Source organism: Nelumbo nucifera, chromosome 4 (genome assembly GCF_055504915.1).
Source record: "Nelumbo nucifera cultivar China Antique chromosome 4, China Antique-T2T, whole genome shotgun sequence".
In the NCBI taxonomy this organism is placed as follows: Eukaryota; Viridiplantae; Streptophyta; class Magnoliopsida; order Proteales; family Nelumbonaceae; genus Nelumbo; species Nelumbo nucifera.
The window spans coordinates 68,169,865-68,241,953 of NC_142652.1; positions in this window are offsets into that span (position 1 = coordinate 68,169,865).

Below are 72,089 nucleotides of genomic sequence, written 5' to 3' on the forward strand. Positions count from 1 at the left end.
TGGTCTAGGTGTATCGAAGGGTGTGCCGCAATGCCGATCTTGAAATAGGAGAGTTGCAGCTAATGAGTGCCCTTGGTTTGGAATCTTTAAAGATGAGGGGTAAAATGGTCATTTTAGGGTCTGAAATTTGTTAGATTGTTAATCAAGGGGGTTTAATGGTGTTGGATGACTGCATGAAAATGGATATTTTGAAATTGGAGAGTATCGAGCAATATGGATGGTCTATTTGGACTCTTTTAAAGTGAATGGTAAAAATGGTCATTTTAGGGCTTGAAATGTGATAGGTCATCGATCGAGAAGTTTTAATGGGGTTTGGTGGTGCTGGAAGATGCATAACGGTGGATATCTTGAATTTGAGGCATATTGGGCAACAAGGATGGTCCATGTGAAATCTTTTTAAGCGAAGGGTAAAATAGTATTTTTAAAATTTGAAATTTTACAGATGGTCGATCAGAAGGCTGATGAGGGTTTTGGTATAGTTCAAAGGTTCCGACTAATGTGTCATAATGGAAATCCTGGATTCGATGAGTGATGGCTAATATGAATCATCGATTTGGAATCTTTTTAAATGAAGGGAAAAACCAGTCATTTAAGGTACGAAATTTGGTGGATGGTTGATCAAGTGTTTGGATGGAGGTTTTAGGAAGACTTGAGTGTCTCGGGGGGCTGTCGTGATGAAGATATAAGATTTTGAGAATGGCGAGCATGAGAATAATCAATTTGGAATCTTTTTATATTGGGGGTAAAATGGGTATTTTTGGGTCTGAAATTTGGTGGGTGGTTTATCAATTGGTAGATGAAGGTTTTGGGAAGGTTTGTGTGTTTTGAGAGAAGTATCGTGATGAATATTAATAATTTCGAGAATGACGACTAATAAGGTTCGTCAGTTCAAAATCTTTTTGAACAAAGGGCAAAATGGGTATTTTGAGGTCTGAAATTGGATGGATGGTTGATAAGGAAGTTGATGGTGGTTTTGGTATAGTTTAGGGGTCTTAAATGGAGTGTCTCGGTGAAGATCTTGGATTTTAAGAGTGGCAACCGATAAGAATAGGCAGTTTGGAATCTTTTTGGATGAAGGGCAAAAAGGTTATTTTGGGCTTGAAATTTGATGGACGGCCGTTCAGGGGTCTGATGGAGGTTTTAGGAAGATTTTAGGGTCTTAGATGGAGTGTTTCGATGAAGATCTTGGATTTTGAGAGTGGCGACCGATAAGAATAATCAGTTTGGAATCTTTTTGGATGAAGGAAAAAACGGTTATTTTTGGGTCTAAAATTTGGTGGATGGTTGATCAGGGGTCTGATGGAGGTTTTAAGAAGATTTTAGCATCTTGTGGGAGTTGTTGTGATGAATATCTAAGATTTTGATAGTAGTGAGCAATCAGAATGATTGATTTGGAATCTTTACGTACGAAGGGCAAAATGGGGACTATTGGATCTGAAGTTTGGGTGGTGGGTATCCTAGGGTCCTTGGAGTCCAATGTAAGTGTGTGATGACTTTAGAGGAGTGGGAATCGTGAGGATCTAGATTGAGTATTTTGGCTAATGAGGGGGCTTGAAATGAAATCTTGGGTTAATTGATCGGTAAATGAGGGAATTTTAAGTTTGACTTTGGTGGAGCGGCATGGATTTGGATTATGAAGCTTTTGTAAGGGTTTGATAGTATTGGGGACTTGTGGATCATAGGTTTTTCGTTTGAGATGTGTCATTGTTGTATTTTGTCACATGTGTTGAAATGGAATCTCTAATGGATGAATGGTGAAATGAAGGAATTGTGGGCTGAAATTTGGTGTGATTGGGTGATAAATGGCTTTGTTTCATGTGATGGAGTCTGATTGAGTAACGGGTGTGGTGGTGTGGCGTAATCAGGACCATCAAAAGGGAATCTTATGGATTTGACGGTGGATTTGAGGCTATTTGAGTTGAAATTTTGTTTCCTAGGGTTTTGGCATATTCTTAAGAGTTGGTAAGGTCTGATAGAGCATTTGGAGTCTGAAAAGTGTATTAGAGAGGGGATTGAGCAAAAATTGGGTGTTGACAACCACCCCTCTTTGTTGTGAGGTAGTGAGCTAGGGGATCGAAAAGCCGAGTTTATTTTTGTACACCTGTCTAGCCCTATAGAATAGTGCATCCTTGGGGAACGAGACAAAGCGTACGTGAATGTAGGCAAAACATTTTGGAAATGTGAGAAAGCTTGAGGGGCCAAAGTTTATTTCTGCTTGATGCATTATTATGTTCAAATGATTGATGTAAAGCATGAAAGAGGTCAACGAGGACTGAACCACTTTTGGATGCATAACTCAGCAAGGTCGAGTCGCTTTATCTAATAATACAAATATATTTATAGGGTTGAGTTGCTCTATTAGATGAATGTGTTGTTTGACAAGTTCAAGTTGACTTATTTAGTTGATGAAAGCTCAACAAGGGCAATTCTCTCTATTTGATGAATGTAGTGTTTGATAAGGTCGAGTTAACTTGTTTGATGAATGAATAGCTTGATAAGGTCAATTCGCTTTGTTTGATGAATGTAGTGTTTGATAAGGCTAAGTTCACCTATTTGATGACAGAAGAGCTTGACAAGGTCAGTTTGCTCTGTTTGATGAATGTAGTGTTTGATAAGGCCGACCTGACTTGTTTGATAAATGAAGAGCTTGACAAGGTCAATTTGCTCTGTTTGATGAATGCAAATTTTGTGCTTTCTAAGCAAATCTGAGTGAAACTGAATGAAAAAACTATTGCTATCTAAGAAAAGGTGTCGGAGTAAAATCTATGTGAAATGAAAAAAAAAACATTACTATCTGAGCAAAGGTGTTTGAGTAAAATCTGTGTTGACTGAAAAACCTATGCTATGTGAGCAAAGATGTCTAAGTAAAATATGTGCATTTTGAGTAAAAACCATTGCTATCAGAACAAAGGTGTCTGAGTAAAATCTGTGCTGAATAAAAAACCTATGCTATGTGAAGCGAAGGTGTCTGAGTAAAATCTATGTTTTTTGAGTAAATCTGAGTAAAACTGTGCTGAATGAAAAACCTATGCTATGTGAGCAAATGTCTGTGTAAAATCTGGGTAATCTGAGAAAAACCATCTGAGTAAATTCTGTAATGAAAAACCTATGCTATGTGAGAAAATGTCTGTGTAAAATCTGGGTAATCTGAGCAAAACCATCTGAGTAAGTTTTGTGCTGAATGAAAAACCTATGCTATGTGAGAAAAGGTGTTTGAGTAAAACCTGTCTTTTGAGTAAAACTGTGTTGAATGAAAAAACCTACGCTATGTGAGCAAAGGTGTCTGAGTAAAATCTATTCTTTTTGACTAAATTTGAGTAAAACTGTGCTGAATGAAAAACCTATGCTATGTGAGCAAAGGTGTCTGAGTAAAATTTGTGCCTTCTGAGTAAAAATGAGTAAAACTGTGTTGAATGAAAAACCTATGCTATGTGAGCAAAGGTGCTTGAGTAAAATCTAGGTAACCTGAGCAAAACCATCTGAGTAAATTTTGTGCAATATGAGCAAATCTGAGCAAAATCTGTGTTGATTGCAAATCTGGGTAGTCTAAGTAAAAAACATTGAAGTAAATTCTATGCTGAATGAGAATTCTGTGCTATTTGAGCATTTTTTCTGGCATAGCTGAGTGTCTTGGGGGACTTTGGAAAACTTTTTCTTTGTGATTGACACTTGAATCTTAGGTGGTTGAAAACCCTTGTTTTTTGGTGACAATGATGAATGACTGGAATTTTCCTTTATTACTTTTATGCTTAAGAACTATGTAATGCATGTCACAAAGGATTTTTGTCATTTTCCTCTCTTTTGTTTTTTTACTTGATTTTCTTCTCTTTGTTTCATTCTTTATTCTTTCTTTTTTACTTGATCACAAGGTTGAACCAAGAAGTAGTAGGCAAAAGGGGTAACGAACAATAGAAGTGGTGAAGATGCCATTAATACTAACTTGCGACAGAGCAGATAAGTCCTTAGGCATTACACTGAACCTAGATGCAGTAAGAGTCACCAAGTCCTTTATAGAAGGTGACAATCAATGCCTTGAGAGCATCAGAGGTAGGCTTTCAAAATGTTAAACTGTTAATCTGGAAATCATTTGTGTCAAAAGGGGGTTACCCTTAGTTTTGATGAGTAGATTGATGGGGTCGATGGAAATGATGCTTTAGTGACCAGGTCGTACCCTAGTTTGGGTAAAAAAGTGGATAAAGGGATCTACCCCGATTTGCAATGGTGAGCGGATGTGGTTGAATGGAAGTGATAATTTGATGAAGGACTACCCTAGTTTAGGTTGGTGAACCAGCATGGTTGATGGAGATGGTTGTGGATTGAACCCAAGCTGGAAATTAAAGTTGCCGATACACTTCTCTAACCAGGTTTGTTTGCTGTTAGCCAAAAGAGGTTTGTTTGATTCCGAATGTTAATTTCTTAAAAGATCGAGGATGACTTATTCATTTGGAACGAAACGTGGCTTAGGATGAGGCTCAGAAATGAAGGGTACATAGGCCCAAAAGCTGATTAAGTTGACTAATTGAATTACTAATTATGACCCTTATGGGAAGATGCACTCTCATTTCCTTTTTCTTTTATTTTTTTTCTTTTTCTTCCATTTTTTTTGTTATCTCATATTGTAGCCTCAATGATGGAACATGTTCTCCACATGTTCCATCAATATGGGTTGCACTCTCTTACTGATCGGGAAGGACTTTCCGTTAGGATGAAGTGTATATGGGGGCCAAGAAGTTGAAACTGATGGGCAAATGTCAATGATAAGGGCTGGTGAGACCATCAAGTATACCCCAAACTTTTCTAACAACTTTTTTCTTTTAATTTCTCATAATTCTTTCATCCTTTTTCCATTGTTGAGAGCCACATTCAGACTTCCTTGATTTAACTCTTTATTTCTAAAGAGGTATCTTCCCAAATTTTTTCTTACTTTACTTCATTCTTTTCTACAACTGCGTGAATACCTCCAACTTTTGACAATCTCTTGCTCGAAGATGTTTGGTTAAGCAAATGTTTATGTATGAGGCTCAAAAAGCTAACTACCGGAAATACTTTGCAACGTTATGGGGTTAAAGGTATTAGACGAGACAAACAGCCAAGGATGGCCTCCCTTCATTTCATTATCGATTGAATGACACATATAAAGGGAATACATGTCGAGTTATACATGTGTTCGCTTGATGATAGTTTGGCTTTAGGAGGTACTTTTCTTCTTCTCTCTCTTTTGAATTTTTGAATTATTTTCTTAGCCATTGAGAAGTGCATTTCGAGGAATTAGTTTGGCTTACCAAAGGAAATGTTTGATTGATTGGACCAATGGGGTAACTAGCGGTAATAGAAGTGGTGGGGTCAAGTGAGGAATTGAACGACCGATGATGGCCTCCAGTCCTTTCTTTTGATTGATTAGCAAGGTATCAGGCTTTAACGATGCCTCATCCTGTGCTAGCTTAGAACGAGTTTTCTCTCAATGGGCTTGGACTTGTGATTCCCATCTAGGGTCATCGAAGGTGCTCTCCATAGAGGTTTGACACTCCCATCCGTAGTTTTGGCACAATAAGGGTATAAAGTAATTTTATATGTAGGTCCATGATTAATAGCCAACATTATGCAAGTGCATACCCTTGGGACTTATTGCAAGCCCGCGGTCTAGATAGGGCTTTGATTGTAAACCATATTGGAAGAAAGTTGACACTCCTTTTCCTCTAAGGTCGGTGTAGCCTAATTGACCCACTAATCTGTCACAAATAAGTATTAAGGCCGAAAGAGAGTCTAGAATAATAAATCAAAGTGACCACTTTCATTAGTTCAAAAGAGATTACAATGGTTCGCACAAGCAAAAAGACAAAACAAGGCAAGAAATGGTGACAAAAGACTCTAGCAAAGAATCCCCTTTGGAAAAGGTGGCATAACATCCGGAATCCCCAAGGGCGACCTCCAAGTCTGTAGTTGGATGTAGCCCTTTTGAAGGAAGATGGACAACAATTGGGAAGGAGGACATGGCAGTGGGGTGAATACCTTTTCTTTCATAAACGGTTTATCCCGTGGCCTTGGTCGGTGAATACCACCGCTCAAGCTGCCTACGTAACCATTGAAAGGGATTGGACTAATCGTAGTTATAACCTTTTCTATATTTTATATTTGTGATTGATTGATGATGGCTTTTGATTGATTCTTTAAGAGGCATTTCGGTTCTCCTAAAGATGTATTGGATTCAAAATGTGAATGAAGTCTCTTCTCTTTTATTTACTACCTTTTTTTCATTTGATCCCTTCCTTTTACCCGTTTTTCTTATTTGTACTTATTATTTCAATACTTTCTTATTTATTCTTCTTTGGATTTTTTTTCACTCACATATTTTTTTTTATTTTTTTCACTGATTTTTTTGTATGTGGGTCTTTCATGCACCCTAGGTCTAGGTATAAGGAGGTGGTTAGAAGCTAGGTTTTAGGTAGAGGGTGAATGGGGCTGCTTGAGGTTGGCTCTATGTTGTAGGAAGTCTAGATGATATGGATCTATTCAGGTGAGCTCTAAGGTATGGGAGGGTGGGTTGAACCTATGTGAAGTTGGTTTAAGCTCTAAGATGTGGGAGGATAGGTTGAGCCTATATGGAGTTGATTCTAATTGGTATAGGTCAATTAGGTTTAGTTTAGGATGATGGGTCTAGATAGTTTGTTGCTAAGCAAGTAGGATAAGTTGGGGCCTGTGGGTTAAATAGGCTCGATTTGGGTCAATCTGGTTTATTTTAAAGGATTCAAATGGATTAGATGGAATTGATTTTGAGCTCTAGTTGGCTTGATTGGGCCAAATCAATTAAATTCTAAGAGACTTGGTAGGGTTGTATAGGCTAGGCCTCATTGAGGTGCAATTGGATTAAAATTGGTGCAAGCTTCATCGGCCCTAAGTGCATTGGGTTGGGTCAAGTTGTGTTGATTGAGGTTAAGGTTAAACATGATTGGTACGGGTTAAGGGTTAAGCAAATTGGACTAGGGATAAAAGGAATGGCTTGGTCATGATGGGTTATGGACTTGGTTCTGATTTGGGTTAGGATCATTGGTTGGATTTGGTTATACGGTTGGAGTAGTTTTGTCTAGGTTTGGATCTGGATTTATGTCAGGGTCTTAGATTGGGCTTAGGTTCTAGTTCTACGGGTTTAGGTCAAAGATTTGGGATCTGGGTCTAGACTTGGATGTGTGTTTTGATCTAGGTTCGGGTGTAGGTTTATATCTATGTAGGTATTTGTGATATGGATCTAGGCTTAGATCAAGGTCTAGGTTTACAGCGATATGGGCATTTTGGACAAGTATAGGTATGTGGAATCTAGATCTAGGTTTACATTGAGTCATGGATTTAGGAGATAAGCTTAGTATTTGGGTGATGGGCTTGGGGTCTAGATTTAGCGTAAGGTCTACATAAGTATCTGTGATCTGGGTCTAAGTTTGGATCTAGGTTTGGGTATAGATGTAGGTTGAATCTAGTTTTAGGACTAGGTTTGGATTTGCAGCTATGTCTGGGTCGAGGTTTAAGTTTGGGTCTGTACAAGTGTCTACAATCTAGACCTAAGTCTAGATCTAAGTTTTGGTTTGGATCTATATAGATATCTAGCATTTGGATTTATGTCTGGATATGGGTTTAGGACTGGGTTTGGATTCATATCTATGTTTGGATCTAGGTTTAAGTTTGGGACGACATAGTGTCTACAATCTAGGTCTGGTTTGGATCTAGGTTTAGGGCTGGGTTTGGATTTGTATGTTTGTCTAAGTCTAGGTTTGAGTTTGGGTTTGCATAGGGGTCTACGATTTGGATTTAAGTCTGGATCTAGGTTTGGGTTTGGACCCAACTAAATATCTAGCATTTGTATCTCTGTCTGGATCTAGGCTTGAGTTTGGATTTAGATCTAACATCTGGGTTTAGATCTCGAGCTGGGTTTGAATCTAGGTTTAGGTTTAGGTTTAGATCTAGATATGGATTTAGGTTTGGGTCATGGGTCTAATATTTTGTTTGAGTTTGGATTTAAATCTAGGTATAGGTTCGGATCTATGTATGGATCTAAGGCTAGGTCAGGGTCTAGCATCTAGGTTTTGGTCATGAATATAGCATCTAGGTCTAGTTTTGGATCTAAGAGGATCTAAGTATGGGTGTGGATCTAGATTTAGGTCTAGGATTTGGATTTATATTTGGGTCTGGATATCGGTAATTGGTTATGGTTCCTTAGGCCAAATAGGATTGGGTGCATGCAAGACTTGGAAGGTGAAGATTCACTTTAACTTTATTTTATTTTCCTTTTTTTTATTTTGAGCTTTTGTTTTAATTTAGGCCCCTCTAAAATAAATAAATAAAGTAAAAGCATGCAAAAAAATAATCGACAAATAAAAATGGGTGCCTCTTTACTTAAACTAATACACTATGTAATGCATAAAGGTTGGGTTTGACATCTAGACTGAAGTTTAAACCTCCACCCATTGGATGGACTTCTCAGGTTGGTGACTGGTTGAAAGCTTTTCACAAGGACCACTGGGTGTCAAGTCCCAACGGCCTTTGTGTACCGGGACCCGCCTATAGGATAATAGGTTCATTGCATTCTAAGATGATATGCAATGCATGTAAATGTATTAAAGCACAAGTATAATCATGTCAAATCATATAAGAAAACAATCAATATGTCTACCAATATCAAACACCTTGATGTTATTATTAGGGGTAGAAGGGTTGGGTTGAGGTGGGCCTACATAATGGATATGGGTCATGGGTCCTGGAGATAGGCAATATGTCTTAGATCTTAGGTCTAGGATATGGGTCACGTGTCATGGATCCTAGGTCTTGGGTCCTAGATATGGGTAATGGGTTATGGGTCCTAAATATGGGTTGTTGGGCATGTGGGTCATGGATCTTGGATATGAATAATGGGTAATGAGCCTTGGATCCATATGGGTAATTGGTTATGGGTTCTAGGTCATGGGTATGGGTCGTAGGTCTTGGGCCATGGATATGGTTTATGGATCCTAAGTCTTGGATAGTGGATATGGGTAATGGGTATGAAGATGGGTTCTAGGTCATGGATATGGGTCATAGGTCTTGGTCCATGGATATGGTTTACGGATCCTAAGTCTTGGATAGTGGATATGGGTAATGGGTCTTGGGCCCTAGGTCATGGATCTAAGTCTTGTGTCAAGGTCTAACTTGTTTGTGTGCTTTACTAAGGTGGGCTTGAGTCTAAGATTACTAGGGTTTAGGCATAAGTTGTTTTGGACATGAGGCTGAAATGGGCTTAGGATTAAGCTTGTTTGGCCCCTAGGTTGGAATGGGCTTGGATCTAAGTTGTTTTGGCTCTAAGCTGAAATTGGCTTGGGTCTAAGCTTGTTTGGGCTCTAGGCTGGAATGGGCTTAGGATTAAGCTTGTTTGGGTTTGCAACTAAGTGGGTCCTATGATAGGATAGGATTGGGCCTAAGTTCATTTGTACTTGCACTAAGTTGGGCTCTATGTTAAGTGGGCTTCAGGGTTGGTTTAAGGCTGGAATGGGCCTTGGGTCTAGGCCTATTTGGCCTTGGGCTAGGCCAGGTTCTAAGCTGAAATGGACTTGAACCTAGGCTTATTTGGTATTGGACTTGGGTGAGGCTTAATTCCAAGCTGAAATGGGATTGGGTTAGGCTTGTTATAAGTTGAAATGTGTAAGGCCTTAGGCAAAACATGGACTATATGGCCTTGGCCGAATTGGGGTTGGGCTAAAATGGGCTTGGACTAGGTTTTGCTTGGCCTCTATAGCCTAGGCTGAAGTGGGAATGGGCTTGGATTAGTGTTGCACATGGCCTGTATGGGCTTAGATAAATAGGGCTTGATATTTGGCTTGTGCTTGACCTATCTGGCCTAGGGGAAATTGGGCTTGGGATGGAAATGGGCTTGAGCGTAAGGTAGGACTCTAGGTTGCAATGGGCTTGAGCCTAAGCCTAGTTGGTTACTAAGGCTTCTAGGTTGCTAAGGACTTGGTTTTGAAATGGGACCTCAGCTAAAGTGGTGTTGAACTAGGTCCATATGGCATTGGCCTTGGTTGGGGTATAGGCTAAAATGGGTTTGGGCTTAGGCCTCCTTGGCCTTGGCCAAATTGGGTTTGGGTTGGAATGGGTTTAAAATGGGTCTTGTTGGAGTAGCTTGGACTAGGGTTTCCTTGGCCTATATGGGCAAGGTCAAGTAGGACTTAGGTTTGTGATGAGCTTGGAACTAAGGTGGGGGTCTAGGTTGCAAAGGGCATAAGGCTATGCCTAGCTAGATGATAGTGGGAAGTGGGCTTAGGCTACTAAGAGGCAATGGGCTTAGGTTGAGACTTTAGTTGGGCTAAACTAAGTGGATATGGGCTTGGGCCTACGTTTAGCTCTACCCCACTTAAGACATTACATTGTTTTTGTTTGTTGATTTTTCCCTTTTTTTTCTTTTTTTTTTGTTTGGGGGGGGGGGGGATCCTAAAGAATTATTCATGGCTACATTTTAATTTTTCTTTTACATGACTCCATGTTTATACACATTCTACCTAACACCCTAACCAACCCACTAGCTTGACCTACCTAGTTTGCTATCTCATCATTCTCCCAAACCCCAAACCCCAAACCCCCTTTGTTTTATTGCTTCTTTCGCATTTTAAACAAAAACAAGTTAAGTCCCAAACCTTAAACTAATCTCTTACTTAAAAGCAAGTTAACAAACACTTACCTTTCCACAAGTTGGATTATTGTCTAATTATTTATTTTCCCAAACATTGAGCTACGGTTCCTATGCTTGATTTAATTATCCTAAAGCAACACTTGTTACCCCTATTTCCCTCACCTCTTAGCTTACTAGTCACCTAGGGCTCACTCATGTTAACATCTCCAATTTTATTTTATTTAGTTTGCAATCCCTAGTTCCTATTTCATGTGCTTTTTTCTTTTCTTCAGTTTATTTATTTATTTATTTTTTATTCTATTCTTCTTTAGGTTTCTCCTAGTTTATTTCAGTCCTATGAATCTTCTCTAGGGGGCCAAGTTCAAGTGTGATAATTTCAGCCCTAGGTGATACTATCTTCTCAAGCTAAGAATTTTACAAAAAAAAAAAAATAAAGAGAATCATATCATACAAGAAAGCTAAGCATTAAGGGACACAAATTATTCAACCTATGCAAATGCAAGTAAAGGTATCAACAACCCAAAAAATTTCAACTTGTAGGAGGGGTAAGGCGCGGTTAGGGGATGGTCTCTTTGAAAGATAGAGAAAGGCCTATAAGTTGGGGGATGAGATCTTTGGATTGAGGGTGTAAAATGAGGGAATTGGAGAGAGAATACTCGGGGGTGTTAGGTGAAAAATGTTAAGGATCGAATGGTTTTCAATACAAAGAGGACCTCTATTTATGGGGGGGAGGTCCTGAGATCCTAAAAGGTCGGAGATAAGGATATTTGCACCGTATCGGGAAAGGGAATACTGGATCCGCTATCAATTATTAAGTGCGCTATTGGGGTTTCACCACATGTCTCATGAGGATTTTCTCGAGGATTGGCTTTCCTTTTCCCCAAAATCCCTCATTACTCATGTGTGCTACTTCCTTTCGTGCACTTTATTTTAACCGATGTGGCGTTTAATGACGTCACCGCTTAGCGGGTGGCGTCATGTTAACCCTACGGGGCATCTCGCAACATCTTTTGATAGTATGCGCTCCACATGGCTACGGTTCCACACGTGCCTCACTATGGGCTTGGCCCGGGTTTCTCCCAGTCTGGTTCGCAAGTGGGTTTATAAGTCGTTGGTTTATCGCAAACCTTGGTGGAATAATGTTTCTGCAAGACGGCCGAATCCTGAACCCGGTTACGGGTTTCAACCACCAGCCCTTGGACGTATTCTCTTAGTTCATTCAGGCTAAGAGGGGTCTCTGTTACTGGGTCTGTGCAAGGAAGGAATAAGACTGGTGGGTTGGTCAGTGGCTTGTTTGAGTCGGGGTCAGGTTAGCTCTACTGGACTACTTGGGAATGGCGGGGGTTGGGATGGAGGTACAATGGCTAGGGTTAGGATTGGAGTTGGGGACACCAGGGAGAGTGGCGACGGGAGTGTGTTCAGCTTGTGTCGAACGGTTGAGTAGGATCTAGAGGGCGCTCCTTGTTTCCTCATGGCTTTGCTTGAGCTTCTTGAATTGGTCTTTGAAGAGTGCCTCAAACCCATAAACCTTGTTCGATTGTATCTCGATATTAGCTTGGATGTGTGTTTCCATCTTAGGCTGGTTTTTGACTCTAGGATTGGTGTTCTCCTGAGTGTTGTTCTGCTCCTCAGGGATGGTGGTGAGGTTGATCCTTTGCGAGGCCATTCTTTGTAATCAAAGACGGAACCAGAGATTCTACTATAGGAGGGGTAAGGCACGGTTAGGGGATGTCCTCTTTGAAAGATAGAGAGAGGCTTGTGAGTAGGGGGATGGGATCTCTGGATTGAGGATGTAAAAATGAGGGAATTGGAGAGAGAATACTCGAGGGTGTTAGGTGAGAAATGCTAAGGATCGGATGGTTTTCAATACGAAGAGGACCTCTATTTATTGGGGGGGGGGGGGTAGGTCCTGAGATCCTAAAAGGTAGGAGATAAGGATATTCACATTGTATCGGGAAAGGGAATATTGGATTCGCTGTCAATTATTAAGTGCGCTACTGAGGTTTTGCCACGTGTCTCATGAGGATTTACTTGAGGATCAGCTTACCTTTTCCCCAAGATCCCTCATTACTCACATGTGCTACTTCCTTTCGTGCAGTTTATTTTAACTGATGTGGCGTTTAATGATGTCACCGCTTGGCGGGTGGCGACATGTTAACCCTACGTGGCATCTCGCAACATCTTTTGATGGTATGCGCTCCACGTGGCTACGGTTCCACACATGCCTCGCCATGGGCTCGACCCGGGTTTCTCTCAGTCTGGTTCGCAAGTGGGTTTATAAGTCGTTGGTTTATCGCAAATGTTGGTGGACGTGGGTTTATTGCACGCTCTAGTAGGCTTGAGGCCCTTGGACGGGTTCAATTAAGGTTTTCTTTGGTTCGGTTGCCGAGTAGGCTTGGTCGACCGCGGTTTTATTGCAGTTTTGTGATGCGTGTCGTGAGTTCATTGTAGGGTTGATAGTGTGTTGTGGGTTTATCGCAATTTGGGGACTAACTGTGGGTCGTTCACACGCAACTTTGCGGTGCTAATCTTGATGTTTGATGTTCTCTGAGGGTCTAAACGAGCACTATGTACCTACATTTGCCCCTACTTATCGGTAAGTGGGAGCTTATCAGTAAGCACGTTGTTCTCTTGTATCGTAGGTTGTGCAACATTAGGTCTGGGGATTTTCTTGTTATGTAGTTTTGCATTTGCAATGGTGGTTTCTTGCATTCTACAATTTAACCCCCTGTCTTTTGGCAATTTGCCTCCTGTCGATGGTCAATGCTTTGTTGTATTTGTGTTTCAGCCCCCTTGACCGTTGATAAGAAGGAAATTGGCAAAAGACACTGTGAATTACCTTGGTGGGTGCTGCTTCCTGGAAATATAAGTGTTTCTGTTTATTGCATGGTGCTGGTTGATGACGAGTGAATTGTCTATTGTTGTCATTTGTTATTAATGGGCATTCGAATAAGCATTGGGTGATGACCATGCTACGGCTATGATCATTATTTTTCTCGTTTGTCATTGTGTAATGAATGTCACGTGCGTCATTTGGATGTTCAGTGTCTAGATGGTGGTAACAAATGTGGCATTATATCTGAAGTTAATGTGCCGTTGTGTCCTGCCTTTCGTAAGGTATGCTTGTGAATTATTTCTAGTTGCTATTGCGTAATGTTTCGTCTAGGTGTGCCTGTTCAGCTCCCTCATTAGCTAGTTGTAATTCTTCAGCTTGCGGGATGAGTCGTGTTATAAAAGGTGCAGTATGCGTCATTCGTTTCCGCCTTGCCCACTTACTCTTGTCTGATTGCACTTGTTGCATTCTTGTATACGTTTGGTGATTTTTCCTATGTTCTCTCTTTCGATGATGGCCTTCGATCAGCAAAGGGCACACAAGGAGGCTGGGGTTCCTGATGTACCCTGCATGAGGAATGTTAGTAAGGCTATTGGGTCCACAACATCATCTTCGGCAGTCAGCACTTAAGCGAATATTAAACAATTCAGAGATTGCATTGGTCCGTGAGCTGCTCTTGAAGTATTGTGATGAGAACAATGCAACTCTTTTGGGATATGAGGTTGTGGATTGTGTTTTCATGCAGGGCGTCCATTCGAACAAGTTTTTGGTGATGAAATCTATGGCAAAATTTGCGGTGGTGATTATTCAAGGTGGCTGGTTACCTCCCTTTGAAGGTTAGAACCCATTCTCTGCTCTCGGCTAGGGAAACCATAGGCACATCTCCAAGAACTTCATCCGGTATGGGAAAATTAGTGTTTGATGGAAAAGCGACCAATAGGTCTGCCGCTGCCTGACACCTAATGGCTCTTGGCTGGGTGTATTCTATCATGTACTCATTGAGTTGCATCATCCACTTGATGAGTCTTTCGGAGAGGGGAGCTCTGTCCATGAAGAACCTGATTGGGTCGTTCCGTGTGATGAGTGGCGGGTGTCGAATCCAATCAAAGATAAATGTCTTGCTCAAATTAAATATTTTTGTAGATAGTGATGAGCAAGGTCATCTCCACAGGGATTGGGTGGATTTATTTCCAAGAGAAAAGAAAATAGAGGGGTTGTTATAAAAGCAAGGAAAATAAAATAAAATAAAATAAAGCAGAGATTAAATCGATGAGAGATAGCTTCTAGTTGAAGGGACAAGTTCAGCCTTAATTCTTATCATTGATCATCGATGCAAGGATAAATTCATATGTTTATGAATAAATTGGTTATAGCCATTAACAAGCTCTAACAACCAGCCTCTACTCGTATTTCTCGGCAACTAAAACAAGATCTTTGATTGCTTCTCTTATTAATAGACAGTCCTAAACAAGCTCTTAGGATTTAATCTATTAATAGCATTAAGAGGGGAGAGGCCCAATTCTGGTCAGCGATCTCACAAGCTCGAACCGTTTAAACCTGATCATATATCCTCCTAACATAAATCGAAAACTTGTCTATAATCAATTTATGTTAGTTGCCACCATGATTAAACCTACCAATCATATATGAAATTGGAGGTTCAATCGGCCATAGATTATTCTCATTAAATGAGCAAGGGATCCTTCTTGTTTAATCAATAAAAATAATCATCACAGGAAATCGCAAAAAACATATGAATACCCATAAATAATGAACTAAAATAAAAATCAATTAGATCTCACAATGTTTAAGAATCAAATCTTCCCTAACCTTTCAACCAGAAATCAAAAGCTTACACACACTTCATGTAGAAATCGCAGCTTCCAGATGAGGGAGGCGTATTCTGCTTCTTTTCTCCCTTCTTGCTGAATTCTTGTTTCTAAGATTTGATGATCCTTGGGTGCTAGTCCGCCCCCCTTTATATAGCCTTAGGAGGGAGTAGTTTTTAGCTCCTCTTAGGAGTTCTCTTTCACAAAAAATAGAAAGGCCTATTTCCTAATTCAGATCTAATCTTATCCTTATCTCTAAATAGAAACTCTTAACTAAGTTGGACTCTAACTCTTTTTTTTCTTCAAGATTACAATAAAAATCAGATCTAATTAAGACTCTTAGCCGAATTCTATTAGGAATGATGAGTGGGCCCTACTATTGCATGCTGAATTAGGCTGGTCTTCTCCAGCGAACTGAGGCTTCTCTACGAATTTGCAGAGACTTTGGGCCCGATTTTGACCTCGATGCAGTCCGAATCTATCAAAACTCAAAATATTAAAGTTGTGGACCTTTTCCTTATCTTTCCAATTCATCCTGAATCATCTCAATCGGAGTCCCGATGGGAGAGTTATTCCTAAATTACCATGCGGCGCCGAAATTGTGAAAAATTACCCGATTAGCCTTGTTTTTCACCTAACGCCTCATTTCGTGCCCTAAATCGAAATATAAGAATAGTGAGTCCAATTAGGCACTAAATAAGTATAAAAGACTGAATATTAAGGGATAAAGATATGATAATTTTCATTCTCATCAATGAGCTTGACTCTTTGGCCTAAGATGTAGTGTCTAAACTTTTGTGAAGCAAAACCAGCTCTAGACATTGTTGTTCCATTGGGAGTTGTTTTTCTTAGCTGGTTTGAGAGTCCTACTGGCGTAGTATATCGGGAGTTCCACTCTATCATCGTCCTCCTGTGCCAGTAGGCATCGTATGGCCTCCGAGCCTGTTGCAATGTATATCCTGAATTCTCGCCCGTCTTTGGGTGGTGACATGGTTGGGGCCCTAGCGAGGATTGCTTTTAATTGCTCAAAGGTCTCTTGATGCTCTCGGGTCCATTTGAACTCAACAGACTTCTTGACTAACTTGGCATAGGGAATTCATCCTTTAGACTATGTGGGGTGCGTCTATAGGATCCATGAAGATCTGATTGTACCTACTGTAAGCATCTTGGAAGGAGAAGTGTTCGTGTCCTGCGGTGGAGTCTATCAATACCTCCATGTTGGGCATAGAGAATTCATCCTCCAGACAGGCCTTATTTAGATCCCTAAAGTTGACACAACATCTGCGATGAGGTGGGGTTAGTATTTCGGTGATGTGCTATTGTTAAATGACTAGGTGGGAGGGTACTAACCATAGCTGTCCATTCTTCTTCTTCACTGGGACTACGTTGGCTAGCCACTGAGGGTGTACTATAGGTTTGAGAAAACCTACTTTCAAGAGCCGCTCTATTTCTTCTTTGATCTTCAGGGTAACCTTTGGCTTGAAAATCCTCTACGGTTGTTTTGCTGACCAGAATTTAGGGTCTATACACGGGAATGTCTGATGAGATCCAAATCTAGACCTAGCATCTGGTCATAAGACTGGGCGAATACATCCTGGAATTCTATGAGAGAATGCGGGTTAGGCAGGTTTCAAGTTTTAAGATTTTTGTGATAAGTATACTTCCTTACCTTTTGGGAGTGCGATGAGTTTTTCCCTCTCTTGGGCTGCTAGCTTGGCGAATATGTATAGAGGCCCTTTGTCTGTTCTGTCGACTGCTAGGTTGATTTCTTCTAGTGGCTCCTCTACTGTGTCAATGGAATCCGTCATGCACCTAGGGGTGCTTTGATTTCATCGTAGTATTCTAGAACATTGTCTTTGGACTCCTGTCGTTGTTTATGTTACTAAATGTTCCATACTTTTAGGAATTTTGTGTCTAAACAGGTTTGTGCTCAAATGTTGTACCTTTGTGTCATGCTCAATGGCGAGATTTTTGTTTGGTGGTAAGATTGTTGCGACATCGTTTTGTGATGCAGTGAAATGGTACTGGTTGAAACAATACTTATGATTTTTGTTAGAGAGCTACAATGATTAGATAAATATATGCTTAATTCTGAAAATATAATAGTTGATCATACATTAGGTGCAAGTTCCTCTTTTTTTTTTTTGAAAAACAAGATCTTTTCTATCAGTTCATGCTGCGATAAAGTTACGCTAAATAGGATATATTATAAAATCATACCTCGAGGATCACCATCTTAGCTGCCGGTGGTTCATCGCCTTTGTGATCCTCGACAATGGTATAGTAGTCATTTTCGTCGCTTCCTATTATCTGGACGCATCTACTTCTCTTGTTACGTTCTGAGGTCCCCGTGGGCTTGTTCCCTGGTGGATGGGGCAACTTAGTTCCTTTTGCCTTGGCTATCTTCATCTCGCCATCGTCCACCAACTCGGTGAAGTAGGTGGCGTCCTGTAGGTGCGTCTCAGATTTGTTGAAAGGTGCCCTGGTGGCTGGGATCCTTATTGACCGCCCCCGGTATCTGGCTTTTATGCATTGATGGTACGTCAAGGGAACAAGGGCTAAGTCATGTATTAATGGTCATCCCAAGAGGGCATGATAAGAAGTCCTTCTAGGGATTATACCTGGAACTCTTGTGAGATGCTGAACGGGCCTATTGCTACCTGTAGCTTGATGGATCCTTCAGTGATGGATGGGTTTCCGTTGAAATCTGTTACCTCTAACAGCAATCCCTTAATATCCTCCCTTCGTACATTCATCAGCTCTAGCATGTGGGTGGAAATGAGATTGACGGATCTTCCCGGATCAACCATTGATCTTTTCATGTCGAAGCCCCCTATTTTTGCCATTATGTATAGGGGTCTATTGTGATGGGGGTCAGCGGCCAACATGTCCTCTATCGTGAATTTCACGCTGTTGCGATCATGGCTATAGGGCTGTAATGGATACCGAAATACTTCTGCCAGTGCTCTGATGGCCAGCTTTTGTGTTGTCATTAGACCTACCCATGGGCCGGGCCAGGTTGGGCTCGGGCCGGGCTTTCACTCTGTATTAACAGATTTTTCTAAGGCCCGAGCCCGAGCTCGGCCCGACCATCGGGCCTACAACTTGGGCCTGAGCCTGGCCCTCATAAAAAGCCCGAAGCCCAGGCTTGGGCCCGAGCCCGAAATTTAGCCTATGTTGTTACTACTACTGAAGTGGCTGAATAGAGAGAGAGTGAGAGAGAAATTATAAAGAAAAAATAAAAAAATGTATATATTAAATTATAAATATATATATATATATATTTCAATAAATATTGTATTATTTATATATTTTATATAATATATAAAATACATATTATGTATTTTATAAAATATATAATGCTGAGTCGGGCCGGGCTTTTTTGACAAATCCCGAGCCCAACCCGTAACACAGTCGGGCTTACTGTGTTTGGCCCGAGGTTAGGCTCGCGGGCCTAATTAAATGACCAAGCCCAACCGGGGTGCGGGCTGGGCCGGGTTGGGCCATCGGGCTACCTGGCCCATGAACAAGTCTAGTTGTCGTATTGGCCCCATGCTTGGTGAAGAACTACTGTAGTTCTTCGCTTTGCTCTAATTTCTCTATCAGAGCGTCAGATTGGTACTGACCAGTTGCTCTGACCACGTTGATGCTTCCCCCTTGGGCATGGGCTGGGAGGTGGTTGGTTTCCACACGAGCTAGATCTTTTTTCATGAATTGGTCCAGTTTCACCTTCTGTATGAACAACCTTCTCAAGGTAAAACAGTCCATCAGGTCATGGTGTGGTGTCTGGTGGTAATTACACCATCTCCCACTGTGCTTATCTTTCTCTAGGTCTACTCCTAGTGGTGGTGGCGGCAGGTTGATGACTCTGTCCTCAACTAATTTGTTCATTATCATGATCACCTCCTCCCTCGTGCAGGGGAAGGGGGGAGGTACACTTCTCTTTCCTTGGGCATTATCGCGTTGGTACGACCCTTGTCTATTTCCTCCGTTGTTCCTGGGCCTTCTGTCAACTGCATACACCTTGTGTCTATTATATGGAGAGGTGTCCTTGACAGTTCGTGCTGTCCTCTCCACACACCTCTAGAGTTGGCTGAAGGTCTTGACTTTGACGTTCTCAATGCTAATCCTGAAGGTAGGGTGCATGCCTTGTACGCACTGCTCAACGAAGCTTTTCTCGGTAGCGTGTTCATCAAAGATAGAATGCGTAAGCTTCTGAAATCTCATAACGTAGGCTAGAAGGTCTTCTCCTGGCCCTTTTTCTACGTTCTATAGGTCGTCCATTGTTAGTTTCCTTTCTAAGGTGAACCATTTCGACATGAATTTCTTGGCTAGTTCACTCCATGAATCGGTGCTCCCAGGGGTGAGGCTTACGAACCCTGTGTACGCTGGGCCGGTCAATGATTTCAAAAATTCACGTACCTTGAGATCCCTATCGAGGGAAAATAAGCTAAGGATGTCCTCGAACTTGCTGATGTGCTCTTGTGGGCTGCCCCTTTGGCCATTATATTGTGGCCACTGCTGGGGATGTGTGTACCCGTCAGGGTAGGGCTTATACAAGATGCTGTCGGAATAACGTTTCTGCAAGACGGCCCAATCCTGGGCCCGGTTACGGCTTTCAACCACCAACCCTTGGATGTATTCTCTTAGTTTGTCCTGGCTAAGAGGGGTCTCTGTTACCGGGTCTGTGCAAGGAAGGAATAAGACTGGTGGGTTGGTCAGTGGCTTGTTTGTGTCGGGGTCGAGCTAGCTCTGTTGGACTGCTTGGGAATGGCGGGGGTTGGGATGGAGGCACGACGGCTGGGGTTAGGATTGGAGTTGGGAACACAGGGGAGAGTGGCGGCGGGAGTGTGTCCTTGTTTCCTCATGGCTTTGCTTGAGCTTCTTGAATTGGTCTTTGAAGAGTGCCTCAAACCCATAAACCTTGTTTGATAGTATTTTGATATTAGCTTGGATGGGTGTTTCCATCTCAGGCTGGTTTTCAACTCTAGGATTGGTGTTCTTCTGAGTGTTGTTCTGCTCCTCAGGGATGGTGGTGAGGTTGATCCGTTGTGAGGTCATTCCTTGTAATCAAAGACGGAACCAAAGATTCTACTATAGGAGGGGTAAGGCACGGTTAGGGGATGGGCTCTTTGAAAGACAGAGAGAGGCTTGTGAGTAGGGGGATGAGATCTCTGGATTAAGGATGTAAAACTGAGGGAATTGGAGAGAGAATACTCGGGGGTGTTAGGTGAGAAATGCTAAGGATCGGATGGTTTTCAATACGAAGAGGACCTTTATTTATGGGGGGGAGGTCCTGAGATCCTAAAAGGTAGGAGATAAGGATATTCACATTGTATTAGGAAAGGGAATATTAGATCCGCTGTCAATTATTAAGTGCGCTACTGGAGTTTTGCCACGTGTCTCATGAGGATTTACTCGAAGGTTAGCTTACCTTTTCCCCAAGATCCCTCATTACTCACGTGTGCTACTTCCTTTCGTGCACTTTATTTTAACTGACGTGGCGTTTAATGATGTCACCGCTTGGCAGGTGGCGACATGTTAATCCTATGTGGCATCTCGCAACATCTTTTGATGGTATGTGCTCCACGTGGCTACGGTTCCACGCATGCCTCGCCATGGGCTCGACCCGGGTTTCTCTTAGTCTGATTCGCAAGTGGGTTTATAAGTCGTTGGTTTATCGCAAACCTTGGTGGATGTGGGTTTATCGCACGCTCTAGTAGGCTTGAAGCCCTTGGATGGGTTTGATCGAGGTTTTCTTTGGTTCAAGTGCTGAGTAGGCTCGGTAGACCACGGGTTTATCGTGGTTTTGCGATGCACGTCATGAGTTCATCGCAGGGTTGAAAGTGTGTTGTGGGTTCATCGTAACATGGAGATTGACTGTGGATCGTTTGCACGCAACTTTGTGGTGCTAATCTTGATGTTTGATATTCTTTGAGGGTCTAAACGAGCACTATGTACCTACACAACCTATATGAATATAAACCAAGCCATTAACAGTTCAAAAAAAAAATTCAACAATCATGTAAGCTACAAAACAACCCTTGAAATTTCAGTGTTCATGTGTGTAACTGAAGCTAGGAGTTCAAGAAGTTTCAGCCCTCATGCAAGCAAACAAATTTATTAATAGTCCAAAAAAATTTCAGTCCTCAAGCAAGCAAATAAAGCTATTAACAGTCCAAAATTTTCACACTATGTTTATGCAAGTAAACTATTTACATTCCCTACAATTTTCTGCCTAAAAACATGCCAATCTAACCATTAGAAATCCCAAAGAAATCTGTCTACATAAATGCAAAACCTACCACTGACAACTCACATGAATTCAGCTAATATGATAGGTAATAAAACCATTAACAGTCCTAAAAATTTCAACTTAAATGTACACTACTTTAACCATCAACAATTCCAAAGGAGACCAACCTACATGGATAGAAACTCTATCATTAACATCTACCAAGAATTCAACTTATACAAATGCTAATAAAACCATAAACAGTTATATACATTTTAGCCTATATGCACACAAACTAAACTATCAACAATCCCCAGAAGAACTAACCTTACATGCAAAACCTAGCATTAACAACCCACAAGAATTCAGCCCATATGAATGCTAATAAAAACATTAACAGCCCTAAACATTTCAGCCTATATGCACACTAACTAAACAATTGACAGTCCTAGAAACTGCATGCAAATGAGACTCTTAACAGTCCTATTGAGCCATCAACAACACTAAAGAAGTTACCCTACATGCATGCAAAACCTAGCTTTAACAGTCCTAAAAATTCAATTTACATGTTTGCCTTCCCAACCAGTAACAGCCCCAAAGAATTCAGCCCAAGTGTATACCAAATGAAGTTATTAACAATTTAAAAAAATCAGTTTATGTGCATACAAGTAAAACTCTTGACAGTCCTAGAATTCAGCCTATTTGCATGTCATCCAACCATTAACAGTCCAAAGAAAATCAGATTTTGAAAATGCAAATTAATCTTTTGAAAGTCTTTAAAAAAGCAGTTTACATTCATGCCTATATAATTACTAGTAAGGGTACACGTATGTTGCACGTGGGTAATATGTTCTTGCGGAAAATAAAAGATAAACTACGCGATAGGAAAATATTGAAGTTGATATATGTAAATTAAAGAAAATCCAGAATTTGTAAAGAGATATAAGTTTGGAAGTGTACAAGTTGATGAAAAAAAAGTTTGAGTATATTAAAAAAAGGCACTAAAGTCATCATGTACTAATCTTCTTGTTCAATCTTGATCTTCTTTATCTTTCTCTCCTTTATCAAATCTACATTTTGTATCCAACTTGTTTGCAAGTCATCATTTTTGAACATATCAGTCGCTATGAATTTACCAAAGTTGTGTGTGTGATTGATTCTTTTGTCAACTCGGATAAGGAAGACATGGACTTTTCCTTTTAACTATTGTATATTTTTTACGAATTGATTGTCGTGTTGGTCCTGCAAATTTGTACAAGTCATGTTTATTTATATATGTATGTTAAAATTAAATTTTTGGTAATACATAATTTATTTGTAATTCTTACCTGTCTAGAAGCTTGACATACTCATCAATTGGGCATCCAACTATGTCCTTAGTTGCTTCAAATAATGTGACTGTTACCTTTCCAGTGTCATCCAATATGTTCATTCTGAGCATATATTTGTGTGATATATTTATAAAAAGTTTTAGTAAATGAGTTATGATGACATTGTTTGAAGTTGATTTTTTTGTTATATTGTTTACTTTTCGGAATATTTTGCATTGTCATTCTTGCATTTGTCACAATATGCTCCTCTTGCTGTCAAGTCAACTTTCTTGTTGCAATCATTGCATGCATTATACCACAGTTCATCTATATTTAAAATATCTGTGATAATCGCTTTAATCGAACAATAGTAGTCTGCAATTGAATGAAAAATGTTAAAAATAATATATTTATGAGATAAATGATATATTAAAGTAATATGTTATAGTATAATGATTAGAAGCTACTATTTTGCTTACCTTGAATGATGACCGTTCTATCATATCTTTTATCTTCACTTCCTCTGATTGCTCGAGTTGAGTTGATTTTTCAAATGGAAAACCAATATTTTGAGTAGCATATGTGTTTTGAGACCTGCAAATTTTCAATATCAACATCATAGGAGTTAAACTGTAAAAAATGTTTGAAGAATATTAATTAATGATTTATTTTTAAATGAAAATATGATTTAAAACTCATTTGAATAGTACAAAGCACTAGCTACAGTGATTTCTCGCTTCACAAAAAAGCCATCTTCATATCTGAATTGATGTAGATTTCCAACTTCAGTGACTATGGCAATAACATATACAAAACAACAAAATGTGAGGTTAATAAGAATGTATATTTTTATTTAGTTTCTATGATAACATTTATGATGATATTGATGTTGACTTACCAATTAATTCCTTAATACTGATGTACTTACTTATGTCTTTAAGCCCCTTGAATTTATAATTTATCTTGGATATACTCACTTCAACTTCTGCTTCTATAATTGTTGTTGACTCATTGATGCAAAACTCGTAACTTTTATGTACATTTTTGTACAATGGGTTGATGATTTTCAATTGACCATTTCTAATGAAATATGTCCTTTGAGGGAATAGCTTATCTATCAACTTATCTACCATTGAGTTGAATAATACTCATTGAATTTGTGTCCCTGCAATATAAGATAATTATTTGTTGAATATAAGTTATATTCAAGATAGTTAAGGAATAATGATTTTTGCATACCTCATCATCAAGTAGTATAATCTTTAGTCTTTTTCCACTTCCCCATTGATTATTATAAGTTTCAGTATTCCCTCAATGTATTACTAATACTTTTATGGTCCATTCAATTTCTTTTGTGCTTAAGGAATTGATGTACATGAACTTTTCTTCTTCTTCCATCTTATATAATTATTTAAATTCTATAAGATCATAATAAAAAAAATTAGTATGTAGTTGTTTTATAAAATAAACAGAATACAATTAAATAAATGATATAAATCTAAATATAACATGTATAGTAATCTTTTTTTTGGTAAGATGTATCTTGGTTAAATTAATTTCATGAAACAAATTGTATTGATGAGTTTATAAACATTACCAGAGATAATGAAATCGTTGAAGTAATTATCAACCTAATTGCATCAATATAATAAGAATGAAATTACATTCTAGTTTGAAGTGTCTATTTCAAATTCAAATCATAATGCCATATAATTTATCATCACAATAACTCTAAAGATCAACATTGTCTGTCTCCTTTCTTTTATTGTTTTCCCACTCCACAAGGTTAATATAGCAAACACCTTGCAACTTGAAAATGATTAATTGTTTAGCAACAACAACAACAACAACAACAACAACAACAACAACAATAATAATAATAATAATAACTAATTGATTATCTTATTTTACGATTAATGCATTTTGTTATAAGAAAAGTAGTGTACCTTATGATTGGGCCAATATTCATAAGCTATTTGTAGAGAGGACTTCTTTATAGACTATGTTTTTTGTGTAAGTTCCCTTCTTTTGTTTTGGTTGCTCAACTTGAATGGGTATTCTTGTTGTGGAAGCAGATATTCCTCGAAAGAGAACTACATATAATTAACCATGTGAGAAGACATGCTCTGGAAGATATATCCCCACACGAAGAATGGTTTGGCCTTGAGCTTTATTTATTATCATTGCAAAGCTCAGATGAATAGGAAATTGCTTATGCTTAAGGTGGAATGAATAACCTTCATCCTCTGATGGTGAGAGTGGTATTCGTGGAAGTAGAACCTTCTTCCCCGCATGTTTTTCAACAACAATTTCTGCTAGTATGATATTGTTTTTGAAACTTATACAAATCATTCTGCTTCCATTGCATAGTCCATTAGATGGATCTAAATTTTGCACTAACATGATAGGGCAATTGATTTTGAGAGTGAGCTTATGTGGTGGGAGACCATTAGGTGTCAAGGAGTTTAAAAACTCTATTGGATAATAATTTTCGTGTCATCGATTGCATAATCATAGTTATAATAAGTCACTGATTTTCCTGGAAAGCGTGTAATCAACTTCTCACTAAATGCATTAAAAAATTCATTCTTCGTAGCTAAGATTACACACTTTGTTATATAATCAAGTGAAGAAGCATTTTCTTCCAATGATACAAAAACTTGGTTGATTAGCTCATTTTGTGATTGTTCATTGTCTTCATATTTGATGAGCATTGCTTTTGGGATTGCAACCATGCCTCTTTGGATTGCTGGCTCAGTTCCATTTCCAATTCTCATGAGAAAATCATTGAATGATGAATCAAATATGACTCTCATATTGATGGTGAGTTTAAATAGCTCTAGTTTTGGCCAAAGATATGATTTAACCAAGCTTGTAGAAATTATTTCTGCTTTTGTTCCTCATTGAACTACTGGAAGTACTTGTCAGAAATCTCCTCCGAAAACCATAACTTTTTCACCAAATGGTAATTGATTGCCCATGATATCCTTAAGAGTTCTATCCAATGTTTTAATTGTTGTTCGCTTTGCCATTGGTGCTTCATCCCAAATGATTAGTCGTGCCTGTCGTAGGAGCAATGTAGTTCCACTTTGTTTGGATATGTTACACATACTTGACTTATTTGCATTGATAGGAATTTTAAATTTTGAATGTGCAGTTCGTCAACCTAGCATTATTGTTGCAGCAACACCTGAGGTTGCAGTGGCTAAAGCAATCCAGTTCCTTGATCTGATTGTAGCAAGTAAAGCACGATATAAAAATGTTTTTCCTATTCCCCCTGGGCCATCAATAAAGAATGCACCTGAAGTCTTCATATCTAAATGCTGTAATATTGTTCTATATGCAATTTCTTGCTTTAGGTTTAGACGAGATGGTGCAAGAAAATCTTCTTCAGGTGTTACTATTGTCATTTCTTCATCAATTTCCTTTGTAGAAGGACCATTCATATGATTTGGGGGATTATGAATTTTTGGTAGGTCATAATCATTGATATTTTCCCCCATATTTTCCAAAAAGTAATTTATACTCTTCAATGTACTTGTAACTTTATATTCGTGAGAGTGTTCATTGATTCTTCTAAAATCACCGGACAACGAATCATAGAAGTCGGCCCATAACTTCTTCACATCAGTTGGTTCACAAAAAACTAATATTGTAACAAACAACCATCTCATAGCTACTAGCATGTGGAAAATTGATGCTTCTTGCAAACATTCCAATATGTTTTGATGTGACTCCAATAACTGTCGTTTTTCAGCAGCCTCCTTGAATGTAGGACACATGATTCCATCTATACATAATAAGTCTTCAAAAGATGTTAGCCTTGGTATATTGTTTAATAAGAGTCTCAAGTAATATCTGTCTCCTTCTGAAGGGTTTGCTGCAATTACACGACCAATGACTTCTCTTTTCTTTCATGGTATCCACTTCTTTGCTTGCTTGTTCCATATGTAATGTTATGGGAATTGTCTATATAAGTATTCACGCATTTTCATCTGTAGAGCATGTCGCAAAATACTCTGTTAGCACTATCCTGCTTGTATTTTCTGAATTGATCACATGATTTAAATTTTGATTTTCCCAATATCATACACATTGTTGATTTGGAAGGTGCAATTGCATGTTTATGATGGCTGAGAATATTTCATAAAGCTCAAATTGAAAAATTCTCCATAGTGGTTATTGAACTGAAACCCAACATGCATCCTAAAATTGTTGAATCTCATCAATCGCCTTGTTCCCTTCATTATGTGTTATAAAGATAGCAACTCGATCATGCCCCTTGTATATGTACTTGTATAGATACTTGATTGCTTTAATTCCTGAGCATATTTTAATATTGATATGGCAATTATATATTTTAAACAAATATGGATTGTAAGGAATGATTCATTGGTTGTCTAAATGATGGTTCCGAACAAGTACTCTACGTCCATTTCTTCTTCTATATATGGGGTACGAGTCTTTTTCATGCATGGTATGCTCACAAAACTTTCAGGGGTAATGATATTTGCATTCATTATCAACCATGCATGAATTTTTCTGATTATATACTCCACAAGGCCCATGCATCATATGTTTTCTAACCAATTCATAGAGTATTGGTTGTCTTTCTTGGTCAGGTATTTCTACACAAACAAATTTGTCATATTGGTCTGGAGAGGTAACTTTATAACTTGACTTCATAATAATCAATAAGTGAGCATGTGGAAGTCCTCTCTTCTGAAACTCTATGACATGCACATGTGCTGCCACTTTTCTGAAAACATGTTTCTTGAAAAGTTGGTCTTTTAGGTCCTGCAATTTTGCTCTAAATACCCTTGCTGTCAAATCTGGCCTATCTTGTAGAACTTGCCCTAGGAGCAATTCATCTTGAATCTCCATCCACTCAAGGTTACATGTCATTGTGATGAAGAAATCAGGTTTTCCAAACTGCCTAACTAGTGCCATTGAATCATGATATCTACGCCGCATGTCTCATGATCCTCCAATAAATGATGCAGGTAATACTATTCTTCTTCCAATTTTATTACCATTTGTTTCACCAGACAAGACACTATCTACCATTCCTTGGTACAATTCTACACGAATTTTTGATTGCTTTTGACGATAGTAGTCAAGCCTTGTACTTTCAAGCTTGATGTACATATCAACAACAAATTGATGCAGAAGTCTCTTAGCTAACAAGATTATTGAGTGATCATTTATCCTAATTTGTACGAGATTACTATAAAATTGTCAACATGACAAAGTTGTCCCTTTATCTCCTATGATAATATCTTTGCATAAAAATTGTACATAATGTCTTTAGAAATTTTTTTTTGGAATTTATTGTAAATGCTGTTTTATTTTAATAGAAATAGTTTGTTACCTTCTTCCCGATTGAAAAGATCTTTAATGGATGTAAAATTCCTTATTGTGGAATTTTGTAATGGGTGCACCCCTAATCTTGTAATGGAATCTTTTTTGGGGATATTTGGGTGCCATCCAACTTCTGCCCTTGGGAATAATAGAGGATATTGTAGGGGATCATAACAACCATAGTGATGCTTCACTCTATGTCTACTTCCTGAACGTGCATGAACAACAATGTCTCTTTCTTCTTAACCACTTTGTATTATTTCTCTCAATCCATATTGCTGCAACTTGATCTACTGATGGTGCATTATAAACCCTTTGATCTAGATTGACATCACTTTTGATGCAAATATGATACTCTTCTAAAGAGTTAAGATCTTTGAGATTTCGAAAGAACTGGGAATATGGATTAATAGAAAGAAGTTTGATGAGGTTCTCCACAATTCCTCGATTTAATTCCTTGTCACCCACCTTACTCATTCTATTTTGAACTTCATTCTCTGTGTCATAGAAGTATAATTGCAAGAAGCATGGTCCATTATTTGAAGGTGTAAGTGATGGCAGGTCATGGTATGTTTGACCTTGAGCTCGAAATGTAAAAACACCTTTATTGGAAGTGGCCAATTCTTTATCAAGCTTTACATCAAATGATGTAAAGGAAAAGATACTATTGTAAGCTCTGATATTTGACCGAAATTCAATAGCATCATCATTATCTGAGGTGTATAACCTATATAATTCATCTGGCACTGGATTGAATGCTAGAATAACTTGTCCATTGTAGTAGCAAAAAGTAGGAGGTTCATATTGGAATCTTTTTGCACTACAAAACTAACATGAAGGGACTTTCTTTAATTCATGTATGGAAGATGTAGTTGAGAGATGATTAATTTCACCTACATATCATTTTTCAAACATGAACATGCTTGTTGTATGTGTAAAAGTTTTAGTGGAATATAAGATCATGAGTATTAGAGCCTTCAACAATGTTACCTTTGTCATTTTCTTCCATTATTTCAGTAGGGAGGTGTTGTTTCACATTGTTGCTTTGCTTTTTTGATCCATCATATTGCTCACTTATTTACTCAACTGATATAGACAAGTTGTATTTTGTTGTATTCAATCTTGTTTATTTCTTTTCTTTATATTTTAGCCCCGTAAGGGCATGCTTGTAGTTGTACATAATATATTGTTGGCTCTTTCCAGGTTATTTGGAGTTCTATGGTATGGTCTCCTTCTTTCAGAAGAAACTTTCAGGATTATGAAATTGCAAACCTAGCTGATCTACTTGAGTTGATCTCCCTCCAATGGTAGAAAAAAAATGGTTGAGATTTGTGAAGCAGCTTACCTCACAACACCCTATTCTTCTGAACAAACAAGTGGTTGAGAAGACTAATGTGTTTTTGGCTAAGTTGTAATTATTCTTATGGATGTTGTGGGGATAAGCTGCTTTATCTCCTCTTTTTCTTTCTATACTCCTTGCAATATTCTTATAATATTTAATGAAAATTCCTATTATTTATCAAAAAAGAACAATGTCACTAAACCAGCTCCAAGACTTCAAGTGATCAGTCTCATAGTTTCTACATGATTTCTAGGTGGGTTGACTTTGACAGATCAAAGCAGATTATAGTAAATTACCTCCAAGACTCTAAGTGATCAAACTCCTACTGGTTTCTAGATGATTGTAGGTGGATTAAGTTTGATAGATCAAAGCAGGTTATGTCCAGAAAACTCAAGGCAAAGGCAGACACAGGAAGAGAGAGGCCTGTAGAGATGAACACCTTATTCTTAAACGAAACTCTTGTATTGCTTGGGGTCTTTAGAACAATGTTACTAAATCACCTCCAAGTCTCCAATTGATTAATCTCATCCTAGAGGGCTCGAGGGGAAGCAAAATAACTCCTATCTCATATTGCTCACTTATCTATTCAACTGATATGGACAAGCTGTATTTTGTGTAGAGATTATGGGAGTTAAGAGCTGTATTTTGGCTCTTTCGAGGTTATTTTGAATTCTTTGGTATGGTGTCCTTCTCTCAGAAGGAACTTTCAGGATTGGGAAATTGCAAACCTAGCTGATTTACTTGAGTTGATCTCACTCCAATGGTCCAACCCCTGGATCTGCTCAAAGAAGATAGTTGGACTTGGACTTGGAGTGCAAATGGTCTTTTCTCAATCAAATCCTTTGCTACTCATCTGGCAGCAAGTAACTTGGAAGACATGCCTACTTCCAGAATCTGGAACCCAACCTCTCCCTCAAAAATGATTGCTCTGGTGTGGGCTGCAGCTTTAGACAGGTGTTTAACTATAGCCCACCTATTTAAGAGAGGGATTCAACTCCAGGATCAGAGTTGTGTGTTGTGTGGTCAAGAAGTGGAAGATAACAGCCATCTATTTCTGCACTGCCCTATCTCAGCTAGAATTTGAAATCATTATCTCTGTTTGTTGGCTCTTGCTTGGGCTATGCCAGCCTCAATGAAATCATTATCCATTTGTTGGTTCCCAACCTTTCCCCTTCCTTTCCCTACCTTTTATTTCAAATGAAACTCTTAGGATGATTTGATTTTGGTTTTACTTGGAGATGGTGGTAATCCAGAAAACGGAGAATCCAAAGAAAGAGCTTGAAAGCATAAGCATTTCATTTCTTGAATTATAATCATAGAGAACAACCTTCGGACTTTGCATTTCGAAGCTTTTTATTACAAAATAGGAATTGGTTTCTTTCACGCTCAAGGATGCTAGAGGTGTCTTTAATATTTGAAGAATCTTTTTTTTTTTTGGTGCAAAGCACATGAGATCCATAAGGGAAAGGGGGATGCCAATGTCAAGTTAAGGATATGAGTAGGGTGTCAGTTAGTTGGGTTGGGTTAAGTGGTAAACCGGCCTTTACCCGACCCTATTGGGTTAGGGCTAGATCAGTCTTAATCAGGTTGAATGCCAGTGGTTAGGTACAAGTAGAGATGCCCAGTAAGGTTAAAGTAGAAAGGATAAACCACCTCTTATTGACTTATTAGCTTGCATTGCAGGTATGGAACCACTTTTCCTTTTTGGGGCATCATGGACATCTCCTTTAAATATCTTATTTTTCCTTGCACGTTTGTTTTTTTATTACCTAAAAGGGCAGAAAATTGTATGGCATTGCACAAGGGCATCCGTTTTATGGACCCTAGAGGTTAGGGGAGTACAAGAATACTCGAGAAAAAAGAATAAAATGTACATCCCCCCTTTTTTATTTTAATGAAAGTCTTCCTTTGAAATATTTCTGGGTGGCTGGGTAGTCAGCACCATAGTGAGAATAACAAATTGTACTTTGTTATATGAAAAATTAAAGGGTGTTATAATTGGGGATCTAGGCAACCAAGGTGCATTAGGCATAGGAGTGGCGAGAGATAATAGGGGCCAGTGGTGTATGTCAATCTGCTGGCTTTCACTCAAGGTCTAACATTTGCTTCCATGAACATCTGGACAGACCTGACTGTTTAAGGTGGCTGCCTAGTAAGCTTGTCTTTGGTTGAGGTTAGGGGAAGAGACACCTTGGATATATAGGTTTCTGTTTTGGAATGGTAGAATACTGATATGTTTCATTCTATTGCCAATGGGCGTATTTATACAGTAAGCTGCTGCAATAAATAGAAAGAAAGAAAAATAGAAAGAAAGAAAAAAAGAAAGAAAAGAAAATAGAAAGAAGAAAAAATAGAAAGAAGAGAAAATGGAAAGTACAAAAATAGAAAGAAAAAACTTTCTAAATCAATCCTTCCACAATCCTAGGAATATATACAATTTTATTTTCAGATCTGAACCAGTAACCCCACGTTTTCCAACACTCCCCCTCAAGCTGGTGAATAGAGATCCTCCATTCCCAGCTTGGCTATAATTCTCCGAAAGTCTGTATCCTTATCACTTAAAGAGTCCAGATCCAAATAAAGATTTGGATCAGGAAACTAATTAGATTAGGAGGTTGTCTCTTTAAGGTTATAAATAGAGAGCAGGGCGGACCTGAAAAAGACACCAAACACAACACATAGAGAAGAAAACTTAGTTAGACTAATCTTGCCTTCAGTTCTTTTTCTTCCTACTCTTGTTGCCCTACCCTGTTCAATCTCCAGTTATTGGATCTGACCAAGATTTGATCTTGATATTGTTTCTTCTGGAAGAAACAATTTTGAAGTTGTGCTCACTACCCCATTCGATTCTTGCTGAAGAATCACAAGTTCTTGGTGAATAACTACCTGTTGATATTGCCTCATCCTAAGTTGTGTCATGTTCAGTGGAGGGAGGATTTTGTACACTCTTTTGGCGTGAACACGTACGTTGGGAGGAACTTTTTGCGTGGATTCTGTATCAGGTATATCCCTCCCTAATCTTGGTTTCAGATTTGGTCCGGTTTGGTTACAAGAACGAAACTTGAAAATGCAGTTTTCTAAATTGGGAATAGGATTCCTGGATGGGAGTAAAGAAATTTTTGAAATTTCACCCAACCTTCTTGCAGGGTTCGGCCATCCATATGATGGATCTCCCATCCCTTCAATGGTATCAGAGCTAGGTTCAAGTCTTGAACCAAATTAGATTAGATCTGAATCTGCGCAAATGGGCAGAAGGCGTTCTACCCGATTTGCGCAGTTAGCGTTTTTTATGGGAATTGGTTCCCATATTATGGGCGGATGATCTGGAAAATAAATCTTTATTATTCTGTTATATTTATAGAATTTTTCTGTGAATGTTTCTTGAATTTTTGGGCTGCACATGTGATGGAGATCGAATCTTTTTGGTGCCAAGATTGGCTCACCCTGTGATTTCTTTTCTATTCAATTTGGTCTGTAAATAATTTGTTTCATTTTTAGACAAATTGTATAGGAATTCGATGTGATGTAATAATAGAAAAATTAGGTTTTTTTATTTTATTTCCATCTGAAGATTGTTGAAGTGCGCAACAGAGGAGAAGAAGATTTTGCAGAAAGGAGTTCTACGATCTGCGATTTTGCAGATATCAATTATGCAATCTGCAATTAACTGTTCTTTGCAGGTTTCTAGGATATCCAAGAAAATCACAGTGCAGCCCTCTGATTTCAGTTTCTTAATAATTTGATTATCTTGAATTAATTTATTTTTTAGATCATTATTCTTGAATTAAATCTTGAATTGGACACCAAAACTTGGGCCGATTTACACCAGATTTGGTCCAAACTAGTTGGACCAAATTGTTGGTTCGATGGGGTTGGTTTTTCTAACCCTAATTCAATTTTGGCCAGAGGGTTGATGGCCCACTTTAAGTTTTAATTCGGTCCACCTCTGTAAAAACCTAACTTTAATATGATAAAACTGAAACAGCCCTAATTTAGCTACATGGGCTGAACTGCGTTTTGCAGTACAACCCATATACCTAGATAATGTTATATGATAACATTATGGACTCTATTGGGCTGATACTGATTTAATCTAATTAATTAAGGGTTTTACAGATATTTTAATTGATTAGATCAATTTGTTTCATGCATGTGATGTATGGATGTATGATGTGTTACGTACATGTGCCATAAGTACTTGGCCCAGGATTATTTCGATAGTGGCTCTTTCGCACATCATGGCTGAATGCGCATCATTGCCATGGTGCCCATAAGATCATTGGATGATCTCCCCATTTGGTGGGCTCGACATCAGTTTCCTCCCTAAGAGGAACCGTGTGGAACCCTAGCCGTTTAGGGCTCATTTAAATCTCGCTTTGAGAAAGCCAGTGGGAGCCACTCTAGTTTGACCTAAATAATACTAGGGCATAACATTTTGTTCCCTCCACTGAAATATAAGTGCACGTGATAGGGAGATTCATATGATGAACTCTTTAAAGGCCTTCCATCATTAACATGAAGATGGGTCCTTCAGTAATGAGGAGATGCACCATAAAATTGGGCTATCCATTTGTTGTTGGATCTGTTGGATTGTTTCGTAAGATGATAGGGGCATCATAGACTGATGTGGGAGGGGCCTATCCTAAAATGGAAGACTCTCTCACGGTACCTTGGCGTTCATGAATATGATGGATAAGCACTTATTGGATAGAAAGGTTTAACCTAAAATGGCAATGAACCTTGTTTGGCAGAGGCCAAAGGGAAAACTCATGAGATGAGTGGATGTGATCCTTCACAGAAGGTGGTGGGGTTATGCAGCTGAAACAGTTGGCTCCATGCACTGTATGTGATTTCCCATATTTCCAAAGACATAATTCATAGTCTCCGTCACTGAGATAGGAGGGAAATCTCAAAGATGAACAAATGGAAATGGAACATAGATTAAAAACCATATCTATGTTGATAACATGAATCAAATCAGGTTGTGGACTAATATTTGCTTTACCTTTTATTAGAAATGACAAACGGACAATTCGCCAAACTGTTGGACGATAATAAGCTCAAGGGCCCAAATTACACAGACTGGTTTCGTAACCTTATGCTGGTTCTGACGTCCGAGAAATTGGACAAAGTTGCTAAGAACGCTACTCTGGATTGTCTGGGTGATAGGGCTTCTAAGGCCCGCAGGAGGGAATATCAAGAATAGGAAGAGAAAAACTCTCTTGCCCAGTGCTACATCATAGCCTCCTTAGACAATCAGATATAGCGACAATTCGATCAAATCGAAGTGTCCAAGGATATCTTGGATAGTCTAAGGACAATGTATAGTAGAAGATCAAAACTGTAATCAGTCTTGAATCCTAATAGGTTTTAGGTTTACAAAACATAAGAAAAGTGAGAAAAAGGAGAAGAAATAGAAGAGAAACAGGAGAACACAAGGGGTTGAAAGGAGGGACAGATTCTAACAGATTTGCTGCTACCACTCTCTTATTATTTATAGGTTATGTTCAATACATAATGGAAAGGACAGATCTGCCCTTAGTACTTACATGATAAATAAAGTAAATAAAAACTGAAATAAATAACTGAATTAACAAACTAATCCAAACTGACACTACTATAACTGAAACAAATAACTACACATGCTGTCTTACGAACACAGTGAGGACCACTGTTGTAGGGCCCACATCAGTGTTCTCTACACTCCCCCTCAAGTTGGGAGTAGATATCTATCATTCCCAACTTGGATAGGTCTGTCTCTAACTTCTTCCTTGGTACAGCCTTGGTGAGGATATCCGCGAGCTGCATATTAGATGTGATATACGGAAGACACTTCTTGTGATGTGACCCTCTCTCGCACAAAATGTCGATTAACTTCGATATGTTTAGTTCTGTCATGCTGCACTGGGTTGTGGGCTATATTAATAGCTGTCTGATTATCACAATACAACATTAAGGGCTTTTCATAGTCAATACCCAACTCTTCAAGTAGTGACCTCAGCCATAAGATTTCAGCCACTCCATTAGCCAGACTTGTATTCCGCTTCAGCATTGGAGTGGGAAACAACACTCTGCTTCTTACTCCTCCAAGAGACAATGTTACCTCCCACAAGGGCACAATATCCAGAGGTAGACCTTCTGTCATCAACACTCCCAGCCCAATCAACATCTGTATAGACCTCCACCCTCATGTGATTATTGTTCTTGAGCAGTATACCTCTACCCGGGCATCTCTTCAAGTATGCTAATATTATCTCTACCGCAAGAAGATGAGAAGTTCTAGGGGAGTGCATGTACTGGCTAACAACACTAACTACATAACTGATATCTGGTCGAGTGAGGCAGAGATATAGGAGCTTTCCAACAAACCGTTGGAACATAACTTTGTCTTCAAGAGGCTCCCCGCCCTCTGCACTAATCTTGTGATTTTGTTCAATGGGTGTATCAGCAGGCTTGACACCCAACTTTCCAGTTTCCACCAACAAATCTAGAACATATTTTCTCTGAGAGATAAAAATCCCCTGCTTGGATCTAGCAACCTCAATACCCAAAAAGTATCGTAGTGCACCAAGATCTTTCACCTCAAACTCTTGATGAAGGAGTTGTTTGAGGGACTCAATCTCATGGCTGTCATTTCCTGTCACCACAATATCATCAACATATACTGCAAGTAGTGTCAGAGATGACTCCACCCTCTTAATAAATAGTGTATGATCTGACTGGGCCTGTACATAACCAAACTTTCCAAGGGCTAATCTGAACCTATCAAACTAGGCTCTAGGTGACTGGTTCAAACCATACAATGGCTTGTTCAGTCGGCAAACCTTCTTACCTGTCTCTGTATCATAGAATCCAGGAGGCAACTGCATGTAGACCTCTTCCTGTAACTCTCCATTCAGAAAGGCATTTTTAACATCCATCTAGAACAAGGGCCAATAATGATTTGCTGCAAGGGATAACAGAACTCGGATGGTGGTCATCTTGGCTACTGGATAATAGGGTGTGGGGCCCATACCCTATTATCCTACGAACACAGTGGGGACCACTATTGTGGGGCCCACATAAGTGTTCTACTCGTTAGAAGGTCCTAAAGCAATTTATGACCGCACAAATGTCCAAGAACCAGCTAGTTCATTACCATTGTCTTAAGATGATGGGGTACATAAATGAACTGGAGGCTCTTGGATCTGGACTAGATCATGTCACCAAAGTTGATGCCATCCTAAACTCTTTGCCTCCTTCTTTCAATTAGTTCATAATGAATTACAATATGAACAAGCTAAATGTTAGTCTTCAAGAACTCAACAATATGTTGCAGAGGGCCGAAGAACTGATAAAGAAGGATGAGCCCATTGCCATGCTTATTGAAGGTGGAAAATCGGGCAAGAAGAAGAGGAAGGCAAAGAAGAAACCTCAGAAGAAAACTAGAAAGCCTAAAAAGCAGAAGAAGGACAAGGCATCAGATGCCTGTCACTTCTGCAAACAGATTGACCACTGGAAGAGGAACTGTTCTCAGTACCTAGAGACCAAGAAACAAGGTAATTTCGAATCCTTTGTCATAGAAACCAATATGTTGGTCACTTCTGCTTCCTGGTGTATTGACTCTGGGGTTCTACTCATGCATGTATACATTGTAGGGGTTTAGGACAAGTAGAAGACTGAGTGACGGAGAAGTGATTCTTTACTTAGAGACTTCTGCAAGTGTTGCAGCTACAACCATAGTAACTGTAGAATTGTATTTCAGAGAAGGAATAATTACATTAAAAGATTGTCTTTATGTACCCAATTTGAGAAGAAATTTGATTTCTGTTTCAAAATTGTGTGCAGATAGATGGTTATTCTATTCTTTTTAGTAATGTGATTATTGTCAAAAGAAATAACAAATTCCTCGCATATGGAGAACTTGAGAATGGTATCTATGTTTTCCATCCTTCTCTAGAAACAAATATAACTGAAACTATGTCGGATAATAACCCCAAGAAAAGAACCCGTAATACAGTTAATCCCACGTGCCTATGGCATTACCGACTTGGCCACATTAACATAGATCATATCACAAGGTTAGTAAAGGATGGTAAGATGACGAAATGGCTATTTAACGGTAAGCCTAAAAGATCAACCGACACGCTTGACCTTATACATACTGATGTATGTGGTCCCATGAATATTAGGACACGTAACCAGCACGTTTATTTCATAACATTTACTGATGATCACTCTCGGTATGGTTACGTGTACGTAATGAGACACAAGTCTGAATCCTTTGAAAAGTTCAAAGAGTTCAGGCAAGAGGTCGAGAAATAGTTGGGGAAACACATTAAGGCCTTTCAATCAGATTGATGACGTGAATATCTCTTTGACGAATTCAGGGACTACTTAAAGGAAAATGGAATAGTATCACAACTAGCCCCTCTTACTATACAGTTAAATGGTGTATCACAAAGGAGGAATCGGACCTTATTGAATATGGCCTAATCACTTCTCGTACACTCGGAATTACCTACATCCTTTTGGGGTTACGCATTAGAGATTGCGATATGCATGCTGAACCGGGTTCCAACCAAATCCGTTCCGAAGACTCCCTATGAGCTTTGGACTGGTAAAAAACCAAGTGTAAGACACTTAAAGATTTGGGGTTGTTTGGCACATGTTAAAAGAACAAGTGATGACAAATTAGAATCTAAGACCAGTCGTTTCCTATTTGTAGGTTACACCAAAGACTCTGTAGGGTATTTATTCTATGACTCAGGAGAGCAGAAGGTGTTCTATAGTCGAAATGCCCATTTCTTGGAGGAAGATTACATCCTGAACAATCATCGTCAGGAAGTTGTTCTTGATGAGGAGAGCTCAGGGGTAGTGGGAGATGTCTCACAAACTCCAATTAATAACCAACCTAGGAGATCTACCCGGGCATCCAAGCCTCCAGTTCGTTATAGCTTTGACAAAGAAAGTTACTTGGTGGAAGCCACGACTAGTGAGGAGGATTCCATGACTTATACGAAAGCTATGTTGGACATAGATTCCTTGAAGTGGGTAGATTCCATGAGAACTAAGATGGACTCAATGGAGTCTAGACTCTGGTAGATCCGCCCCTTGGGATAAAAGCAATTTGTTGCAAATGGATCTATAAGAGGAAGAAGGGTCCCGATGGTAAGGTTGAGACCTACAAAGGCTCGTCTTGTGGCGAAAGGGTACACTAAGAAAGAGGGAATCATTTGTGAGAAAACCTTTTCACCCGTGGCCATACTTAAATCCTTTAGGATCCTGCTAGTTGTAACAACATACCATGACTACGAGATTTGGCAAATGAATGTCAAAACCACGTTCCTGAATGGAGATCTTATTGAAGATATCTATATGCAACAACCACAAGGATTCATAGCTGCAAGTTAGGAACACATGGTATGTAAACTTAACCGATCCATATATGGACTTAAGCAAGCTTCTAGGAGCTGGAACATCTGGTTTGACTCTACTGTCAAACAATTTGACTTTGAGCAAAATCCGGATGAGCCCTGTGTTTATAAGAAGACCAGTGGAGATAAGGTTATGTTCTTGGTTTTGTATGTAGATGACATTCTACTCATTGGGAATGATGTAGGAATGTTGACTATGGTGAAAGTATGACTTTTATAGCAATTCTCTATGAAAGATCTTGGAGAAGCATCTTATATCTTGGGACTTCGACTCTATAGTGATAGATCGAAGATGATAATAGGATTATCCTAGTCTATTTACATTGACAAGATAGTCAGAAGATACAGTATGGAGAGCTCCAAGAAAAGAAATGTTCCTTTCAGGCATGGAGCCACTCTCTCCAAGGGTATGTCTCCCAAGACACCTGAGGTGATTGAGGGTATGAAAGAAGTTCTCTATGCCTCTGACGTAGGGAGCATCATGTATGCCATGCTGTGCACTCGGCCAGACATTGCTCAGGCCGTAAGTGTGGTAAGTAGATACCAGTTTAACCCAAGACAAGAGCATTGGACCGCTGTAAAAAACATATTGAAATGCCTTCAAAGGATAAAAGGAGTTTTGTTTGATAATCGATGGTAGTTCACTACAGATCGTTGGGTATACTGATACCAACTGCCAGTTAGATCCAAATGGTAAAATGTCTACATTTGATTACATATTTACGTTGGGGTCCTGTGTAGTAAGAAAAATAGTCCACAACCCAAGCCGAGCACATTGCCGTAAGTGAGGCTTCCTAATGAATGAAGGTGTTCATTCTGGAATTTGGAATTCAGCACATCATCCATTCCACTATTGTATGACAACACTGGATCTACGGGAGATTGATATTAAAAGGTAGCATCAGCGGAGAATGTGGCAGACCCATTGACTAAGCCACTGACACAGAAAGTGTTTGAGAAACACGTGGAAAGTTTGGGACTCCGGCTTGTACCCGATTGGACCTAAGTGCAAGTGGGAGCTGTTAGACAGTGTATGCCCTTAACAACAATCAACATGATGTACATTATGACATTTATTATAAATGAATAAAGTACATATTTGATTCATGTTATTGTGATGTGTTTCTGTGTAATACCCTTAAACTGGAAACATATGAGACTCATGTTAGTTTAGAATCTTCACAGCTGTTGGATAGATCTGGAGAGATTTATCCTGCCAAGGCTAACATTGGTGTGCTGCCAAGTTGGTTGGGGTGGTTTGTCTTAGCTACCAGGGTGAGACCTAAGGTACATGCAGTGTGGGTTTTCTTGAAACCCTGAACCAGAACAAAATTCCAGTATTGCCCTTGATCTTGGAGATAGATGGGCAAAACTAGAATATTACACCTGACCCCTAGACCCGATTATGATACTGCACTGGGTGTTGGATTGAGCCGTCTTTGATGTGTCAATCAGGGAAATCCTTAGAGGGGGTCAAAACCTAGATATGTTGGGACAGTCTGAGAACTCATCTAGTGGGTGATCATAGTGACAGGATCAGCCCCTTTGTCAGACAAAGTGAATGATCGGGAAAATGCACTCTCTCTAATGGAAACCTAAACTGCCGGCAGTGGATTTCAAATGTGTTTGAAATTTGGTTTTGCAAAATATATTTATATAGAAATATACTTATATATATTATGGTTTCAAAATATTTGCAAAATATTTTAATTCCCGAGATCCATGTGAGTAGAGAGTGCAGCACTGTACCTTGCAACCAAGGGAAATGTCTTCTCTTGTCGGGCAGTGCTTGATCATTAAGGGCTGAGAGGTTAAGTGTAAGACCATTGAGGGTTATACCTGATGGGCTAATCTTGCATCTGTCCACATTCCTTGGGCCTTCATAAGATGGCTGGACCCAAGGACCATTTAGTGTAAATGTTGGGCCCATTAAGAGACCATGGTGATGGACTCCGGGGTTCATTGTATTCAGCAGTGAATTTGGCCAGGCATTGTAGATCAATGTTAGGGTCCCACGCCATACAAAAAGAACCAAGCTAGCCTGCATTAAAAGGAAGTGAGCCTGAAAGCTTAATGGGCCTAAAATCCCATTTCGAACTAGGTTAATTGGATTAATTAAATAGGAGCAGATCTGGGTTTGGATCAGCAGTATAGGATAAGAGGATAACTCTTATCCACTTAAAGTGTCTAGATCCAAATAAAGATTTGGATCAGGAAACTCCTAATCAGATTAGGAGGTTGTCTCTTTAAGATTATAAATAGAGAGCAGAGCGGACCTGAAAAAGACACCAAACACAACACAAAGAGAAGATAACTCAGTTAGACTGATCTTGCCTTCAGTTCTTTTTCTTCCTGCCCTTGCCGCCCTACCCTGTTCGATCTCCAGTTCTTGGATCTGATCAAGATTTGATCTTGAAATTGTTTCTTGTTGGGAGAAACAATTTTGAAGTTGTGCTCACTACCCCATCCGATTCTTGTTGAAGAATCACAAGTTCTTGGTGAAGAACTACCTGTTGATCCTGCCTCATCCTAAGCTGTGTCATGTTCAGTGGAGGGAGGATTTGGTGCACTCTTTGGGCATGAACACCTACGTTGGGAGGAGCTTTTTGCGTGGATTCCGTATCAGGTATATCCCTCCCTAATCTTGGTTTCAAATTTGGTCTGATTTAGTTACAAGAACGAACATTGAAAATGCAGTTTTCTAAATTAGGAATAGGATTCCTGGATAGGAGTAAAGATTTTTGAAATTTTGCCCAACCTTCCTATAGGGTTCGGCCATCCATATGATGGATCTCCCATCCCTTCATATATATATAGTTGTATAAAAGCAATGAATCCAATTTATTATTGAACCATTTTCTACTTTAAATGAATCTAAAGTCATCGTATTGAATGTTCAGGTTGATTCTGAATCAATTAGTGTTGGTAGGGCTGCTATTGGAAATCTGTTAGGTGGAATTGGCTCCTTCTATGGCCAGTCAAAAATTGCCATTCCAAGAGATTCAAATGTAAGTTGTGAAATTCTGTAATTTCATTTATCATTAAGTTGGAGCTGCATGTCATTGTTTATTGCCTAACCTGCCTAACCATATATGCGGAAGCTGCATTTTTTGGAATCCCCTAGAAACAAAACTGTTCCCACTTGAATAACTAATCTACTGAATTATTTTCACATTTTTCTTAGGAGTTTTATTTAAAGACATTAGAAAGGCCTATGCAGGCTGCATCCTCAGTTTATAAAATCAAATCTGACAAGGTGGGCCACTAAAGCTTTTCAACTGCCAAGAGGCTTCAGCATCATTCCCCGATTGAACTACTAAGCAAGGTAAATTTTAAACTGTACAAAACCAGATCTGCTGTAATGCTAGCCTAGCTAAGCCTATCTGCATCTATCTGAATTGGTTTCCTAACCTTTCCCCTTCCTTTCCCTACCTTTTCTTTAAAATGAAACACAGCCTAAAGGTGGTGAACCTTGGAATTTCTTGCTAGCCTGCACTTAACTGAACCCACCAATGTTGGTTTTGCCTTAATTAAAATTTGAAATGGTTTATAGTTGAGTCATGCTTGAAAATTAAATTATATATGCTAACTTGGTAGATTATCAAACAGGAGGCTTTGTCTGTTATGAATGAAAAGTAGTAGTCTTTTCTTCTTACTACCTCAGTAGTTATTAATTGATAATGAAGTAACCCCATATTAATATTAGATCACTGAACTGACTGAATTGTCTGAAGCTGAATAGGTTCACATTCACTCATCTTAAATTAAAAGTAAATCAGTTATATATGCCGAGCTCTAAATAATTTAGCCAATAGGTATGTTTTTGTTTGGAATGTTGTAGGGAGAGATTTGGTAGTTTATTATTTGAAAGTTTTGGAAACTACAAAGTTGTATAGCAAAATTCAGTTGACCTTAGGAATCTCATAGTGATACTTGTTCTGTAAGGTTTTGTGAACAATAGGATGAACAATGGAGGAGGATAATTCAGTTTAAGCATGGTGTGGGAAATATGGGTTGCGAGCTTGGAGTTGCTTTTCAAACTTGTGGCTGTTCCATTTGGAAGTGAATAGAACTGGCATATAACCTGTTTGGTAAAGGCTTGAGGGAGTTTTGATGTAGGGAATGGGGAGAAGGTAAGGTCCTGGATGGATTGTTGGTGTGCGTCAAAATGGGACAATTGTATGGAAACCTCACTTTAGATGGAATGTTAATGGTTGGGAATTAGATCCTAGGACAGAATTATTGTAGCTTTATGGAAGCCAGGTTAACTTTAACAAAACTCCTTTATGCAGATATGGATGAGTTGCACAAGTAGGTAACAAGTTGAGGGAAAATCATAAGCTTATCATGTGCTTTGAAGATGAATTCCTGAAGTTGATGGGAAATCATAAGCCTGTCTGCAGGAGAGGATCTGCAAGGGAAGGAAAGGCCTTCCCTTTTGTACTCTGATACAACTAAATCCTGTAGAAAGTTTACATCCCGTCGCAGTAGTAGTAGTAGTACCAGCAACAGCAGCAATAGTCTTGGTAGTTGTAGTTGTAGGGAGACTAACTGGAAATGATTAGGTATTGTTAACCCTTTTGGTTGGAGAACTGGTGTAACAATGAGAAGAGTTAATAGAAAAAGAGTGGTTCAAACATTTTATTGAAAGGTTTGAGTTTGGATAAGAGTTTAAGTTGTAATGTAATGTATACCTTTTGCTGGTTGAATGGAAGAAATCGAATGTTAATTTGCAAAAAAAAAAAAAACAAAAAATCAAAAGCCTGTCTGCACCTACCTGAACTATTTTTATTTCTATCTACGATTGGTTTCTATATATTTTTGTTTTAAAGCCAATTAACCTCTGTTTTCAGATACAAAGGCTTGGGAAGTAGATACATTGAGAGGGCACATGAATAATGTGTCATGTGTGATGTTTCATGCTAGACAGGATATTATTGTGTCAAATTCAGAGGACAAAAGTATTTGTGTATGGGATGTTACAAAAAGAACAGCTGTTCAGACTTTCCCTAGACCGTTTCTAGATTCTTGCATCTCATCCAGAGATGAACCTTCTGGCAGCTGGCCATGATAGCGGTATGATTGTGTTTAAGCTGGAGAGAGAATGCCCTACTTTTTCGGTGAATGGTGATCATTTGTACTTTGTTAAAGACCGGTTCCTGCACCTATACGAGTTCTCAACTCACAAGGACAAACAAGTCATTCCAATTAGAAGCCCTGGTTCAACCAATTTGAATCAAGGCCCTAGAACTCTATCTTACAGCCCTACAGAAAATGCAGTATTGGTTTGTTCAGATGTTGATGGGGTTCCTATGTACTCTACATCATACCAAAAGACAGTATTGCAAGGGGTGATACTGTGCAAGAAGCAAAAAAGAAGTGTTGGACGATCAACTGTCTTTATTGCTCGAAACAGGTTTGCTGTTCTTGACAAGAGCAACAACCAAGTGTTAGTTAAGAATCTCAAAAATGAAATTGCGAAGAAGAGTGGACGTCTTATTGCTACAGATGTAATATTCTATGCTGGAACTGGGAATTTACTATGCAGGGCTGAGGATAGAGTGGTCATCTTTGATCTCCAACAAAGACTTGTTCTTGGTGATCTTCAGACTCCTTTTGTTAAGTATGTTGTTTGGTGAAATGACATGGAGTTTGTTATATTGCTGTGTCTTGATTGGATATTTTAATTTTTGTCCAAGTCCTTGAACTTGATTTTCTATGCTAAACTGGATGCTTGTTTAACTTCTGATTTCTGAGTATGTTTCATTAGTTAATCTGAGGACTTTCAGACTCATGGAAGGGCAGCCTTTGATCAGGAAGTTTGATAGAGGAGGTAATAGGAAGATTGTTGAAGATGTTGTGGAGGATCGTGCTGGTTTTGATAGTTGTTGGGGCATTGCTGTGGGTGATCGATCCCCTGGGGCATGTGATCAAGAGGGTGTTGAATCTCCCGTGGCCTGTGACAACTCAGAGGCTCAGGAGGATGCTGATTTTCCAATTCAAAAAAGCATTCTATTTTGGTGGACTTGTTTCTGACTGGTTCATAGGAGAACAATGAAGGGGTGAATAGTGGACTGGGGGATGGGAAGGAAGTTCATGTTCTTTGTTTGACCAGCGAAGAAGATGGAGGTGGTTCTCCAAGACTTAAAGTGATCAGTCTCCTTGTTTCTACATGATTTGTAGGTGGGTTCAGTTTGATAGATCAAAGCAGGTTATAGTAAATTACCTATAAGTGATCAATCTCCTCCTGGTTTCTACATGATTGTAGGTGGATTAAATTTGACAGATCAAAGCAGGTTATGTGCAGAAAACTCAAGGGAAAGGCAGACACATGAAGAGAGGCTTGTAGAGATGAACATGCTCTTCTTAAACAAAACTCTTCTATTGCTTGGGGTCTTTAGAACAATGTTACTAAATCACCTCCAAGTCTCCAAGTGATCAATCTCATCCTAGAGGGATTGAGAGAAAGCAAAATTACTCCTTTCTCATATTCAAGTTTAACTTTCAAAGTTATATATTGTTATTTTTTATGTAAATGAATAGCTTGGGCCTGTAATGCTGGCCTAGGTAAGCCTGTCTGCACCTACCTGACCAGGTTTCCTTTCCTTTACCCTTCCTTTTTCTTTCAAAGCAAACAGAGCCTAAAGGTGACAAATCTTGGCTTCGCATGCTTGCCTACACCTAATGTATCCCTTGGCTGGCTTAAAATTCTCACCTTCTCTACTTCTCCTTGGGAGGTATTCTTGAAGCTTATAATGCTCTTGATATGCATGCTTCAAGTTTGAGGATTTTAGTAGCGAAGCCAAAAGTTCTTCACTGATTGTATTGATCTCTTCTCAAATAGTATTTGTACCGACATGTTAGTAGAGCCCAAAGTAGAAGCGCATAGTAGGAAGGAAGGTCCAAGGTTGAAGATGATGGTAAGGTGGTGGGTTGGGTCACAAGTGGAGGTAGGAGAGAAGGTAACATAAGACACATGTAGAAGAACTAAAATAAGGAAGCTGAATACCATAGGCCTTTTTTGACCAATAACATATCACTTGAACTATGTCCATGTAAAACATAAACTAATGAAGGTCAATAGGATGAATAGGACATAAACACAAAGAATTGCAGAGAAATACTAATTTGTCAATAAAAATTCCATTTCTTTCCTCTTAAAATAAATAAATTAAACTTCGAAAGAAGGTAAGTAAGAATATGAAGTAAACGAAGTTCTCTTGATCATAGTTTAAGGACATCAACATTCATCTTGAGAGTAGATATTCTCAATTTTATGGAGTAAAAAAAGGAAAAGTCATGAGCACTCCACCTCTTGGTAATTATAAGCGATGAAGAAAGAAGCGTTTGTTAGTGATATTCTATGGAAATGAGAAGAATATAATTTAATGAAGAAATGATTCTTTCAAGATGATAAGACTTAAAATTGAATAATTGGGAGATGTATGCAAAATATTATTAAAGATCCATAAGAATAAGACGAAAAAGAAAAGTGGAAAGATAATATATGTAAAATACAAAATGCCATTAAACATTTAAAAAGAAACAATATTAGTCTTCTATACTCGCATCTTTTATAGATCATGCCTTGGTCATCATTATCTAAGTACTCTCTCACTATTTGAAAGGTCAATGACCACCTGTGAACTAAAAAATGTTTGAATCATTGTACATGGACTTATCTAATTGGGGATATTCTTTTTAGCTGGAGAAAAATATGCAAAAAAAGGATTTAAGAAATTGGAAGAAAGAAAGAGTATATTACTTTTCCTTGGGCGGGGGTTAGTGTCTATTGTTGCTCAAGTTTTGGATGTAGGGATTTGAAGTTTCAGGACTGAGGGTTGATAAGACAGATATAGAAGGTGCAAGGTGGACCGAGGGGATTGTTGAGCAGTAGTGGTTACAGACAGATTTGGCCATGTTTTATATACTGTTTATAGAGTATGTTAGAATTCATTGGGCAACAGGGTATTAATTTTTCTTTCCTTTTATTGTGAGTGCTCCTGTCCTCATTTTACATTAAACAGGGTCATTATTGTAAACACAGCTAATTATACTTACAAATACCCAACAGTTATATGGGTTTTTCTCTTCTATTGCATTTCAGGTTTTGTTTTCTCCCCTCTTCACTACAATTCTTTGTTCTACTTATTTCATGGTATCAAAGCAAGATCAAGATAGATCCATCAATATTATTGCCTTCTTTCTCTTGAACTTCCCATCAAATTTTCTTTTATTGGTCTCTCTCTCTTCTTCGACTGCTAAGAACTCCACTTCTTAGTTTTGTTATGGTGATTAATGATAGCAATGAATAGAACCACTGTTTGTGAGCTGCTGCTGCTGCTGTGAGTGTCACCTTGATTTGGCTAGACCAAGAGGGTGTGTGGTGATTCTTGGCTTGTGAAGAGTTAAATAAAGATATTATGATTGATGCTGCTATGTGATGATTGTTTGATGCATTCTTTACATGGAAGTTGCTGCTGTAATATACTTAAATTTTCAGGTGATTTCTTGAACTTAAATAATGGAAATACATAATGGTAAAGTATTTTAAAATAATGGAAACTTTAGGGTGATTGTTTGGGTTTACCCTTCTTTCTCTCCACAGCTTCATCCATTTCTCCAAATACAGGTCTCTCTCTCTCTCTCTCTCTCTCTCTCTCTGAGCTGAGCTGATAGTTATAATGGTGTCACTTCTGGTTCAGGATGTGCAGATGGAACTATGCAGAACTAAATAGATTGGAATTGGACTTAATTTCTTGGTTATTTCAACATGGAGTAATTTTTGGACAATCCAGACTGTTCATCAGATAGGAAACCCTTTGGATTGATCATATGTTATCCTGCTGTCATCAGATAGGAAACACCTGAGACAATGGCGGCTTAGGGGCATTGAAGAAAGCCTGAGGGGTATGTAAGTCTCATGTGATTCATGTTTTTAAAATTTTTTCTAGGTTGAAAGAAGGTTTGGTTGGGGCTGGTCCAACTAATAAAAACAAGAGAGTTTATAAGAATAAGGATAAAAAGATCAAGGTTTCGAAGAAGGGGAGTGCTGAAGGGCAGGGATTTGAATCTCAAGCTTCAGTTTGGGATAGAGCTTCAGCTGTTGACTTCACCTGAAGAAAGAGAGAATGAAGAAGACCATAGTTGGGGAAGGAGAAGAGGCTTGGAATGAGGATGGAGACAAGCATGAAGAGATTTTTGAAGGAAATTATTTACGATGCTATCAAGAAGGGGGTTGTGGTTGTTTTTCTTGCTCTGTGTTGTCTTTGTTGATTTGTGTTGTTTTGTTTTTGTTGATTGGGTATTATCTCGATACCTTGGAGATGATTGCAATCAGCTTGTTCCATCTTTTTCTTTAATAAATTTCTTTTACATTTACTATAAAAAAAAAAGATTACATCTGTTTTTTAATCAGCAACAGTGGACTGGAGATTTCATTGAATTAAAAATATAAAAATCCCTCATTCAAAAATAATAGGGAATGAGTGAAAAGCACAAACAACACTTTGGTATCCATAATGGCATAACAATCTAAAATCTTACAAGTTAGTCCCTGAACCAAGTGCCCCCCAAAAGAAAAGAATCCTTGTAATCCTTTCCCTTGCTACAGTCTACAGTATTGGCAATGTTGTTTGCTACTTCTCTGGTCTCTTTTAGAGGATACTTTGGGACTTTCCCATTGTTTTTGGGGTCCAAAAATTATGTTCTCATAGACTTGTATCTTCTTTGGTAATGAATTTCTTTTGATCTTGTATCCATAAAAAGGAAAAAAAGAGAAGAAAATAAAAAGAAAAATAAGATTAAGCCAGTTACATGATTCTATCACTTGCATTGATTAACAAGTTCAAGAAAAAAAAAGGAAAAAGTCATTTGAACAGATTAATATTACAGATAGGGAACTACTCATTTTAGAGTGGGTAAATAAGAAAGCTTGCTTTTTTACCTTATGGGATATGAAAGAAACTTAGATTGGCACCTGTCAAGGGGGTTAGCTGTTGTGGACGCGTTCGTTGGGAAGAAGAAACACCACCGGCAGCAGCAGTGATGAGGTGTCCTCATCAGATTATCTAGCTAGTCACAGTTCATCTTATCTATCTTATCTTATCTTATCTGTTTTTTACCTTATCTATTTCAATAAGGATTAGTAGAAGATTAGTAGGAGTTGATTTATCTTAGGGAGTCTTATCCTTCTTAAGTTAGGAGTCTTATCTGTTAGCAGTCGAATTCAACAAGGAGTCTTCCTACAAGGACTCTACCTCTTGTAATCTCCTATTTAAGGAGCTGCGATTATGGAATAAAGCATCCAATTCAGTCAAGAAAGAAAGTAAGGGAGAGTTAGGGTGATCTCTTGAACAAATCACCCCCTTAGGTCGCCACGATAGGGTCTGCGCGAAAAGGGAGGGGCAAGGGGAAACTAGAGGTTTTCCCCATGGACCGACCCGTGACGAGATCCTATTACCAGGCCCATAACATTTTGGTATTAGAGCCAAACGTCATGGGCGATCTGGAGCAGCTGACGTCCAGGGTCCACGAATTGGAGCACTGGCTCGTGGAGAACAATGCAGAGGTACGTGAAGTCAAGGACGATGTCCGAGAGCTACGACGCTTGCTGGAGTCGTATTTCTCTAACAAGGAGAAGAGCCCCGAAGGAACTGCAACCACCAACAGCCGCCGACCAGATTTGGCGGAATCGTCCGGTGAACAACAGATCGTCGCCCCGGCAGCCGCTGTTGTCCCCAAGTACAGTAGGCTGGAGTTCCCTTCGTACAACGGCAGCGGAGATCCGCTGGAATGGCTATACCGTTGTGAACAATTCTTTCGCAATCAGCATACAGAAGACAGAGATAAGGTCAGTCTGGCCGCATTCCATCTAACGGAAGAAGCACAACTCTTGTTCTACCGAGTGGAGCAGGAGGAACCCGGGCTCAGTTGGGGCCAATTTAAGTGCTACTGCCTCCTCAGGTTCGGGCCCCCATTGACAAGCAACCCGCTAGGTGAATTGATCAACCTCAAGCAGACAGGCACCGTGGCTGAATACCAGCATCAATTTCAGACCCTCCTTGCCAAAGCAGCCTGAGTACGACCGGATCAGCAGGTGGACATGTTCACCGCCGGATTAGCTAAACCCCTGAGGGTGGATGTGGAGATGCAACATCCTCCCAACCTGGTCACCACCATGAACCTAGCTCGCGCCTTCGAACGTAAGCTACAGCTCAGCCGTGGGACCTTCAGTATGGGTCGACTGACGACATCATGGACACCCCCAAAGTCAACCAGGGTGGCCCCTTCTTTGGCAACCAGTAGGGAACAAAAACCTCACACAGGTATCGTTCCCAGGTTGGCATCAAGCACATGAAGCAGCATGACGGCACCCCCCATCAAACGTTTATCCAGAGTCGAGATGGCAGATCGCCGGGCAAGGGGGCAATGCTTCAACTGCGATGAGCTATATTCGGTGGGGCACAGATGCAAGAGGCTATTCTGCCTTCTGGTGGACGAACAGGAGGAAGATGAGGATGAACCCGCAGCATTAGAACCCAAGATCTCCCTCCACGCAATCACCGGGATAAAAAACCTCTCAAACTATGCAATTGTGGGCGCAGATGGCAGGGAAACCAGTACGTATCCTCGTAGATTCGGGAAGCACGCACAATTTTGTAAGTGAGCAAGCTGCCCTTCAGCTGAAACTATCTATGGAAATCAGACCGCAACTGCAGGTAGCCGTTGCAAACGGAGAGAGGGTTCACAGTCCCAGAATCTGTAAGAACATCCAAATACAGGTCAAATCCGAACCGTTCTCTGCTGATTTATTTGTGCTACCCTTGGATGAATTTGATATAGTACTTGGAGTTAAATGGTTGATCACCCTAGGCCCTATCCTATGGGATTTCAGCGCCCTAACAATGTCATTCCGCCTTAATGGAAAACAAGTTACATGACAGGGAACCAGAGTAAAGGAAAAAAAAACGCAGGTATATACACTTCAAGGCGAGACTATGCACACAGCAGATATGAAAAGACTCCTCACCGACTTCTCAGATATATTCCAAGAACCCAAGGAACTTCCACCCGCCCGAGCTTGCAATCATTGGATCCCTCTGATAACGGGTTCAGAACCGGTCGTCGTCCGGCCGTATCGCTACCCACATCTGCAGAAGGACGAGATAGAGAAGCAGTGTACGGACATGATGAAACAAGGAATCATCCATCTTAGCCGCTCCCCCTTCTCCTTGCCGGTTTTATTGGTGCCAAAGCGAGACGGTACTTGGAGATTTTGTGTGGACTACAGAGAGCTCAATAACAGAACCGTCAATAATAAATTCCCTATCCCCGTGGTGGACGAGCTGTTGGATGAACTCCATGGAGCCCAGTACTTCTCGAAACTGGACCTCAGATCGGGATATTTTCAGATCCGGATGGCCCCCGAGGATGTGGATAAAACAGCCTTCCGAACACATCATGGTCACTTTGAATTTCTAGTTGTCATTCGGTCTCACCAATGCCCCATCCACATTCTAGTCTCTGATGAACGAGGTATTTCAGTCCCACCTTCGCAGATTCGTCTTAGTGTTGTTCTTTGACGACATCCTCGTCTATAGTAAATCATGGATAGAACACGTGCATCATCTACGGACTGTTTTTGAACTTCTGCGCCAACATAAGCTCTTCCTAAAGCGGTCCAAATGTTCTTTTGGGGAGCGTTGGGTTCTTTATCTGGGACATATAATCAGTGGGCAAGGTGTCACGGTGGATGGTTCCAAAATTCAAGCAATCCAGGAATGGCCCAAACCTCAATCCGCCAAGGCTCTCCGCTGGTTCCTAGGACTGACAGGGTACTACCGCAAGTTTGTACAAAATTATGGACTATTGGCTGCCCCATTAACCAATATGCTAAAGAAGAATGCCTTCTGGTGGGATGATGCAGCCGACGCCGCCTTTGCAAACTTAAGGGATGTCCTCTCCTCCACACTAGTTCTGCAGTTGCCGAATTTTGACCTAGAATTTACGATCGAATGCGATGCATCTGGTGTAGGTATTGGAGCCGTATTGCAGCAGCAAGGACACCCAATTGCCTTCTTTAGCCGCAAACTGGCGGACCGACATCTAAAATTACCCGCCTACGAATGCGAATTGATTGGGTTAGCTAAAGCAGTGCAACACTGGAGGCCATACTTGTGGGGAAGGTCCTTCGTCGTCAAGACTGATCACTACCGCCTCAAGTATCTGTTGGAGCAGCGGCTTACCACTCCGCCTCAACAACATTGGGCTAGCAAACTGCTCGGGTTTGATTTCCAGGTAGATTACAAGGCGGGATCCCTAAATCGGGCCGCAGATGCCTTGTCCAGACGTGACGAAGATGTTATGCTCCTTCGTGCGATTTCACGGCCCTGAGTCACCCTATTAGAAGGCATTAGGAGCACGCTGCCCCAATCACCAGAATGGAGGGACCTTGTTCAGAAAATACAGTCCAAAATGACCGACTCGAATTGGTCCGTCCACGACGGGCTGGTGCTATACAAAGGACGAATATACCTCCCAACCGACTCTTCTTTAATTCCCTCCGTCATCTCCAGTATACATAACTCCACCCATGAAGGCATTCAGAAGACATTGCACCGCGTCCGAGCCGATTTCCATTGGCCAGGCATGAAGACTTCTATTCAGGACTTCACCAGAACTGCTCCACATGCCAACAGCACAAATGGGAAAACCTGCACCCGGCGGACCTTCTCCAGCCCCTTTCACTTCCAACACAAATCTGGGTTGATATCTCTATGGATTTCATTGAGGGCCTACCCAAGGTTGGCGGGAAATCTGTTATATTCGTGGTGGTGGATCGCTTTTCTAAGTATGCCCATTTCATCCCCCTGTCCCATCTGTATAGTGCGGTTTTAGTTGCCCACGTTTTCTTTACGCATATTTTCCGTTTACATGGGCTCTCGGAATCCATCGTCAGCGACAGGGACCCAGTTTTTACTAGCGCCTTCTGGAAGGAACTGTTTCGGTTGCATGGTATGACCCTAGCTTTTTCCTCCTCCTACCACCCTCAGACAGACGGTCAAACAGAGGTAGTGAACCATACAAACGAGATGTATCTCCACTGTTTTGTGGGAGACCAACCACGTCAGTGGGTTGATTGGCTTCCCTGGGCCGAATATTGTTATAACACGACCTATCATTCTTCCCTTGGCATGACACCCTTCCGGGTCGTCTATGGTCGAGGCCCTCCTTGCTTGTTATCCTATGAGCCCGGTTCGACGCGATTGGATGAGATTGATCGTTCCCTGCAAGAACGCGATGCCCTCCTAGCTGAAGTCTCTCTCCATTTGCAACAAGCACAATCACGCATGAAGAACGCCTATGACCAGCACCATCGAGAATTAACACTTGAACCAGGACAGTTTGTGTGGTTGAAGCTCCAGCCCTATCGGCAATGCTCCTTGAGACACAGGGCTCCCCCTAAATTAGCTCCTAAATTTTATGGACCCTTCAAGGTTTTGCGGCGGATCAACACAGTTGCATATCAGCTAGAACTACCAGAGCACAGCAAACTCCATGATATTTTCCACGTATCCCTGCTCAAGCCATTTACGGGCACTCCTCCTGACCAAGTACCCCCACTACCACCCTTGAAGGACGGCAGACCCATTCCCCAACCCCGAGCTCTTGTTCGATCCAAAGTCAATCAGGGTGTTCTCGAAGTCCTGGTGGAATGGGATAACTTACCATCGGCCGAGGCCACCTGGATCCCCTTGATTGATCTCCAAGACACATATCCAGATCTCGAGCTTAAGGACAAGCTCCTCGCCCAGGAGGGGTGTAATGTTGTGGACGCGTTTGTTGGGAAGAAGTACCACCGCCGGCAGCAGCAGTGATGAGGTGTCCTCATCAGATTATCTAGCTAGTCACAGTTCATCTTATCTGTCTTATCTTATCTTATCTGTTTTTTACCTTATCTATTCCAATAAGGATTAGTAGAAGATTAGTAGGAGTCTGATTTATCTTAGGGAGTCTTATCCTTCTTAAGTTAGGAGTCTTATCTATTAGCAGTCGAATTCAACAAGGAGTCTTCCTACAAGGAGGACTCTACCTCTTGTAATCTCCTATTTAAGGAGCTACGATTATGGAACAAAGCATCCAATTCAGTCAAGAAAGAAAGGGAGAGTTAGGGTGATCTCTTGAACAAACCACCCCCTTAGGTCGCCACGATAGGGTCTGCACGAAAAGGGAGGGGCAAGGGGAAACTAGAGGTTTTCCCCGTGGACCGACCCGTGACGAGATCTTATTTCCGGGCCCATAACATTAGCACTTGCTATTCATGCATTTTATGTGGCAATCAATGGTCAAGTGTTTGCTAGGTTTCCAAGGAGTGTATGATGTTCTCTTTTTTTGAAGATGTATTTGACCTTCCATTCCAAATCTTGTAGGCATCTAAGAAATATTGCTTAAGAATGTCAAACAAATGGAATTTCTCTTTTGATTACTTCTATGTTACCATCATTACCCTTGGAATCTATGTCCCAGGCACGGGCTTTCTTTCATCTTTGACACTTTGACATGTTAACTTCTTAATTGTCTTACACTTACTGTTTTGCTGGTTTGTTAACTGATTTTTGTTATGACCTTAATGCAGGCAGCCCGCAAATGTACCAGCATATGCTTGGGCAAAGGAAGCCCATTTTTTGGATTGATCATGTGTTATCCTGCTGTCTACGTCATCCCTGTTCCCATTTTAGATTAGAATTTTCTTAATAGCCTGCTATAGAACATGGCTTCCCATTTCAGGGATTTTACATCAATCTATACATATTTTTCAGTGCTTTTATGTTTTTCCTTGTCAGGGTAAGAAAAATTTGTCTAATAAAAAAGTAAATAAAATAATAAAACTTGTGGAGGCTTACTTCCTGATATTGTTTAAACCTTAGTTCTATACCATTTGATTCACACATATACTAAAGTTACCACTCTGTTGAATTCAGTACATTACTTTCTTCTTGCTTTGATGAGTTCTTTTTTTTCCCTCAGTTACTCTCAAAGCTGAGGCTGAGCTTTCACCCCCCAGAGTATCCTTTGGTTTGAGAAATTTCAGAAATATTTAAGCAATACTTTTCATTACTATAAAAGCTTATATAATTTCATACTTCATTGTAGGAAAGATCTGAACTTCTCTGTGTGTTTTCATAGTAGGATTCTGAGATAACTTATTAACCCCAAGGATCAATCATCTTGTGACTGCACTTAGACAAATTACAGTGTGTCTTCCTCAAGCAAGTACTAAATATCACTGCATTTGAAGGACTCAGTCTGACAGTAGAGTCAATTATGCTCCCAAAAAAGTAGAAAAGGAATAAAAGAAGCCTACTTTCTGGACTGATAGGCCTGATTTTATAGGGCCAACTGTTTGGTGAAGTGGTAAGATCTTGGATTGACAAGCATAAAGACATGGGGTCAAATGACTCAAATCTAAGAGCAGTCATCTTGTATAAAATATGGTTATGCTTTTATAATGACCTTATAAGGTTCCCTTTCAGGTTAAGTAGGGAGCTTCCCTATATAACCTACCCTATTTTTTAGCAACATGGAGTAATTTTTGGACAATCTAGACTGTACATCAGATAGGAAACCCTTTGGATTGATCATGTGTTATCCTGCTGTCTACGTCACCCCTTTTCCCATTTTACATTAGAATTTTCTTAATAGCCTGCTATGGAATGCGGCAATGTTTTTTTAAGCTGAATCTTTTTCATGAACCTAGGATGGAGAAAGGAATAAGAGGACTCCTTTAGATCTCCAAACTGCATAATAGTAAAGTATTTCCATTCTTGCCACATCATCCCTATTCAAATGAGTGCAAATGAACTTAAATGGAACTAATTATGCCAGAAAGAAGGCACCTTTACCTACTTTGATTGGATGAAACAAGATGCTCAAATTAAAACCTGGTTGTGGAACTCTGTGCAACTGAAGACTAATTACATTGTGTGCTCAGTAACAAAAAGACTCGTATAATCAAAGAAAGTAGGGGCCAAATCACTGCTCATCTCATTGATCACATATTTATAGAAGAAGAAGAAGAAGAAAAAGAGAAAGAAAACAAAAATTGCAAATCCTTCCTACTGAATGTATTTATTCTTCATGGTCTTCAGACAGAAAATCTAATTTTCTCCAATGGAGCAGTTTTCTTCTTCGGGGTCTTCATCTTCATCGGTGACATTTGTTGGAACAACCTTATTCAGCTTCTTCTCTAGTTTAGAAATTTCATTTTGCAAAATTTTGACTTTCAGTTTCAAGACTTTTACACTTCCAACGTAAATATTCCAAGTCCTCAAAGCTGGCATCCTTTATTGTTATACTGAATTGATCCACAATTTTTTTAATTGCTTTATAGGAGGCATCTTGTTCGGTCTCTTTCTTTGAACTTGCTAATTTTCCAAAAAACTTCCAACTCTCTCCACCAATATAAAGAATAATTACGGCTCTAAATTTCCGCTCTACAAACTCAACTACAACTCTTGCAGGTGGCAAGCCCATTCTCAAACTTAATTCATTAAGGACATTTTTAAAGGAAATTGAATATTCATTCCTTGCTGCCATAGTTTTTGCAACAAATAAATAAAAAAATAATCAATGTTGATTTTTTTTATATGACAATAGTTACAAAGAAATCAGTGCAACCTTAAAATGGGTGTAATTAAAATCACTATCCCTTTAATCCTGATGGGGGTAGGAGTCTAGGTCTCTGCTACAATCTCTCTCTAACAATTTTGTGTTATGGGTTGGGATTGTTGTAAGACTACTACCTAAGCCAAGGTTGCAGTGAAGAGATATGCAACTATGTAGACCAAGTCAAGCATTCTAGAAGGCCTATGTTTGTGGCGAAGAAGTAAACTAAATAAAGCATTCAAGAAGGCCTATGTACCACCAAAAATATGTAAACCAAAACACATAATTAAAAAAAATATGCAACCACAAAAACGTCCTCATAAGTAGAAAATCCATCCACCAAGAGCTCTCACCTCAGAAGGCACAAACTCAGAAGATACAAAGGTAGCTTTGATGCGTAGACAAAGACACCTTAGATGCAGGGAAGCCGTCAACTCTGTCTTCTTCCAATCAATCGTTGTTCTTGTTGTGAACTTAGTCTTGTACTCGACAAATGATTTATAGGGGCATTTGCCAATCCAACGGTCAAATGATTTATAGTAAATTTCGGCATGCTCCAATGGAAATTTTTTCGACCGTTCTTCCATATTAAAGTATAATTATTCCTCGGTAATATACAGACGAACCTCATGGTGTCCATGAAAGAATGGAACGGTTCCACTCTTGCGAAATCTTCCATGATAGAATGGAATGGTTCCTCTCTTGCGAAATCTTCGGCTCTGCAAGAACGCAGGAACCCTACTTCCGTTACAACAAAATGATTAAAAAAATCATTATTTGATTTTAATGCAGCCCAAGAATCCCAAGAATGCAAGAACCTGCCCCAAATTTGGCATCCAAGCAAACCAAAATGAAATCAAAATCTTCATTGCTCTTTTTCTACATATTGCAGCAAAATCTTCTCTTCAACGGCTATAAGAATGGAGTGGCTACAAAATCTTCTCTTCAATGCATTCTCTTCAACGGTTCTCTCTTTCAAGGCAGATCATTGCTCTTTTTCGACATATTGCAGCAAAATCTTCTCAACGGTTGTAACAATGGAATGACTGCAAAATCTTCATTGCATTCTCTTCAACGGTTCTCTCTCTCTCAATGCTGCAAAATCTTCCACTTCCGTTACAACAAAATGATTAAAGGAGCGCAACAATGCAAGAACTGCTCCAAAATTTTGGGTTTGCAATAATGCAGGAAAGCTCTCTGCCTCTCTGTATCATCCTGTCTTACAACAAAATGATTAAAGGAGCGCAACAATGCAAGAACTGCTCCAAAATTTTGGGTTTGCAATAACACAGGAAAGCTATCTGCCTCTCTGTATCAACCTGTCTTCATGTGAATTGAAGAAGATGTTGGAGAAAGACATCTTTGCCCTTTATATCATTGCCCATCAAAGTTTTTATTAGGGGTATTTTTAGTCCAATAAAAATTCTTCGTGTGAATTGAAGAAGATATTGGAGAAAGACATCTTTGCCCTTTATTTTACTAAAATATTATATACTATATATTATTATATAATTATAATTTATATAATATTATATAACTATATATAAAATATATATAAAAATATAAAATATATAAATATATATGAAATATATATATGGGTTGTGCTGCCGCGGCCCGCTCGGTCGTAATGTGTCGTGCCAGCCCATGCATCTAAAACTCCAGGCCCAGCACGACCCGCAGACTATTGTGTCGGGCCGATCCAAGCTCTGTGTTGCGAGCGGCACGACCTGATTTACACCTCTAATATATTCTAACATTAAAAAAAAAAAAAGCTAACGTGCATATTCACTTAATTTATCAAATCTGAATTGCAACACTAAAAAAAATGGACTTCGGCATTAATATTGGTTCAAGTTAAATTAAAGAACTCCAGACAAGACGGTGAATATTCATTCTAATCCAACTCTAATGCTCCCTACACCTAAACATTATGAAATCAAATTTAAAAAAAAAAAAATACAACCACCTTTAAAAAAGGGGTGAGGTGAATAATTCACCTCTTTGTGGCATTTGCTCAAGTACCTTTCAACATGCCAAATCCAAAATATTATATATTCACATTTTAAATATATCAAAGAATTTATAATATATACCAACAGATGTACCAATCAATCATACACGTATATAATGTAAATATATATTATATATGCATATATATTATATGTATGTGTTTATATAGTATAATATTTATAAAATATAGGTGTATATATTTTACACACACAGACATATGGTGACACGTTTTGCTACAAATTTCATGGCTCTTGAAAGCATAAAAAAACATAGGCAAGGTGAGAGAAATTTATTTACCTCTAGAGAATGAGAAAAATGTTACCTCAATAAGAAGCTTGAAGGTAGAAAAGTTGACGAAATCATTTGTACAGTCTCATTTTGGGGTTTGGTGCATATAATAGTTAATATCTTGGAGCTTATCTATAAGGTTTTGAGAATGGTTGATGGTGATACATGGCCAACCATGGGATTAATGTATCATAGATGAAAGATGGACAAAACAACTTAAACACCCCTTCATGAAGTTGATAAATATTTTACTTCTATCATTTTATTTATTTATTTTTATAATTCTATCAAAGTTTATATTTTACTTTTAAAATGTATGTGATCTTATTTTTTGAACACGAATTATTAATACAAAATTGAGTTTGGGGATAATGTTGATTTGTTGAAGGCATTACAAGATGCCATTAAAAAATTAGAACCAAGTCCTAATTGGCAAGCCAATTGCATGATAGAGGTAATACATGTAAGTTGTGATATATATATATTATTACCAACTATTTGTAAGTTGTCACCTATCCTGTCTTTGTAGGTATTAAAATTTAGGGATGTAGTTAGCTCATTTTGAAGGCAATCTGCCATTACCTTGACAACAAAAATGCACTCAGGTAGGTGATATCATAATGGCAAATCTCAAAGCTTAATTAGTGACTGTCTATTTAGATTTTTAAATTAGATTTCATGATTCTATTTATAGATATAGTTGAATAATTAAACTAACACGAAAAAAAATTAATATTTACAGTTGAATGGTGGATGATGTATGGACATGCCCCTACTTTGAGACATATAGATGTACGTGTATTGTCTTAAGCAGCTACATCATCAAGATGTGAGCGGAATTAGAATATTTTTCTCTTATCCACACAAAACAACAAAACCACTTTGGTCATGAAAAGCTCAAAAAAATAGTTTTTGTCCACTATAACTTGAGGAGCAAGGCAAAACATCATAAAAGTGATGAAGAAAAAAAGAATTATGTTGATCCTTTGGACCTCTTAGATGTATATGCTGAAGAGGATGAAGAGAACCCACTCTACGAATGGATAAAATCTCCTAAGCCTTTTGTTTGATGAACCAAGGGGAAGTCCAAATTCCAGAATAGCTAATGAGATAGGCATTACTGTCAAAGATTTTATGGCTTCTCAAAATCAAGGGCAACAATGAATTGAGGAAGAGAAAGATGATTAGTATGATGAATTTGTAACACCCAGCAATACAAGAAGTAAAAGTCGTTGGGGGTAGTGATGATGATAGTGATGGTGGTGGTGGTGGCAGTGGTGTGGTGATAGTGGTGATAATGATGATGGTGGTGGTGGTGGTGATAATGGTGATGATGGGGGTAATAGATCATGTAGTTTAACTATTAACCCTAGGGGTGTGCAAATGGGTAGGTTCTACCCAGAATTGAATGGAACTGGCCTTGAACCAACCCTACCTGATCTGTTATAAGGTAGGGTCTGGTCCCAAACTCTTGAAATCGACCCCCACCCAAGTCGATTCTAGGGTCTAGGGGTTTACCCTACCCGAACCAACTCAATGAACCGGCCTTGGTTGGCCTTGGTGGAACTAGCTTTGGAACCAAATTTGCTTTGAAATAAACCCCAAAATATGTTTAAGGATGTGAAGATTTGAGCCAAGCACTCATAGTTACAAAAGCCATGGTTTCACTTGACCATCGAGTTACTCAAGTGATTTGATAATGTTTTCATTTTAATATTTGTATGTGTATAATAAATAATGTAAAAGGTAATATTTACAAAATTTAAATCATAATGACAAATTTTCAACCGTATATTAATATATTATGTTATTCTACATATTAAAGTTCTTAATTTAATCAATAAAAATAATATAAGTTTTAAACTATATATTATCATTATTGAAAATCAAGTTTTTGAATGACATGTTTCATGTTTTTTTTTTCTTGAAGGGGGAGAGTAAAGAAAGAACAGGTTCCACTGGTAGACCTTGGAGTTGACCCTAGAACTGCCAAGGCTAGAACTGACATTGGAACTAACTTTCGTAGGGTAAGTTCCGGTTCCAAAAACCTGGAACCGACCCCTATAGGGTAGGTTCCAGGTTCTACCATGGAACTAAACCGAAGTGACCCATGCTCACCCCTAATTAACACTAACTCTTGAAGCTTGTAAGGTGATTTCATTTTTATTCGTTTTATTATCAACCTTAGCCTTTTGGCTTTGTGTGATGGTTTGAATGTGATGCTAAACCTTATTTTCATTTATATAATAAATTATGCAATTTAGGTGTTAATTGTTTACTCTTAAAATCTGTAGGACAACTTCATCATTAATAATTTGTTATTGATCTTAGTTTATTAGCTTTATGTGTGGTTGGAAATGAGATAATAGTATAGAAATATGTATTAATGCTTCTTTTATAATTTTACAAAATATCATTGCATATTTCCACATATTTCATAATGTTTTCACAATGTCCCCAATTTTTATAATATTTTCTCTTGACATTTCTGATATTTCTGGCATATGTCCTATATTTTGGTAAGTGACATTTCCATCGACATCAACATTTTAAACATTGGTAGTGGGAAGGTCCTCACCACACACCTAGGCTTGCCTCTTGTTACAAAATGCAATTCAAAGAAGATATGGGATATTGTCCTTGAAAGATTTGGTAGAAATCTGATATGTGAAAAATGAAAATGAAATAATTATCAAAGAGGTATACATGATAACAAGTGTCTTATCATCCCTCCTAACTTATTATTTATCACTACTTCAAATCCCTTCTTAGATGCAAAGCAACTATAAAAGAAGATGAGAACCTTCCTATGTGTTGGTTGGAAAAATGGCTTTAAATTTTACTTGGTAAATTGGAAAAGTTTTCTAGCCAAGAAAATATGGTGGATTGGGTATTAGAAAATATCAAGAAAATAAACAAATCCCCTCTTGGAAAATTGTGCTAGGTGTTCAATAGAGAATGAGAAAGCATGTGGAGAAAGGTAATTACAGGAAAATATGGGCTGTTAAGTTGAGCATGGCATCCAAAAATATTGTGCAGTTTGGAATGGCATCCAAAAAATTATGCCTGATTTTCATAAAGAATTCAAGTATAAGGTTGGAAAAGGCAATATGATCAGGTTCTGAACTAACTATGGTGTAGGGACTTCACATCACAAGAAAGATTCCCTTCCCTTTATGATTTAGCCCAAGACAAGGTAAGATGACAAGATGACCATTTAACGGTAAGCCTAAAAGATGTACAGGCACACTTGACCTTATACATACTGATGTATGTGGTCCCCTGAGTGTTAGGACACGGAATCAATACATGTATTTCATCACCTTTACAGATGATTTCTCACGATATGGTTACGTGTACCTAATGAGACACAAGTCTGAATCCTTTGAAAAGTTCAAAGAGTTTAGACAAGAGGTCAAGAAACAGTTAGGGAGAGAAATTAAAGCCCTTCGATCAGATCGAGGTGGCGAGTATCTCTCTGACGAATTCAGGAACTACTTAAAGAACAATGAGATAGTATTACAATTGGCTCCTCCTGCTACATCACAACTTAACGGTGTTTTAGAGAGGAGGAATATGACCTTATTGGATATGGTCCAGTCACTTCTCATACCCTCAGAGTTACCCACATCCTTTTGGGGTTACGCATTAGAGACTACGATTTATGTGCTAAATTGGGTTCCAACCAAATTGGTTCCGAACACTCCATATGAACTTTGGATCGGAAAGAAACCAAGTGTCAGACACTTGAAGATTTGGGGTTGCCCAGCACACGTTAAAAGAACAAGTGCAGACAAGTTTGAATCCAAGACCAGTCGTTGCCTATTTGTAGGCTACCCAAAAGGCTCTATGGTTACCTACTCTATGATCCAAGTGAGCAGAAGGTTTTCTGCAGCCGAAATGCACAATTCTTGGAAACCGATTACATCTTGGACACCCATCGTCAGGAAGTGGTTCTTGATGAAGAGAGCTCAGGAACAGTGGGAGATGTCCCACAAGTTCTAGGTAGTGACCAACCTAGAAGATCCACTCGGGTATCCAGGCCACCAGTCCGTTATGGTTATGACCAGGATAGTTACCTAGTGGAAACCTTGACTAGTGAGGAGGATCCCGTGACTTATGCGGAAGCTATGTTGGACATAGATTTTAAGAAGTGGGTGGAGGCCATGAGAGCTGAGATGGACTCAATGGAGACAAATGGAGTCTGCACTCTAGTAGATCCGCCCTCTGGGGTAAAAGCAATTGGTTGCAAAAGGATTTACAAGAGGAAGAAGGGCCCCGATGGTAAGGTTGAGACTTTCAAAGCTCGTCTGGTGGCGAAAGGGTACACTCAGAAAGAGGGCATTAATTATGAGGAAACCTTTTCACCTGTGGCCATGCTTAAATCCATTAAGATCTTGCTAACTGTAGCAACATACCATGATTATGAGATTTGGCAAATGGATGTCAAAACTGCATTCTTGAATGGAGATCTTACTAAAGATATCTATATGGAGCAGCCGCAAGGCTTCATTGCTGCAGGTCAGGAACACATGGTATGTAAACTTAATAGATCCATTTATGGGCTGAAGCAAGCTTCTAGGAGTTGGAACATCCGTTTTGACTCTGTTGTCAAATCGTTTAACTTCAAACAGAATCCAGATGAACCCTGTGTTTATAGGAAGTCCAGTGGAGATAAGGTTACTTTCTTGGTTTTGTATGTAGATGGCATTCTACTCATTGGGAATGATGTAGGAATGTTAACTACGGTGAAAGTATGGCTTTCACAGCAATTCTCCATGAAAGATCTTGGGGAAGCCTCTTATATACTGGGTCTTCGACTCTATAGAGATAGATCGAAGCGGATAATAGGATTATCCCAATCTGCTTACATTGACAAAATAGTCAAAAGATACAGCATGGAAAACTTCAAGAAAGGAAATGTTCCTTTCAGGCACGGAGTCACTCTCTCTAAGAAGATGTCTCCCAAGACTTCTGAGGAGATTGAGGGCATGAAGGATGTTCCCTATGCCTCTGCCGTAGGAAACATCATGTATGCCATGCTGTGCACTTGGCCCGACATTGCTCAGGTAGTGGGTGTGGTAAGCAGATTTTAGGCCAACCCAGGGCAGGAGCACTGGATTGCTGTGAAAAACATACTTAAGTACCTTCGAATGACAAAAGAGTGTTGTCTGGTATTCGATGGTAGCTCACTACAGATCTAGGGGTATACTGATGCCGACTTCCAGTCGGATCCAGATGATAGAAAGTCTACATCTGGATATGTTTTCACGATAGGATCGTGTGCTGTTTGCTGTAAAAGTAGCAAACAAGGGTCCACTGCAGACTCCACGACCGAAGCCGAATACATTGCCGCAAGTGAGACTGCCAAAGAAGCCGTGTGGATGAAGAAGTTCGTTCACAAGTTGGGAGCAGTTCCGTCTAGCACATCACCCATCCCGTTGTTGTGTGACAATAATGGAGCCATTGCTCAGGCTATGGAGCCACGAGCCCACTCGATGTCAAAGCACATCGAGAGGAAGTACCACGTACTGCGAGAGATTGTTGGTAGAGGGGACGTCCTGATTCAGAAGGTAGCGCCAGCGGAAAATGTAGCAGACCCATTGACGAAGCCACTATCACAGAAAGTGTTTGAGAAACACGTGGAAAACATGAGACTTCGGCTTGTACCAGATTGGACCTAAGTGCAAGTGGGAGCTGTTAGATAGTTTTTGTATGCCCTTAGCTTCAATCAGAATGATGTAAATTATGAGTTTATTGTAAATAAATAAAGTACATATTTGATTCATGTTCCTGTGGTGTGTTTCTGTGCAATACCCTTAAACTAGACACTTAATGAGACTCGTGTTAGTTTAGAATGTTCACAGCCAAGGTGGTTTGGCCCAGGGACCACTTAGGGTAAGTGTTGGGCCCATAGAGCCCATTCGATGGGTTTTAGGGGGTGCATTGTCTATAACAGTGTATTCGGCCAGACCTTGTAACAAAGGCTGGGCTGAACCCGTGTGGCTGATGTGTAGATCAATGTTTGGGTCCCACGCCATACAAGGAAGCCCAACTGGGCAGTAGTTAGGAAGGCTAAGTGAGCACATAACCTTAATGGGCTTAAAGGCCATTTCGAACTGGGCTAATTTAATTAGTTAAATATGGGGCGAATTCTGGGAATGGATTAGCAGATAGGATAGGGTCTTAACCCTATCCACTCAGAGAGTCCAGATCTAAATGTGATTCAGATTTGGAAACCTCCTAATGAGATTAGGAGAAGGCTGATCTAATCTGCAGATAAGATAAGGGTTTATCCTTATCACCTAAAGGGATGTCTGATCCAAATATGATTTGGATCAACAACTCCTAATGGGATTAGGAGCTGATCCCTTTAAGGTTACAAAAGAAGGTGGGGGCGACAACCTTTAGAAGACACATATTCACATCCTCTTTAGAGCTGAAGTCACAGAAGGAAGAATTAAGCAACCCTGCGAAATTCTTTCTTGCCGCCTCCTTCCTGTTGCCGCCTACCCTACCAGTTCGATCTTGACATTAGTTCCTTGTGAAGGGACTGATAGGAAGCTGTGCTCACGTGCCATCTTGCTACTTCTTGCGAAGGATTAGGTTCTTTGAGAAAACACTGTTGATCTGCTCCATCCTACACTGCGTCATTTTCAGTGGGAGCAGTCTTTGGATCATTCCTTGGGCGTGAACACCTTCATTGGGAGATATTATTTCTTCGTATCAGGTATAATCCTCTCCTGCTGCTTTTGTTCAGATCTGGTTCAATTTATGGTTCAAGATTGATCATTGAAAATATGATTTTCTAAAATAGGGAATGCGATTCCCAGTTGAAGGGAGAGAAATTTTTTGAAATTCGCCCACCTTATTCCGCAAGATTTGGGCGACCATACGATGAATCTCTCATCCCTTCATTAAAGAGTTCAGATCCAAATAAAGATTTGGATCAAAAGACTCCTAATCAGATTAGGAGTTTGTCTCTTTAAGGTAGAGAGTAGGGCGGATCTGAAAAACACACACAGACATTACAGAAGACAACTCAGTTTGACTGATTCTTCCTTCAGTTCTTTTTCTCCCTGCTCTTGCCGCCCTACCCTGTTCGATCTCCAATTCTTGGAACTGATCAAGATTTGATCTTGATATTGTTTCTTGTTAGAAGAAAAAATTCTGAAGTTATACTCAATACCCCATTTGATTCTTGCTGAAGAATCAAAAGGTTCTTGGTGAACCTGCTGATCTTGTCTCATCCTAAGCTCTCTCATCTTTAGTGGAGGAAGGATTCGGTACATTCTTTGGGCATGAACACCTGCGTTGGGAGGAGCATTTTGCGTAGATTCCATATCAGGTATATCCCTCCCTAATCTTGGTTTCAGATTTGGTCCAATTTGGTTATAAGAACGAATGTTGAAAATGCAGTTTTCTAAATTGGGAATAGGATTCCCGGATGGAAATAAAGAAATTTTTGAAAATTTTCCCAACCTTCTTGCAAGGTTCGGCCATCTATATGATGGATCTCCCCTCGCTTCAATATTCAGTACAAAACCCTAATATCTTATCACTACATTTCAAATAGAAATCAGGTATCCTGATTGTTGAAGCTCAACAAGCCCAAGCCCACGGTGATTGCATCCAATACATCAAACCTAAAGAGAAAAAAAAAAAAAAAACTCTAGGTACTTGTATGAACTGTATCAACACACCATTCGGATAATGTAAGTTCTTTGAATTGTTCAATCCAACATTGAATTATCAAGGGGACATAGTAAAATCTTCTCAGTTATGAGTTAGGCAAGTGTCTGCTAGTGATACCGGGAATTCATAATAGAAGAGAGAACATCAAAGACACTACCTCAGCATTCTTAAATCTAACTTAATAGGAGTAAGGTGTAGGTCTAGTTTGTGGCACATGGCATTTGACCAACTATAAGGCTCAAAAATCAAGCACAAATCATACATCGATGAGTCAACTTCATTTATACCGGGTCTCTTTTCTGCACAAATCACAAACTGAAATCATATTCTAACAAAACCACACATTGTGTACATAGAAATAAGAAAAATTCGCACAAAGACCTCAATTCCAAACCCCAGTTTTGGGATCAACAAATGAATATATGAGAGGCAAAGGAGGAAGAGCTTTCTTAGAAGCCTGTGATGATGATGTGAGAAAGGGTTTGGCATTGGTCAGTGTTCATGAATTCATCTATATAGGAGTGTTCCCTCAAAATAGATCGTCCTGTTTCTTAAATCTTAAGCCAAAAAAGGATGGATAGATATCCCAAATACAAAGATTACGTACCTTCTTCTTTAATATAGAAGTTCCTCGATATTGGCCACCGAAAGTAATTCCACTCGAGAAACTTTGAACATAGCTTCTTCCTACATTGCCTGTAACAGTTTGATTCAAATCAAGATTATCTAACGAAGAAAATAAATGATAGAAAAAGCATTTGGATTGGGCTGAATGAATAGAAAGTTGACAACCATCTCTGGTTAGAGGAGTTCACAGCCTTCTCAATTAAGCCCAACGATGATGTCTCTCTTCAATCAAAACCCTTTTATACTCAAAAGAATCAAAACCCAAAACCCTTCATATTAGGAATAAGGGAGAAACCCAAGATGAAGACAAGAGGAGAGAAGAAACTGCAAGAAGGAAAAACCCTTCAACCTATTTGTATCCAAGTCCAAGATTAGAGGAAGAGAAGAAAGAAACAAAACACGAGAATTGATTTTTTCCTATCCAAAGTCAAAGTCCAAGATACCCATCGATCGTTCTGTTTTAAACCGGTTTAATATTGGTTTATAGCCAGTCAAAAATATAAAATTACCATCCCTTTTTCAACTGCTAGCTTAGATCGTTTTTCTTGTAATGTTGATAAATTGTAGGAGTTCAATAAGAAAATGCTTTTGTAGTGTTTAAAGACTCAAACTGGAGTAAAATTTGAAATGCTCTCTAGGTCCCAGTTTTACAAGTTAGCTAGTTGGTTTACCTGTCTAACCCGCCAAAACCATCATTTAACAAACACCCAGAAAGGCCACTAGTTCCTAGCTTTCATGGTTTAACCGTCTAGTCCTGGCCAAGTCTTACAACATTGTGTTTTTGTATGGCAAACGAGAACAAATTTATTTATTTTTTTCCACTATTTTTACACTCATAGTTAGTTATTGTAAAATAGGTTAGTTCTAGCATTGAGGTTTACATTTACACCCATCACAACCACATAGGATGTTATAAATTTATTTAAAAGGTTTTTTATGGATTAATTACTTATATGTACCTAGAGATTTGAGGAAAGTATTTATATTTACCATGTAATTTTAAAAATTACTTAGAGATATACATTGTTGAATTTTCAAAGGTTAATAAATGTAAGAGAAGAACAAAAGTGCCGTTAATTGTCCATTAAATTTTCAAAACATGCCATTCTTCTTCTTCTTTTCCACCCTGCATACACCACAAAACAAGAGAAGGGGTTTCAACCTTCATTCATACTTCTCCCACTTCCTATATATTTTTCTCTCCCTTCCTCATCATTTGCTTCTTCCATTCAATCTCTTTGTCTTCATCCCTTCCTCTTTGCCACTGCTAAGGTCAATGGACAAAGAGAACTCATCCTCTCTCTCTCTCTCTCTTGCCCCTAAGATCAATGAACATCAAAAGAGAGAGTTTATAAAACCAAACTAGATATGCCCCTAAGGTCATTAAGTTCCCTTTCCTTTTAATAAAACCAAACTAGGTATTCCCCTTGCCTTTTTTATAAAATCATTTATAATTTCCTCTCTTAGCTTAGCTTAGCTTAGCTTAGTGTGCCCCTTATAAAAATTAGTCAAAACTAACTGCTCAACATTTCTTTTTCATCTTCATTTTTTTTTCGTGTGCCCCAAAACAAAAAGTAGAAGAAGAAGAAGAAGAAGTATATCCTTATTAGAACCATTTAAAAAGGATAAATAATCAAAGCATGGTGTGCTAGTGGATTTAGATTTTATATTTCATTTTCATTTAAAAAGGATAAATAATCATATTCATTTTTGTTTAATATGACAATAGAGATGTGCACAAATTTTATAGACATATTTTTGTGTTTTTTATATTTTTATTTCTATTTTTTTTAATTTTTATTATATAATTACGCTGTCATGTTCTGGCCAATTTGACTTGAAAAAAAAAGCAATTTTATTTTTGAGCTCATTCATTTAAGACATGGAATTTGAATCCCTTTCATTCCTTCAATTATTGATAAGAACTAAGATAAGAAGTCAAGTTTCATTCAAATTAATCATTTTGACCGACTGTTTTTACGTAGATGATAAGTAAAAAAGCAGTAGGAACTAGAATGAACAGTGCAATATTAATTTTTTATTCCATTTACATAATTAATTCTAAAAATAATTATTATTTATCACACTTATTTTTGTTTGATATGATAAGTTTATAATATCTAAGATGTGTCAAAAGTTTCTATAAAATTTATGTTTTTTTTTTTCATTTTGTGTTCCTATCCATTTTTAAATTTTTATTATTTAATTATGACATCATTAGTCCCATGTAATCAAACGATTTGACCATTATGGTGCAAGTCAAGTAGGTTGGACTGAATTTAATCTTAACTCAGACCCAACCCTATGCATTGGACCTAAGGCTTTAGACTAAAGTCAAGCCTAATTTGTCCAATTTGGGCCCAACTTGCATTGAAATTTAATGCACTTGGGTTAGTCTTGGATTCAATATTTTGGGCCCAACTTGCTTTAGACTAAGATATATTATGTAATTTTTAAGTAATTATCCCTTTATTTATTTATTTAAATTATTTTGAAAGAAGAAATTGTTATTGTCTGCTGCAATGGATTTTGAGGAAATCCACGCTCTCTAATACTTGTGTTTGGTTTGAAAGAAAAGGTAGGGAAAGGAAAGAAAACTGTAAGGAAACCTGGTTTGAAGAAATCATGTCAAGGATTTCTTTTTTGCAGCATACTATATTCAGTGGATAATTTGTTTGTTTTGCTTTTATGCAGTTATTGTTGGTTTTGAATTTTATAGGTTGTTTTCTTTGTATGCGTTGTTTTTTTTTTTTTTTTTTGAAAAAAAAAAGTTTTATTGAAAAAAATATCTGAATGAAATGTGGACCTTGGTGCATAAATACGATAATGATGGGCCGGGCTTTGGGCCTATAATTTTTTTTATAAGATTGTACCTATAGCTTTATTATAATTGATATATAATATTTTACATTATATGGCATAATATACCCATTTTGTAATATTTATAATTTTATATATGTAATAATATATAAAAATATTATGGACCGGAATGGGCCTAAAGTGATTAGCCCAGGCACAACCCACAAGTTTCAATGCCTGACGCCTGGGCCGGGCCTGAACACAAACCCAGGTCTGAGCCCCAAAATATCCGTAGCATATGGGCCTCTTATTTCGATTAGAATAACGATATTGAACAACCTCCACATTTTCTTCTTCTTTTTTTGTACATTATTAAATTGTAATTTACAAGAAACCCAGGACTGGAATAGGAATGTAACTTTAACAACTATTTTCTTTTCATTCAAATCCCTTGTATTAAGTATTTTCACTCAAATCTTATTTTTGAATTTATCCTATTTCTAATTGTGAGGGCACAAAATGTAATTTGAACCAAGGTTCAAAATATTGATACGCCCGATATACCGGTATGGACGTATCGGGCGAATCAATACTCCTTTTGGTGTTTTTTTTTTTACTTTTTTTTTCGCCAACTGGTTCAGGGGAGCTGGAACAATACATATAGGCTGATACGGGCCGATACATGTCGATACTTTGAACCTTGATTTGAACTATTGCATTTTTTTCTTGTTCAATTTCCTCTCATTAAGTCTTATATGTATTAAACTCTCATTATTTCAATGAATCCTATATTAATTAACCATATCACAGAAAAAATATGTGTGGCAAAGAATAATTATTTTTATTGATGATAGAAATAAAATATAAATCTAAAACTGACAAAAAAATGGAGTTTTTTTTTTCTGGTGGTAAATCAACAATTTAACCTCTTTATTAAACAATAATAAAAATTAAAAAAGATAAAGACACACAAAAATATAAAAAATACAAAAGAATTATAAGAAACATTTGGACACATCTCTAATATTGAATATACATCATGTTAAACAAAAATAAATATAAAAAATAAGAATAATTTTTATAGACATAAATATCAAAAATATAAAAAATTTTGAAAACATATTATTTACTATTATCGTCATCATAAAAATTTTCCACTAATGCTTACTTAAGTTATAAGGTGGCGTATCCCACCAAATATTTAAACCTGAGACCATAGTTTAGCTCTTTGAGATAGGAAATGAGATTTATGATTTTATACTCTAGAAATATAAACAAAAGAGATATGTTGAAAATATGATAAAATAGACTATGTTGGATCAAGCTGAGCTGCACCATGCCAAGAGATTATAGACTCATTTCCCTTAAAAGACAAAATATTATTATTTATTAAATAAAATTTAAAAAGGGAGTTATAGGAAAAAATAGTTTTCTTGGGAAATTACAAAAAAATGCCAATATGCCATCACATCGAGTTTTTTTTTTCCCTTAATCCTTACTAAAGTCAAAAGTTGAGTAACTGGGTGGTATAATTAAGTAGTCAAATTAGTATATTAAATGAGGATTAGGCGTGTTCAACAAGTCAAGAACATGGTTCCCTTCCATCGGATTCATTTTGAAATGGGTGAAAGTTGTTTAATGAGATTTTGATTCTCATTCATCAAGATAGTTATTTTTTTTAGATTTATATGAAGCCCACAAAAAATTTATTTATCATGGGACAAAATTATCCCTTTTAATAATGGTTTTTTTATGGTTAAAACAGTCATTTTTTATTTATCTAAAAAATAAAAGAATATGAGTAACTGCATTCATCTAAGTACATATTTCAACCAGGCCTTAATCTTTATCCAACTCAGGAAAAAAAAAAAAACGCTCTTTTTATCTCTAAAACCTAAAATAAGGGGTGCATGGGTGCCGAACTGATGTGCCTGGATGGTCAAGGTCGAGTCTGTGAGGGTGTGGTAAAGTACTAATCCAAGTCCGAGTCTACTGGGCTCCAGACTCCATTGATCAAGATATTTATGTTCAT